At 32.7% G+C, this 61,232-nt stretch overlaps 3 protein-coding genes, 1 long non-coding RNA gene and 1 other non-coding gene across 9 annotated transcripts; 4 read left to right on the forward strand and 1 right to left on the reverse strand.

Annotated features, from left to right (window-relative positions):
* The first annotated feature begins 5,621 nt into the window (after positions 1–5,621).
* TRNAK-CUU lies at positions 5,622–5,694 on the forward strand. The gene has a single exon. It is a non-coding gene; the product is annotated as a tRNA-Lys (tRNA).
* Positions 5,695–10,581: 4,887 nt separating this feature from the next.
* On the forward strand, positions 10,582–11,455 carry LOC114411597. The gene is made up of 3 exons (XR_003666496.1): positions 10,582–11,025; positions 11,123–11,267; positions 11,341–11,455. It is a non-coding gene; the product is annotated as an uncharacterized LOC114411597 (long non-coding RNA).
* A 22,209-nt stretch (positions 11,456–33,664) lies between these two features.
* On the forward strand, positions 33,665–40,556 carry LOC114412257 (two-component response regulator-like APRR2). 3 transcript variants are annotated; one of them, XM_028376077.1, is made up of 12 exons: positions 33,665–34,075; positions 34,782–34,990; positions 35,778–35,857; positions 36,252–36,318; positions 36,757–36,803; positions 37,129–37,206; positions 37,294–37,893; positions 38,113–38,253; positions 38,340–38,600; positions 38,742–38,816; positions 38,967–39,044; positions 39,677–40,556. In XM_028376077.1, exons 2-12 carry the CDS (start codon positions 34,861–34,863, stop codon positions 39,833–39,835), a joined length of 1,716 nt encoding a protein of 571 aa, XP_028231878.1. In that variant the 5' UTR covers positions 33,665–34,075; positions 34,782–34,860; the 3' UTR covers positions 39,836–40,556. The 3 variants fall into 3 exon arrangements, with proteins under 3 accessions (XP_028231878.1, XP_028231879.1, XP_028231880.1); XM_028376078.1 differs by having other exon boundaries at positions 39,592–39,727; XM_028376079.1 differs by lacking the exons at positions 33,665–34,075; positions 34,782–34,990; positions 35,778–35,857 and adding an exon at positions 36,623–36,670 and having other exon boundaries at positions 36,267–36,318.
* Positions 40,557–45,152: 4,596 nt separating this feature from the next.
* Positions 45,153–47,282, reverse strand: LOC114411088 (protein MAIN-LIKE 1-like). The gene is made up of 4 exons (XM_028374852.1): positions 46,896–47,282; positions 46,211–46,792; positions 45,412–45,978; positions 45,153–45,329 (listed from the first exon to the last, which is right to left on the reverse strand). Exons 1-4 carry the CDS (start codon positions 47,280–47,282, stop codon positions 45,153–45,155), a joined length of 1,713 nt encoding a protein of 570 aa, XP_028230653.1.
* Positions 47,283–51,075: 3,793 nt separating this feature from the next.
* Positions 51,076–56,530, forward strand: LOC114412258 (tobamovirus multiplication protein 2A-like). Of its 3 annotated transcripts, none has more exons than XM_028376080.1 (7): positions 51,076–51,232; positions 51,850–52,152; positions 53,000–53,099; positions 53,245–53,325; positions 53,402–53,506; positions 54,761–54,970; positions 56,141–56,530. In XM_028376080.1, the coding sequence occupies exons 2-7, from the start codon at positions 51,923–51,925 to the stop codon at positions 56,246–56,248; spliced, it is 834 nt and encodes a 277-aa protein (XP_028231881.1). In that variant the 5' UTR covers positions 51,076–51,232; positions 51,850–51,922; the 3' UTR covers positions 56,249–56,530. The 3 variants fall into 3 exon arrangements, with proteins under 3 accessions (XP_028231881.1, XP_028231883.1, XP_028231882.1); XM_028376082.1 differs by having other exon boundaries at positions 51,104–51,232; positions 51,834–52,152; XM_028376081.1 differs by lacking the exon at positions 51,076–51,232 and adding an exon at positions 51,332–51,594.
* Positions 56,531–61,232: the final 4,702 nt, after the last annotated feature.

Here is a 61,232-nt window from a genome sequence, read left to right on the forward strand (position 1 = left end):
ACTCATCATCAAGAAATTATTAGATGATCCTGGATAATTGAATTATCAGATCATTTGTTGGGCTTGTTTATATTTTTTGGGGTATAGTTTTGGTATATGGTTTGGGGACATGCTAGGTGCACCCAGCAACATTGTTGGTGCACCCAGCAATTAGGAGAATGGGCAAAATTGTCCTTATATTAAAAAAAATGATTTCTTCTTTCGGAAGAAAGTTTTTCCGGTTGTTCTATCGGAAGAACCTTCTTCTGAAAAAGCTATCGGAAGAAGATTCTTCCAGTAGAACAATTTGTTCATCCGGAAGAACATTCTTTCGGAGAAGCTACCGAAAGAACTTCTTACAGTAGAACAATTTGTTCTTCCAGAAGAACCTTCTTCTGGAGAAGCTACCGGAAGAACTTCTTCCGGTACCGAAAGAAGGTTCTTCCGGTAGAACAAATTGTTCATCCAGAAGAACCTTCTTCCGGAAGAAGAAATTATTTTTTTTTAAATTAGTTTTATTTTTAAACTTTGGCACAAGGGTAATTTTGCCCATTCACCTAATTGTTGGATGCACCAGCAATGTTGCTGGGTGCACCTAGCATGTCCCTATGTTTTGGTGGGATTGGACCCGGGTTATTGAGTATTTATTGTTATCTGCATGTAATTATTACTTAGTAACCAGGGGTAATATTCTGTAATTCAAACGTTGTGGTACTTCTGGTACCAGGTATAATACACTTCTTTGCATTTCAAAAAATAAAATAAAATCATGTCATTCATGGTTCCAACAAGTAATATTCATGTGTCATGTGATTATTAGTTGGAACCACAGAGGATAAGATGATTTGGATCATTTAATAATTTTTTTCATTGAGAAATTATTGGTTGAGATCATAAATAATATGATGATCTTAAATCATCTAATAATTTCTCATTTCTCTCAATGTTTGAGTCACAACATGACCCAATAATGTAACGTAGTGTGATTTACTCGTCAACGTTCGACCCCCAATACGATCCTTCTAAGGACAAACACATTGCTAATGTTCATGGACTACTTAACATATCACCTCTTTGATTCTCAAATATATTCTAGCAACCTCTCTTTCTTAGGTGTATTTTCTACATACTAATTGTTCATGGGCTAATGTTAATAAAATAAAAAAAAAATACAATAAATAATATGCTAGGAGTACCCTATCTATAAATAGAGATATGTTTTCATAGTGACGCTAAGTCTATATGCTTTTTCTTCCTCTCAATTTTATTTTTCCTTATTTCTCTTCCAAAATTCTCTCTTTTTCTCGCATACACCCAAACTTGTCTCAGTAAAACGACGATCCCGGACTCTTCAATTGTTGGATTATCGTGAAATTTAAACAGCAGATTTTCTTACATTCTCACGGTTGGGATTTGCAAAAAAATGTCTGATGTAAGAGAAATGTCCTTCACATCGTAGTTTTCTTTTTACCGCATATACTCAATTTTGTTCTAGTAAAATTACAATTTTGGACTTGTTAACCATTGGATTGTTGTGAAATTTAAACACCAGGTTCAAAATTCATGTTCGCACACCTTCACCGTTGGAATTTGTGAAATAATGTCCATAGAGATAGAAACTTCTCTCACACGGAGACAGTAAAATGAAAGCTTCAATCTCTTCTCCTTCGCTCTAACGCTTGAAAATTCTAATAGAACAACCAGAGGAAAAGTTTGAGGAATCTTAGAAAACTCTAGAGATGTCGTTATCGCTATTGGAATACACACGTGAGTCCGCTTAGAGGTAAGGAATGAGTTTATCGCAATTGGGGTTAGAATGAACATGTGTAGGGATCCTTAGAAGTAAATTGGGGTTTATTTTGGGATGTTTATTGAATTATAATTTTTCTTACGATTATAAATACGATATTATTGTGTTTGACTGACCAATTGATGTCCTAATGTGAATTGGTTGATAAAATTGAATGTTCTAGGTGTTTTCGTGTTTTTGACCTATGATTTTGATTCATTAATTTTAATATAATTGTGTGAAATTGTTTGAGTGGATTTACTCCCCATGTTGTGAGAAATATTTTTGTATAAATTGTTACATTAAGATTATGAAATGGTGATTCAAATTGTGAGTAAGTGACAAATTGAACCTGTGATGAATGGTGAGATACATGTGTATTGAGATGTTGTATGTATTAAGTTGTGAGCTATGAACTGTGCAATCACACAATTGTAAGATCCTTTAAGGGCGACGAGTTTTTGCCCGACGAGTATTGTGATGGGATCCACCATGGGAACCCGGTGAGTTGTATCACTTTGAGACACGAGGAGTTAAAATGATTTTGAAAATAATTAAGTAGTTGTGTGTATTGCATAGTTCATAGATAAAGTGTATATGATTCATGAGGTGTGATAACATGTTACTTTGGGATTATATCATCGTGATTGAGACCGAGTGTATGTGATAAATTGAGTATGTATTGATTTGTAATACATATGTGCATTGAGTTTTGAGCTATGAATCGTACAATCACATGATTATAAGATTCTTTAAGGGTGTCGAGTTAATGCGCAACGAGTATTGTAATGGGAACCATTGTGGGGACCCGACGAGTTTAATCACAAGCACGACAAGATAAAATTATTTTGAAAACAATTGATGTTGGATCAAGTGGCCTCGGAATAATTAAGAAGGGGGGGTTGAATTAATTATTAATGAACCTTTATTAATTAAAAATTTATCCTTCTTAATGTTACTAAATTCAATTAGGCTTTTACTATAATGTTAAGAAAGTAAAGAACAAAAATAGAAACTTAACCAAAAGTAAAAGCGATAATTAAAGTGCACAGTGAAAATTAAAGAGTGTAGGGAAGAAGAAGACAAACATAAGAATTTTATATTGGTTCGGCAACAACCTATGTCTACATTCAGTCCCCAAGCGACCTGCGATCCTTGAGATTTCTTTTCAACCTTGTAAAATCCTTTACAAGCAAAGATCTACAAGGGATGTACCCTCCCTTGTTCTCTTTGAACAACCAAGTGGATGTACCCTCCACTTGAACTGATCCACATGAGATGTACCCTCTCTTGTTCTCAGTTACAACAATCCAAGTAGATGTACCCTCTACTCGTACCACAAAGGATGTACCCTCCAATGTGTTAAGACAAAGTTCTCAGGCGGTTAGTCCTTTGAAACTTTGTGAAGGGAAAACAAAAAGATATCTCAGGCGGTTAGTCCTTTGAAATCTTTTGTTTAAGGGAAAGAGAAGAATCAAAAGAATTCTCAGACTGTGTCGTTTTGAATTCTTAGAAAATGGAGAAGGGAAACACAAAAGAATTCAGGCGATTAGTCCTCCGTTCTTTAGGAAAAGGGAGAAGAGAGACACAAAAAGAATTCAGGCGGTTAGTCCTTGGCGAATTCTTTTTGGCAAAGGGAGAAGAAAAAGAAAAGGATGAATAACACACTTTTGTTTTCTGAGAAAGAACAAGGTTTGGAAACCATAAAACTTTGAAAGCTTTTGGCAAAGGAAGAAGAAGATATTCAAAAGTAAATTGGAAAAGTTATTTTAAATGCAAGTCAAGGTCTGGCTTTTATAGACTCTCCAAGTCTGGTAAAAAAAAATCATTGGAAGAGTTATGACCTTGAGAAAAACTAAAAACCATTGGAAGAGTTACATCTTTTGATTTTTATTCAAAACTTGTCACTGGTAATCGATTACCAAAACCATGTAATCGATTACACAAAGCTTTTTATGAAAGGATATGACTCTTCACAATTGATTTTGAATTTCAACGTTCAGATACACTGGTAATCGATTACCAATATTTTGTAATCGATTACACCATTTTGAAATCAATTGGAACGTTGCAAATCCAGTTAAAAACTTTTTGAAATCAAACTTTGCCACTGGTAATCGATTATAGGAAACTAGTAATCGATTACCAGAGAGTAAAAATTCTGATAACTTAGAAAATTTGAGAAAAACTCTTTTGAAAAACAAAATTGTGCTATGTTTGTTTTTTGAAAAATCTTTTCAATACTTCCCTTGTGAAGTCTTCTTGCTTTCTTCTCTTTGAATCTTGAATTCATCCTTTATTGAATCTTGAAATCAAACTTCTCTTGATTCTTGAATCTTCTTGATTTCTTCTCATGAAGCTTGAAATTAAACTTGATCTTGAACTTGTTGACTCAATCTTGAAATCATTCTTTGGGCTTTTTGTCATCATCTTTTTCATCATCAAAACTACTTGAATCAACTTGATTCATCATCATGAAGCTTGCTTCTACAATTGAGGAGTCGTGTGTTGTGTACAGTTCATAGATAGAGTCTGTATGCTAAAATGTTTTATGGATTAGACCTGAATCAGGAGGAAGAGACCCTAGCGAACTCTTCGGAGTCTAGGCCTTGGGGGTAAATACACTTGATTTAAGTACTCCTTTAAGCTTATGCTGATCCCACATGATTGGAGCATTCTCACAAAACAGTGTGTCCCTGACTGGTCTTCCAATAATTTTACCTAGTGAGAGTGACCTGATTTACCAATGTTTGGTCTGTCTTGTCATGTACTCTTAAGCACCCGACAAGGTTTTTCACTCACATGGTACCTTAAATGAATATGTTAAGGTAGGATTCAACTGGATCAAAATAAAAGAAATAAAACACAAGCAAGATTGAAAATTTGACTAAAATTAAAAAATTTAAAATAAGAAAATCAAATGTCTCTATTTTAAAATGAAGGAACCGAAATTGGAGGTTAGCAAAGTAGAGAGACCAAAATTATACTTAAGTCTTATTATTATTATTAGGCTTAACGATATTTTTAATCCTTCAAATTTGGATAATTATTTTTTTCATTAAAAAATAATTTATTTTTATTAGTACTCAAATTTTTGAAAAAGTTATTTTTAGTCTTTCTTTGTTCAATTTGTTTATGATTTTATAATTTGTAATGGTTTTTAACTATAAAAATTTATGTTTAAACTTCTTTTTTTTGAAAAATTATTTCTGATGATTTTAAACCACCGAAATATTTGACTCATGTGGTTTGATAGTTGTTTTTTTATATATTTTTTTGGTTTTAAAGAAGAAAAATAAAAAAAAATAGATGTAAAATTATCGTAATTTTTTTATATATATTTTGATTGTTTTAAATTGTCATAAATCATTTAAAAATAAATAAATTTAAAAAAATTGACAATAATAAATCATCACAAATAATAACATCATTAATGTAAAGAATGTAAAGAATGAGAAAGACTAAAAGTAATTTTTAAAAAAATTAATAAATTAATAAAAAATAAATTTTATTGAAGGACTAAAAAAATAATTACTCAAACTTAAAAACTAAAAACATATTTAAATCATAATAATGATATCTGAATATTATATTAAACACCTAATTAATTTGAATCTTAGATGCATCTAATTAATTCAAGTCAAACCAAATGTAACATTTTTTCAGTTACAAATATCTTCTACTCGAAATTATATCAACAATTAAAGTTCGCGAAGTAACCCACCCAAGAGTGGAAATCAACTACAAATAGGATTTTAAGAAGAAGAAAAAAAAGGAAATGTTCAACATTGATATAAATGGGATTCTTCGGATTATACATTTTTTTACTTTGATATAGTAATGAAAGTCATAAGCCCGTCTAGCTCAGTTGGTAGAGCGCAAGGCTCTTAACCTTGTGGTCGTGGGTTCGAGCCCCACGGTGGGCGTTTTGATTTTTTTTTTTATTAATTTCAAGTTTATTAATTTTGAAATTTTATTGTTTTCTACTTGTCTTCCTTGCATCTTATTTAACAACATTATTTTTTTCTCTCTTCAATTTTGGGGCAAGGAATCATGATTGAGTTTGCCTTTGCTTAATATTATTAGAAAAATGAGAGTGCATTGATTTGTTTTAGCTTTTTCCTCAAAAAAATACTTTTAAAACATGTTAATTCGTTCACATAAGCTTCATAAAAAAATAGAATTTGAAAAAAAATAATTAAGAAACTATATTAGCAATAAGTTTGTATTTATTATTTAACTTAAAATGTGTATTGCCTCTTGCATCATTGTGAGCATTCTTGTGACAACGGAAGATGGAAGAGGTCGTGCAAATCAACAACCCAGTTGAAGAAACAAATATGCATGGTAGGAGAATTACTAGTTAAGAGTGCGTCGCTGGAAATTAAAGAGGCGCAGATTTTGCAGTTCATGCGTTCAACTACATAGTTGTACAGTGATTAAATTGTCAAATCGATTAAAAATAATTAAAAAAACCAAAAATCTAAAAAACCACATTTTGTGCGGTATTGTTTGATTTTCGCATCTTATTATAAAAAATCAAATCAAAACAGATTGTATAATATAATTATATTAATTTTTATTACGACAATTTACAATAAGTATTAAATAATTTTTTATTTTTCATTTTTTTTAATTAAGATGTATATTTTACTTTCATATATTAACAATGATGTACTAAGATTGTTAAAAAATAATATTAAATATTAAGTGATATATAAATTACTATTATATTATAATAATAATTGGTAATATTATTTTATATTAATGTTAAATAAAAGTGAAGATAATAATTTTTAATCAAAATATGTTAAACAAAATTTAATAAAAATAAAATTTATTTTTAAAATTATATGATAATTATGTAAGTTTAGTTGACAGGTTTAAATTACGATAATAGTTAAAAATTAAAAAATCACAAAACTGAATCAGACAGCAAAGGATTAGTTTTGTTGGTTTGGATTGGATTTGATGTTATATTTAAGTATCTTTATCTTATGTTTGGTTTGTATGACTTTTTGTATATAAATCGAACCAAATCACATCACAAGCATCATTAAGGTTTCTATATCTGAGATATTGTTCGCTTAGGTGCTTGATAGATCATCGCAATTTTATTCTTATAAAAGACGTTTAAAAAAAAATCTATGTAAAAAAAAGATCTTTGTAAATAAATTACAACCTCAAGTCTTAAATTATATGAGATTTTATAGTTACTGGAACAATTTTACTTAATTTTATTGTATTTCCCGATCAATAAAATATTTTTTTCATTTTTAAATACAACAACGATCGACAACTCTTTCACCTGATATAATTATATAAAACATAGTCTTCGATCGACAACTCTTTTCACTTTTATCTTCTTCCCACATGGTCTGACTTAAATGTAATGTTTGGTACTCAAGTATGCATGGTAAGATACTCACCACAAATTGGTTGTATTAATTACGCTAGGCCCACGAGGGAGTTGGACACATTACATCATGCATACCAATAAACATATTCTCTTCACATCCAAATAATTATCTAATAATAACAACACTCATCGTTTCAATGGTCCTTCCTAAGGGATGCCCTCGCCCCCACCAACTACAGTCCTTTTAGCAAAATTCTTATATTGTGTGGTGCCTCAGTCTATATATGGTTCTTGTCAACAATCCCCAAAATTTATAGAAGCATATATATCTGAAAATGGTTATCATGACAGGTGGAGAATACTCTTTATATTCAAGAAGTTTCTGGTCCAATTAAAATATGTTCAGGATTAATGCATAGCTTTCCTAAAAAAAAGAAAGAATTGAACCATGCAGCCATTTCTTCTGTTTATCATATAATTCCTTAAAAGGTATATTAATTAGCTTGGTTTATAATAAAAGAATAACAAAAACTATAACTTCAATTTTTTCTTAAAATCGTACGTAAAACTTCGTAACTCCTGTCGATTTCAAAGCTTGGATAAAGAAGAAAAAAAATGTGTTAATTAGGTTGTCGACAACCAGTATAAAATTTGTGACTAATGAATATATAAATCACTCACGATAAAAATTTCTATAAGGTGATGTCATTATTTAGAAGTAATGCATTATATAACTATAGTAAAATGTGAAATGAGTTAGATTCATTACATCGAAGTACACTCTAATATAGTCTTAAATGAGTAAAGGTTCTCATATTTGCCGGATAGATGTGGGTAAAGAAGTTAATTTAGAAGTGTTCAGTTTAGTTTGTTATTTACTTGAAATATTGATACTTTAATATATTTATATTCTATATTATAAAAGAGAAGTATAGGAAAATTATTATTGTGTCCGTGCTTAGAAAATTGTCATGTGTTCCTTTTGTTGGGTTTATGATCATTTTATTGTCATTTTTGTTTCTTCTTCAGCAGCAACACGTGTGTGGTTTATGTGTTTGTTTTTTCCTTAAAAAACAATTGTTGTATCGTGTATGATGCTTAAGCTAGCTTGCACTCTTTGGTTGGGCACGTGGTTTGGGTGTTTTGTGGAATCCCGTTGGTCGTTGTTGTGTCATTTTGGTTTGTTTCATTTTCGAGTTGGAAACCAAAACTGTTTCTTTTCTCTTTGTTTGGTTCTGGATTTCAAGGTGTGAGCTTTTTAGTATACTGAGCATGGTTGTGTTATGTTTTTTTGCTGAATGTCTTTGCCTTCGGTTTGTTTTCAGTTTTCTTTTTGTTTTCCAATTTCATTTTGCTCCGTTGCTCGGCTTGGTTGTGAGAAAAAAGGTAATGTTTTTTTGCTGAATGTCTTTGCATTCGGTTTGTTTTCAGTTTGTATGTGTTACCTTTTTCGGGTGATTTTAGAACTCTTTTTTCGTGTTTTTCTGACTTTGGTGCTTTGTTTTCTAACTTTTATGTTGTGCATGGTTGTGATTTTATAACTTTTCTTTGGTTGAGAAGTTTGTTTTCTAGTTTGGTTTTGCTCCGTTGTTGGGCTTGGCTGTGAGAAGAAAAGGTAATGTTTATGTTGTGCATGTCTCTCTTACCTTATCCCCCTGATTTTAGAACTTTTTTCGGTGTTTTTGTAACTTTCATTTTTTTTAATGAGTTACGTTTATTTTACAGTTTTCCTTTGCTCGGTTGTTCGTTTTGGGTGCGAGAAATGAAAGTTATACTTTCGTACCCATGTTTGGGTTTGGCTGAGAGAAGTTGAGCCTTAACTTGAGGATGGTTGTTTTTTGTATGCTTTGTTAAGTTTCGTGTTAATGCATTCTTATATGTTTGTCGCCTCTTTTGTTAACTTTGTTTACTCACATGGTCAGGTGTTTATTTTTACTGATTCATATGCAGTTTGTTGTGGTCTTATGTGTGTTTTCTGAGTTTTCTTCTTTGTTTTTTTTGTCATAGGTTGTTAACTTTGGTTTCCTGTGGTTGAGGTGGTAATTTTATTTTTTTCCCCTTTGACTATATGCTTGGTTTTTAACTAATGTTCTGTTTTTCTTGGTGTTGTTGTTCAAGGTTTGCGATTGTGTAGATCATAGATTTACGAGGATTCAATTTTATATAGATTTGCGAGCAACCAATTTTATATAAAGTTATGGCACGTGTTCCTGATAAGATTAAGTTGATAGATGGATCAAGGGAAACTCTTAAGCTTTCTGTAAGGATCACTGATCTTTGGTTCATTGGGATCCCTAAAAAGTCTGAACAAGCCGAAATGGTGGTTGTTGATTCTGATTATGTTTTTGCCCGTTTTTTTATTATTATATACTATATTATTGACCATTCAATCAGGTATTTATATACTTTGTATATTATAGGGAGATGAAATCCATGTTGTTTGCAAACAAGATCAGCTAAAGTCTTGGAAGACTGATTTGAAAGAAAATTTGACTTATGTGATGCATAACTTTAAAGTTATGAAGAATGATGGGAAATTCAGAATTTGTGATCATGAATATAAATTATCTTTTATTGGAGTTACTGTTGTTAGGCAATATGATACGGAACACTTACCTTTTAGGAAATTCAAATTTGTTGATTTTTCCGCTGTCATTGCTGGTCATTTTGAAACTGGACTCTTGGTTGGTAAGATCATTTGCAATTTGTGCATTGATTTTGATTGAGGTACTTATGGCTTTTCAAATAACATGCGTTTATCTTGTGGTTGCTTTATACGTTATTGGCGTGGTTGATGAAGTGGTATTCCGATATGTCTCATAAAAAAATACGAGGGTTGTTTTCAAATTAAAGGATTTGAGGCAATGTTTTAGGATTTAAGTTTTGAGTGCGTGTAATTGTTAGGGGTGGGAATAGGTCAGGCCGGCCTACAGGGGCCTACGACTTAACCTACATAAAGTCTGACTTGAACTGACCTATTTAATTAAAAGGTTAGGCTCATGTTTTTTTAAAAGCTTATTAAATTAAATAAATCAGGCTTAGACTTATTAAAAAACCTTATAAGCCTGATAGGCCGGCCTATATATATGTATATATACTTATATTATTTTTTGGGTACCAATATATTCTTATATTATTTTTTGGGTATAATTAATTTTTAAAAAAAAATTAGCAGACTTTGATTACACATTACTGCTCCATAACTTTCATTCCTATAATCAAGCAAGACTTTAATAACAATTTAGGTGTGTGTCATGTGCCCCTTTATATTCCTCATTATTTTTATTGGCTTTCCTATTCCTATTAACGTTTCCTTTAACTTTCTTTCTTATTATGTTCCTACTCCAGAGCAAAGAAATATTAAAGATTTAATGTGAAGAAGGCTTTTAAAAAGGCTATCAAGCTAGGCTAGGCTTTTAAAAAGATCAAGCCGAGCCAAAATAAAAGCCTTTGATAGGCTATAGGCCAGACTCAGGCCTCAAAAATTCATCGTAGGCTAGGCTCAGGCCTTTTGAAGCCTAGCCTATTCCCATCCCTAGTAATTGTTATTTGTATTTGATGATGATTAGATACTGATATACTAATACATTTATTGTTGTTTGGTTCTGATAGTGGACAGGTACTATCCTGCACACTCTAGGAAAATTACTGCTTACAGTTTTTGTGTTATTTGAATGAGGTTGAAGATGAAAGGTCCATCGTTATTCTTTTGACACATGCCAGGATCAAGGAAGCCCAGGGTTAGTGTAATGTGAAATTTCTCAATTTTCATTACTAAATAATGTTTTTTTTTTGTCTGATCTACAGGATCATATCCGCCGTCAGTCAGTAATTCTTTCAGGGCGTCTAAACTCATGATCAACGAGCTTGTGCTGGAAATCCAAGAATTCAGAGAGAGGTATTTTGACAATGTGTTACTTTTGTGTTTGTAATTTGAAACTGTTAAATATGTAACTAATCTTTGCTAGGGTTTTGCATTTGTTCTATTCTTATAGGCTTTTAGATTTAGGGATTGAGGTTAGATCAGTTTTGACATAGATGGTGCTATCCGGCTTGCGGTCAATGTCACAAAAAAATTGACATAGAAACTGTGCCATTCACATGTCCATGTGGCAAAGACAACGATCAACCTGTACTAAGGTCATTGATTCACTGCTTAATTGGTATGGCCTTCATCAACTACTTTTTCTTATACTGGTATGTACATTGGCAGGTATAGAGTTGAAGTGATGCTTAATCACAAGGGCGAACAGACCAAATTTTTGCTCTAAGATCGTGAATGTGCAGAGTTAATTGGTCAATCGGCGGATGAAGTCAACGAGCTCAAAATAGAAGTATGTTATTGTATTATCATGCAGTGTTTTTTAATTTACAATCAAAATTTGTTAGGTTGCTATCCATTTTGATTGTTTGTTTTAACTCATTGATTTTTTTTCCCGCAAGGATGGTGATGTTGATTTAAATGCCTCTCCTCAAGCACTAGATAGGCTATTGGGTTGTTTCCTTGCATTCAAAGTCAAGGTACAGCCAAGGTTTAGGAATGTTGTTATTCTTAAATATTCAGATGAATCAGACTTGATCAATGTTGTGATGGATATGCTTCTCGATACTGAGGTTGTCTTTTGTCAAGTGTATTTTAGTTATTGTGACTGTATCCATATATTCCATTTTTTTTTACTCTCAATTCATATATCATGCAGCCATGTTGCAAGATCAAGAGTTCAATACTTGACTCGACTGACCCTACAGAGCTTGAATTTGTAAGCTAACGTTGTCTTTCTGTGTTTTTCCTGGTGTATCTTGCGATGATGGCAACAAAATTTAGTTGACTCATCAATTAATATTTTATGCAACAATCTGTGTCTGTTACCGCCGATGATGACCGTTCAATGCTTGACTCGACTGAGCCTACAGAGCTTGAATCTGTAAGCTACTGTTGTCCTTGTGTGTTTTTCTTGGTGTATCTTGCGATGATGGCAACAAAATTGAGCTTATTGATCAGTTAATATTGTATGCAGCAATCTGTGTCTGTTACCGTGGATCATGACCCTTTTCTCAGTATTCCATTAACACCAACTAAGCGTGTATCTTCTAATGAGTTGAATGATGGACCCAAAAACTTTGAGATTTCACCTGCCCAAGTTTCCTCAAATAAATTAGCTAAGCATTGTCAGGCTGAATGAATTATGTTGTTCACAAGTTGTGTTGAATGTTTTTTATCATCGTATGAGAAAATTGTAATATTTTCCCCGTGGCACTTTTTGTGGTTTTTTCACTCTTTGGATGGGCCACGTGGTTGGAACATTAAGTGCTGGGTGTTTTGTAGAATCTCATTTTTGTGTCATTGGTTAAGTTCATTTTGCAGTTCGAAGCTAAAATTGCTTCTTTTCTCTTTCATTAAATGAAATAATAGTTTTTTTTGGGTTTGCATTACTCTATTTGTTAATATTGTTATGAAATTGCAATCTATTCTATTGTATTTTGTTCTATTATGAAATACTATTACGAAATTGCAATCTGTTCAATTGTTGTCAAAATCCTTATCAATGTAAACAACTCAAGTTAACTGATGAATTAAGGTTTTTCTTTTCTCTGCTGAGTACTAACTAAAGAGAGATTCAACACAAGAATTATTTTGATTCCATACTATTACGAAATTGCAATCTATTCAATCGTTGTCAAAATGCTGATCAATGTAAACAAGTCAAGATAACTGATGAATTAAGGTTTTTTTTTAGGGAATTACACAAAAACTAAAACATAAGCAGGCATTTACCAATTAAACTTAGTTTTTTGGCTACTTAAACATTAATTATGAGTCATTACACTCAGCAAAATAGATTGGCATATTAAGTAATTTTAAAAACTATTTAATTCTATCTTTATTGCTATTGCACAGCTAACCTTGAAATTAAATATAATCAGTACTAACTAAAGAGAGATTCAAGGCAAGGATTATTTCGATTCCATTAGGAATGAGGATTCTAAATATCACATATTGATCAATCAAAGAGAGATTGGACAACCTTTGATATCAAATTTTTCTGCACTGGCAACAACGCCTGCCTCTAAATGGAAATGCAATAATTGCTATATACCAAATTTTTCTACCGTGCATCTTTAGTTGTAGTTTTGCCTTCTAATTTCAATTTCATGCTTAGCTTTCTTTTTTATTGCAACAACTCTAGATTTGATACTTACCATCTCTGCCTTTGTGCCAAAAGAAATTTGTTTATTAATTATCAAATCTATTATATAAAAATGTCTAATCACAATTAATCCACCAAACCCAGATTTGATATTTTTCATCTCCTGCTTTATGTCAATTAAAATTTTTTTATTAATTTACCCGTGAATCTTTAGTTGTAGTTTTGGCTGCTAATTTCAAGATTTGATACTGCATATCTTGCTCTGTGCCAAAAGAAATTTGTTCATTAATTATGAAATCCATTATATAAAAACATCTAATCACATTTAATCCACAAAACGCAGATTTGATATTTGCCATCTCTTGCTTGATGTCAATTAACATTTTTTTTATTAATTTACAAAATATTCCATCTTTTGTTGCAAGCTGAGTTCTAAATTCTTCAACTTTAAATGTGCAGATCAATCACATAACTGATTCTACATCAAGAACTTACTCCTCTATATACAATATCTTTACATGTGAGTCTGATCATTGTTACATGGGTCATTTTCCAACGTACTTAAATTCAACTTCCATCTTTAATTTTCTCTTTATTACACAACTGCACATTTGCAATTCCTTTGATGTGTAATTTTCTCTTTGTGCATTTCAAAAATTTGTGGTGATGAATTGATATATCAAACAGCTTCATCGATATCAATTGACAACATGCAAAACGATACACATGCAAATCCATCTACCTCAGCTAAAGCCAGGATGAATAGGAAAGCTATCCTGTAAAAAAAAAAAAAAAAGTAAGACTCAGCCTGACACACCACATGAGGCAACTATAGATTCCACTTTGAAAGATATACAATGTCATGGTGAGAAATTATAAATAAGATGTTTTCTTTTAAAAAACATTAGTCTATTCAATTTTACTTAATTTGTCTCTATTCTTAAGTCATAACAGTTGATTCATTAGAGGATATAAATTCTGAATCTACACAAGGTATGATGATAGAAAATCCTTGCTCCATTTTTTTCGCAAATTTTAATTATATCTATGATATCTAACTCAAATTGTTACAACATCTGATTCTAATTTTTTTGTCTGGGATGAAAATTGTCAATCCAACACTAATGAACCTGCAATCAATAGTGAAGGTAATAATTATAGCTTTGATATAAGGTTAACGATATCAACTTATATGCTTTAAATTAAACTGTACTATCTCATTAAACAATTTCAGGCTATTCTGACTTGGGTGATCAAGCCATGCAATGTAGACATTGTAATGTAAAAATGTGGTATAATGAAAGAATTTCTAAAGATAAAAATACAACAAGTCCAAAATCCAGCTTATGTTGTGGAGATGACAAAGTTGAACTTCCATTATTACAAAATCCACCAAAATATCTTGAACGACTTCTGTTTGATGATAATGGAACTAATAGTAAAAATTATCAGCATAACATACGGACATATAACATGATGTTTGCCTTTACCTCTGCCGGTATTAAGCTAGACAAATCAATTAATGAAACCAGAGAACCTCCTACAATTAGAATTCAGGGCCAACCATACCATCGAATAGGCAGCCTATTACCAATGTCTGGAAAACAACCGAAATTTGCACAATTATATATCTTTGATACGCAGAATGAAGTTGAAAATAGAATTAATACCATGAGGTAGTAGTTCTTTTGTTTCTTTTATTATCAAATATGAAGAATTCTGATTGGCAAAACATGTTTTCTGACACCAATGGATGTATTTTTATATTGTTTTTTGCAGCCAACATGCTGCAATTCAACCAGACATTGTTTCAACTTTAAGTCAAATGTTGGATGACCGCAATGTCCATGCAAAAAGTTTCAGAATGGCCAGGGATAGATTGGCAAATAGTCAACTAGATAATGTGAAATTGAGATTGATAGCTGGACGTGAAAAAGATGGTCGTACATACAATCTCCCAAATGTTTCTGAAGTTGCTACCCTGATTGTTGGTGATTTTGATGCAAACTCAAAAAGGGATATTATTGTTGAAACTCAAAATGGAGAATTACAAAGAATCCATGAATTACACTCTAGCTATCTAGGACTGTAGTACCCTTTACTCTTCCCTTATGGTGAAGATGGATATAGACCTGACAAACTTCATCGTTCTACATCTGGCAGCAAAAAAAGGAAGAGAAATTGTCTAACGATGAGAGAGTGGTTTGCTTATAGACTCCAGTCTAGGTCAAATGAAGCACAGAGTTTGTTGCATTCTAGAAAACTATTCCAACAATTCATTGTTGAAGCATATACCATGGTTGAGTCTGAAAGACATAGCTACATCAGGAACAACCAAAAAAAGCTTAGAGTTGACAAGTATTGCAGTTTATAAACATCATTGGATGCTGGAAGCAGTAAAGGCTCATCTAAAGGAAAAAGATTGATTTTGCCTTCAACCTTTGTTGGCAGTCCACGTTATATGGATCAACTTTACTTTGATGGTATGGCAATATGCAACCATGTTGGTTTTCCAAATCTTTTTATTACTTTAACCTGTAATCCAAATTGGCCTGAAATCCGTAGAGTACTTGCACCTTTGAATCTAAAAGCAATAGATAGACCAGACCTTATCTCCCGTGTTTTCAAATTGAAGTATGAACAAATGCTTTTAGACTTAACAAAAAAACACCTGCTTGGAAAAGTAGTCGCATGTGAGTTTGCTATTAATGTGGTTGTTAAACTTATACATTCGTTTATTACTTTCCATTTTTCCTCATATGATACAACTATGCAAAATTTCTATATTACTATTGCACTATTAATACGATCAGCTAACAATTGCAGATATGCACACAATTGAATTTCAAAAAAGAGGACTTCCTCATGTGCATCTATTGCTATTTTTACACCCAGACAATAAATATTCATCTTCCGATGAAATTGACTAGATAATATCAGCAGAAATTCCTTCACATGAAAATGACCCTGAACTCTATACATTAGTGCAAAATCATATGGTACATGGCCCATGTGGAATTCTACAATCTAAGTCTCCATGTATGAAAGAAGGAAACTGTAGCCGTTTATACCCTAAAATGTTTCAGCCTCAAACTGTTTTAGATTCAAATGGCTATCCAGTCTATCATAGAAGAAATGATGATCGTACAATCTCAAAGAATGGAGTTATTATTGATAATAGATATATAGTACCTTACAATGCAAAATTGTTGAAGAAATACCAAACACATATAAATATTGAATGGTGTAATCAAAATACTTCCATTACATATCTATTTAAATACATAAACAAAGGTTATGACAGAGTCACTGTTGTTTTTGTTTATGATGCTAATGGTGGTGCACTTGAGAATCCTATCACTCAAAATGATGAGATTAAAGAATATGCAGATTGCAGGTAATATTAATTTAACATGCATACTTAATTTACTCATTTTTTCTTTAATTATGGATTTTTTATGGCAGATATATTTCTCCCTGTGAAGCTACTTGGAGAATTTTTTGTTTTCCAATACATGCTAGAAAGCCTGCTGTCGAGAAATTACATTTTCATCTGCTAAGGCAACACAGTGTTATTTATGAAGACGATGATGATATAGATGATATCCTATCAAAGCCAAGCATTTCAGATTCAAAATTCTTAGCTTGGATGAATAACAACAAATATTTTTCAGAAGGTAGAAATCTTACTTATTCACAATTTGTTTTCAAATTCATGTATAACCAAAAGGCTAGATCATGGAACCTCATAAACAAAAGGCAATACAATTGGCAGGCTAATATGGGTTCCACCAACCACTAGTGAATTATTTTATTTAAGAATGATGCTTACTACATGCAAAGGACCTACTTCATTTGAGGATATTAGACCAGTTGAAAATGTTCTATACCCTACATATAGAGAAGCATGCTTCACAGTGGGTTTTTTGAAAGATGACAGAGAATTTGTGGAAGCAATCAAAGAAGCTAAGGACTGGGGCACAACTAATTATTTGAGGAAATTATTTGTCTTAATGCTATTAATAGGTGCTATTACTAAACTTGAAGAACTTTGGAATCAGACATGGAATTGGTTAGCTGAAGACATTGCATATCATTATAAAAAAACAACTCTGAACACAGATTAGTTTTTATGAGTTTGTAACTTTGTATGTTGAATAACATTAGAGATAGCCATTGTTTAACTATTTTCTTTATCATTTCTTAGAATTAGACATTGATGATGAGTAACTTAAAAATTTAACATTACTGGAAATTGAAAAACTTCTACATGCAAACCAAAAATCAGTCAAAGACTATCCTACAATGCCATATCCTGAGGGTGCAAATCCTACATGGTGTCTAGAGAATAGCTTGATATTATCTGGACTTAATTACAACAATGATGAGGCTAGATCAGAATTTGAAAATCTTTTTTCATCTATGACAAGTAATCTATCAATTCATATATTACAAATTGCATTTAAGAAAGTTAAATTTCATCTGTATCTTCCAATTTTGCATCTTCTTATTCTTCATTTCTATCAAATCTCAACTTATTCTTGATTCTAGATGAACAAAAGCAAATTTATCAAAAAATTATGCAAGCTGTCAACAACAATGAAGGTGGCATGTTTTTCCTATATGGATACGGAGGTACAGGAAAAACATACATATGGAGAACATTAGCAAGTTCACTGAGGCCAAAAAATCAAATTGTGATTATGGTTGCTTCTAGCGGCATAGCTTCTCTGTTATTTCCAGGAGGCAGGATTGCCCATTCCAAACTTAAGATACCTGTGCCAATTTTCGAATACTCAACATGCTACATACTTCAAGGAAGTCAGCTAGCAGAATTGTTAAATCAGACAAATCTGATAATTTGGGATGAAGCACCCATGGCTCACAAATTTTGCTTTCAAGCACTTGATCAAAGTTTAACAAACATTATTAAAAAAAATTCCGAATCAAATTTTTGGGGGCAAAGTTATTGTATTTGGTGGAGATTTCCGACAAATTCTGTCAGTCATTCCAAGAGGAAGTCGTTCAGACATTATAAATGCAACAATCAATTCATTATATCTCTGGCCTTCCTGTGAAGTCTTAACACTCACCAAAAAACAGCGTTTACAAGGCAATGCCCAATCAATTGATGATCAAGAAACTGCTAAATTTGCAAAATGGATTCTAGATATTGGAGATGGAGTTATTGGGAATCAAAATGATGGATATGCTACAGTTAAAATTCCTGAGTACCTACTGATTACTGAATATAATGACCCCATTGATGATATAGTCAGATCAACATTCCCAGATTTATATCAACACCACAGTGATCCTAAATTCTTCAAATGTAGAGCAATATTAGCTTCCACCAATGAAACAGTTGAAGAGGTCAATGATTATATACTTTCTTTGATTCCAGGTATTTATGTATATCTGAAACTTACAAAAACTAGCATCTATTTAATATTTGTGCTCTATTTAACTTTTAATGCTAACTGAAATAAATATAATAGGTGAACACATGGAATACTTAAACTCTAATTATATAGAGAAATCAGAAATCATTGACAGTTGGCATTTCCAATCAATTACCACTGAATTTCTCAATTCACTAAACACATCTGGTCTGCCAAATCATTGTATCAAGCTAAAAATCGGTAGTTCTATAATGTTGCTAAGAAACTTAGACCAAACACAAGGCCTGTGTAATGGTACTAGATTAGTGGTTACAAGACTAGCCAAACATGTAATTGCAACTGAAATCATTTCTGGCAAAAATCTTGGTCATAATGTTTACATCCCAAGAATGTCAATGTCGCCTTCACAATCACCATGGCCTTTTAAACTTTTGAGAAGGCAATTTCCAATCATGCTATCTTATGCAATGACAATTAACAAGTCTCAGGGCTAATCACTTTCTATGGTTGAACTTTATTTGCCAAAACCTGTCTTTAGCCATGGACAATTATACGTTGCATTATCAAGGGTCAATTCAAGGCAAGGATTAAAAGTTCTTATTCATGATAAAGACCAAAAAAATATGACTTCTACTACCAATGTAGTTTTCAGAGAGGTTTTCAAAAATCTTACAAGGTAACTCTAAATTTTGAAAGAACAAATTATACTATTTATTGGCAACAATTTTTAACTGTTATCTTACTCATGTACATTCTAACATACAACTAAGGATGACATCATATACCACAATCTTAAATATTACATTATTAGGTCTGTAAGATTAGTTACTACATTAATATCTTCCATTTATAATTTCATTTACTTAACTTTCTTTTAATAACGTTATATTATTAACCGGTTTACAAAGATATCCATAACCTCTGAATATTTAGCACTTTATCACAGCTTAGCATAGTGCTATTGTAGCTTTAAAAATGTCTTTTACTTAATTAAACAATGTTATTGATATTCAATTGCTTTGTTTTATAGCGAAATCATAGAATGACCGCCTTTCATCCACAAATAACAGCTACTGCAAGTGAACTACAATCAAATGACTTCAATATATCTGAGCCATGAATAATATTATGAAAATAGGATACAAATTTTTGGCAAACATATTCAATTTCTATTATGTAAGAATTGTCTTTATTTTTTCCCAAAGCATAGAAATTTAAACAAGAACTACCTTGCAAATTCTTGCTTTGACATTTACCTGTAAAAATTATGTTTATTTTCCTCCAAAACATAGAAATTTAAACAATTGAAGTTCAATAATAAAGTATCTAGCATTCCACTGAGCTTAAAATTTCTTTTTGTTTCATTTGCTACTCCATATATGATAATTAATTTTTAAAGAATATTTATCAAATTTTCCTTGCACTTTTGTGCGACTGAAAAAAATTTGCTTATGCCAATCGTGCAAATATATTAGATTATGCTGCATATACTCCATTGGTTGAAAACAACATCATTCTTATTTTACAAAAAAGACTACATTAAAAAAAATCAAGTTATGCAGCATGACATAATTATTTTTAAAAAATTGCTATATATATGCTTCAGACATCATATGATTAAAAAATACCGTATCATATTCACTAGGCACACAAAACACAATATATGTTCAAATTTGCCCCCTATGCAATATATTAAAAACCAAATCCTAAGAAGGAATTCTAAAAATTGCGCCAATCCTCATATCCAGTGCGAAAATAAATCTAGACCGTTAATTCCCCCACAATATCAACGATGTTAACCTTCTGCTTTTAACAAAAACTCTTCAGTTACTTGGCACTTGTTCACTTCATAATTATTCACTCCACACCTGTTGACAACCGTGCTAAATTTAAAAGCAATGATCAAATCAACCGTCAGAGAGAGAGAGAGAGAGAGAGAAATGAGTCTCTCTTTTCCAATCTTCATCCCAAGTCTTTTCAGTTTTCTTTTTATTTTTCCATTTCTCTTTATCCCGTGGCAAAAGACTCATTTCTCTTTCTCTCTCACTCACTTTCTTTCTCTGTACAACTTGGAAGCTTTCTCTCTCTAAAAACAAAGCTCCTCGAGAGGGGTTTTGACGAAAATGCAGTTGAGGTTTCAACTTCAGGGGAGAAGCTCTGTAATGAAGGGAAAACAAGGGAGGGTTAAGGAGACAGAGGGTGTTTTGAATGGAGCAGTTTATTCTCACTGCCATGGCTTCTTCTCAGTTCAGAAGATTCTCAGGTTTCACTGCTTTGCAGTTTTCTTCATGAGTGTCCTTTTGTCGTGGTCATCCTTTCCAATGGATAACATTAACATCTCAGTGTTATATTTTTTCTTACTGATTTTTCAATTTTGTTTTTGGTTCCTTTTTATTTTGCCGGGCTATCGACGAAGAAGCATCCAGCACGCATGTCTTTTCCTCTTTTGTTGTTATGCATGTTTGTTTCATTACTATTTGTTTTTATTTGCAAGGTTCTAATTTTGTTTGTTGTTATGCATGTTTGCTTCTTAATAATAGTTTTTTTTTTTTTACTGATTTTTCAACTTTGTTTTTTGTTCCTTTTTTATTTTCCAGGCTAATTTTTTTGTCATCTTCCCCATATGGGTTGTAAGTTATGTGTTTGATGAAATACCTAAATGAAGTTTTAGTTTTTAATCTTAAAAATTAATGTGCATCAGTGCGCATCCTGCAAATTCCACGCTGGGTGTCTAATGAATGATACTTGCAAGATTTTGATGATAATCATTGTAACAATTGGTTGGTATTGATATCATTTATATTCTTTAATTATTTTAATCTATTGTTCAACAAGAAGAAACCCAGGTTTTTTGTTCAACAGGAAGAAGTGCATGTTTTTTTCTTGCTCTCTCTTAGTTTGTGTTTTTTTTTTATTTTCTTTAATTGTTATTATTATTATTATTATTATTATTATTATTATTATTATTATTATTATTATTATTATTATTATTATTATTATTATTATGTAGTTGGATGTCCTTTTTTATGTTATAATGACCGAGTGAACTTTGAAAATTTTCTTTGAGGTTCCTGGTGTATGTAAGTGGTGATAACAAAGAAAACCAAAAAAGGTCTTAGAAGATTAAAAAGGTACTCCCTTGACTTGGTTCCATTGTCTGTGCTTAAAGTCTTTATAACTATTGTTAGTCAAAAGCTTTAAAAAAGTGATTTTAAGATTCTGAAAAATGTGAGTTTTTATAGAGACTGTTTTAGAAGCTATTATTATTATTATTATTATTATTATTATTATTATTATTATTATTATTATTATTATGTAGTTAGATGTCCTTTTTTTGTTATAATGACCGAGTGAACTTTGAAATTAAATAGTCTCTAATATCTAATTTAAGTTTATAACATATGAAGGAAATTCTTTGGGCAATTATTTTTAACATCTTTGCTTCTCAAGCATTAGAAAAGAAGCACACTTTATTTTATTTTGATTGGTTCACTTCTTTTAATGGGTTCGAGTAACTAATGCACCTAAATCATTGTCCTTCTTTTAAGTTTGGCTTAGGACGTGGATAAACAACACTGGTGTGGATAAGCATTCTTTAGGGAAAATGTCATCAGTAAAGAGACAAATGAGAAAGCCAATCACATTTTACTTTTGTGTGTTTTGCCAATCATTGTTAGCCTCCCGAGAGACTTGATGGTTAAGAGCATTGATCTCTTTCTTGCATTATTGATGCTAAAAATGATGTGGTGTATTGCTAATTTGTTGTCGTGGCATATACTATGAAGATAATGTGGGGTATTGTTAATTTGTTCTTATTCATTTAAAGTTTTGTTTGAATTTTTTATTATGATTTTGATATGGTGGGTGCAGCTGAGGGTTACACACATGGGGATGTATTTTTACATTAAAAAAGAACTTCTATCATTTCATAATATATTCATTGGACTGATTGTTCACTTTTATTTGATGAGGCTGCAAACTTTTGCTTCCCTGTTTCATTCTTTTAGTCAATATTTTGTATTTAATTAAAAAAATGTTTAAATTGCATCTCTTGATATAAAAAATTATAATGTATGTACCTGTTTCATTCTTTTGAAAAATAATTCCTCGCCATCCGCTAAAATTTGTCCCTTTTTTATACATTTACCTCGGCAAACCTGGGGTTTTTGAGCATACAAGTATTTTTGTTGGAACGTTGATATATAGTTAAAGAAATTGCTTAGTACTTTACTGATATTTCTCAATTCTTTTAAACACATTCTTTGCCTTGCTCTATTTTCCCATTTTTCCCTAAATCATGCACACATATTGGCTGATAATATTAATGTATTGTTGCAAGCTTTAATATGTCTAATTGGTTGCCTTGAGCAGCCAGTGTTAACATGCAAAGCCGGGTGGGGATTCCGATGATATGTCGGCTGAGGTTGTCAAGAATTCTTGGAAAAATGAGCAAAGGAATCAGTCGTGATTAGCAAAGGGGAGGTAAAAATTGCATTTGTAGGCTCTTCTTAGATGTGGTTTGATGCTGATGACTCAAATGGTTTCCCTGAATTAGGGAAGAATTACAACTATATAATAATTGCTCAACTTTTGCTATATGGATACTGTGTAACCATGACAACTTTCTCTTTCTTTTTCCTCCTTTTAGGCTCCTTGGAATTTTTTACAATAGTAGTTACTGCTTTATATATCAAAATTTAGTGCTTTTTCTTATGCATCAATATAGGGCTCTGATTTTGTGGCAAAAGCTGTGGATTTAGCAGCCAGAGAATTAATAACAAGTGCATCACTAGGACAAGGTTTGATCTGCGTTACTTTTTGTCTCTTGCTGTGAATCCTGATATGTGCCAAATTAAATATAGGCTTCCTGCAATGATAGTTACATAGGTACAGCTTGACCATGCCAAGGTATCCACGAAGTCTGCAGTTCTAATGAATTTAGAGTCCAGAGTATGCTCTTTCTAACTCTCACTGGTAGTTTGAATGATATCTAATTTCTTTCATTTGAATGATATCTAATTTCTTTCATTTACTCTTCTCTCCGCACCTGAATTAAAAATAATGTGTCCCTCTTGCATCTTTGCTTCCTTCTATATTATGATATATTTTGCCAAATCCCCAAAACAACAAAAAAAAATGATTGAATGTAAATAGGGAAATTAGGTATATTATTAATCTTCTTTATAAAGGGAATCTTGAATAATTCATTATTTATATTATTACAATAATTAATATTTTTTATATTCTTTGGTTTATCATAAGGAGTAGTGGATACGGTTTAGGATCATTGTTATAATAGACAAAATTGATGGTGATCGTACATAGTGGCTAGGAAGGGATATAATGGCTACTGCTGCAGTTATTGGACTCAGTGGAGGAAAGAGACTCTTGAGTTCATCATACCATTACTTTGATATTATAGAAAAGCTTTCTTATGGTAGTGATTTTGGATCCACACACTACCAAATTGGATTTAAGTATTATGACTTTTTCATCGTAACCATGAACATATTTCATTTTATGTTGAGTATTGGCAATTGTTCCTTATGTTATCCTGTGCTTGGCAGGATATCAGAAGAGAGCTTGGAATGGAAATAATTGAGGAACATACAGTGATGGAATATTCTAAGGTGATGCATCCTGCAATACTTAGTAGTTTTTTTTAGCAGATTTTTGTATGTTTAAATGTTATTGTTTTTTGACAAGTCAACAAGAAATGTGAAAAATGTGGCCATGTGGAAGCTACCTATTATACTAGACAGGTATCTTTAATGTAGATTTGCCAATTCAATTTGAAGCTCTTATTTAACAGTCTAAATTTATTTATTTTAATCATTCTAATTTCATATGATATCAGCAGACAAAGGGCAAGCTACTTTCTACACATGTACCGGCTTGGTCATCAGTCTCAGGAAAATTAGTGATTTACTTTAAGGTTATGCTTAGTTTGGGAGAGAAAAGTGGAAGGAAAAACAAAGATAAAGAGTGAAAACTGAGATGATTTTTTGGTAGGAGAGAAAATGAAAAGAAAGTTAATTTTTTTTCTTCTTATTTGATTGTGTATAAAGGAAAAAAAAGCATGTATGTGAAATGTAATAAATACTTGCTTGATTATTATTTAGTTATTATTGTTTGTTTCATGTTTTTTCTTCCTTACTGATTTTTTCCCTTTTTTCCAATTTCTGATTTTCTTGCTTGCAAGGTTCTTTCTTTGTACTTTGTTTTATGCATGTTTATTATTATTATTATTATTATTATTATTATTATTTAAAAAAATTTTATGGAAGGTTCAAGCTATTTGAGAGGTACTTCAACTTCAAATTTCATGCTATTGTGCTATGGATTTATGTCTTCTTTCTTTATTCTTATTAATTCGTCTTTCATTTTCTTCTTTACAATTGCAGTCATGCTATTATCACATTTTTTTGTTTGCTTCTCTGATCCCTTCTCTCCACCATGAGTAGGTTAGAACAATCACGGGATTTTAAAACGTTATGATTCCTCTCATTTTTCACTTGGATTATTTTTTTTGTGGCGAAGTGAATGACAATGAGAAAATTCCCATAGAAATGGTGGTGAGTTCTATTCTTTTGCATTGTCTTTTAGATTTAAGTTGTTAAGACAGTGCAGTTAATAGAACATGAACATGAATTTGAAATTGTTAATTTTTCTCTATTATTGCAGGTAATTAGAGGAAATAGTGTGGTCATTGTTGAGGTGCTTCAAATTCAAGTATTTAAGTGTAAATTAACAATTGTTAAGTGACCTGACAAATGTAAATATGGAGTAATTTATTTTATAATTGACATGTTGTCATATATTCATAAAAAAGCTATTTTACTTATTTGAAATTTCAATTCTCAATTTAATTACACTTTTTTTTACTTTTTAATCTTTTTAGTTTTAAACATTTATTTTATTTATTATGTTTAAGTCTTATGAAATTCATCTTAATATAGTTTGTTAATTTTGTGATCTGAAACAATTGTTTTGCATGAACATCAAGTTTTCTTAATCAAGTGATCCATGCGTATACACAGGTTTTAAATTCGCATAAACATCAACCTTTGAAGTTCCTTAATCAAGTAACTCATACGTATGCACGGGTTTCAAATTCACATGAATATCAACCTTTGAAGTTTGGTTAATCAAATGACTCAAACAATTTGACAATTGATCAACTCTACTATTTACAACTATTTAATATGAATGTTAGTTCTTTTATCTTTTTACAATCTTTTTCTTTTTATTCTTTCATCGAAAATCATTTAGACAAAAGACGCGTGCATGCGCACGGGTTACCGACTAGTTTAATATATAAAGTTGGACAAGCAATAAGAATGAATTGGGTCAAGCCAATCTATATTTTATATGTGTCTTATTTTTTTAAGTACACTCAGGCCAAGTGGATCGAATCGATTCATATTGGTTTTCATTCTAATTTTTTTAGTCTAAATTTATACAAATTTAAATAAAAAAAATATAAATTAAAAAATATCAACCTAGAATAGGTGAGTCCGACAAGTTCAATCTATTTTAACAACTCTATAAAACTCTTGTCATTACAATATTGCTGGGCGAGATTCATCGACGTCGTTGGGATCCAATTGTGTGGCTGCAAATTAAGAGTGAACAATGTGTAGAACAATATTTATGCAAAGGAGTCATAGTCGTCCACCATCATCACTGATTAGAGTTTGAAACCCTAGCGTTACCAGTACACTAAGTGAATAGAGATCTGCACACACACCAGTGGTGGTGGGCCTTGTACTGCTGCATGTTAGACCTGCATAAAATGACAACAAGCCAAACAACATTTCCCTCTATAAGCTGAGTTCAAAGCAAAATTAACTAGCATACTACCACCAACAAGGTCCACTAGCACCAAGCTAAGTATGAAAAAGACTTTAAAAAAAATAAATAAAACTCACTTCAATGATCTCTATTTTTTAAAGATTAATCTTGTGTGACTTTTAATTTATTTTTTTAAGAAAAAAAAAAAACTAACACTACCAATGCACAAGACAAGAGATAAAACAACAATATTAAGAAAAGCAAGCATGTTGGCGCCAATAATGCTTCTTTTGTTGTGTGAGGTTCCTGAACCGTTACATTCACACATGTGATATAGATTTGAATTTGATTGGGCCATCCAACATCTCGAGCTAGCAGCAGCTCCTGGAACTGATTTCTGGGTGTAGCTTCTATAGTTATATCGAAACAAAGACAATCGAGCAACAAAAGCAAGTTTGCGGGACAGCTCTCGCTCGTTAATTGAGCAACTTCACACGACAACGTTATTTTCTCGGCAAATAGTAATATACTAGTATGCAATTAATCTGTGCTGATGTGGTTCCAACTTATCCATCGAGTTTCGCACTCCGTTACACCCAGCATCCACGTATACATCAGCAATTAATAAGGATGACTTGTATTACTATTTACTAGGGGGAAAACTGTTTGTACAATTCAGTCAATAATTTAATATAGTAGCTGAAAATGTGAAAATGTTATATATATATATATATATATATATATATATATATATATATATATATATATATATTTTTTTTTTTTTTACTTTCAATCACATAGTTTTTTTTTTTACAAAATTGTGATTTTTGTCCTCTAAACTGTAGGTTGATTTTGATTTTTTCATCTAATAATTTTTTAATCAATTTAGTCTATTAATTTATATTTTTGTATCACATTTGTCATTTCGTTACAGGAAGTTCTAAATCTTACTATATATTAGTTCTCCAAACCTTGCTAGTATTTGGGCTTTGATGAAATAATGAATTTTAATTTAGTTATCTATTGAGTATTTAGTTTTAATTTTTTAGTTTTTTATCCCTTTCAAATACATTTCTTAGTTTTGATTTCAAAACTAATTTTATTTAACAACAAGCCAAAAATTTATTTTAAAACCACTCTCCTTTTTTCTTTATTCATATACTTTATTTTTTTTAATAGCTTATCTCTTTCAATTTATTATCTTCATTTTTCTTTTTAAATTGAATTTCAATAATTTTCAAAAATAATTTATCAATAATCTTTAAAAATAACATTGTATTATAATTCAAATTGTCTATCTAAATCTAAAATATAATGTATATGAGTATACCAAGTAAGAAATTTTATTACGAGAGATGAGAAGATTAAATAACAATCTTTAAATTAGATGAGGTATATATATATATATGTGTGTGTGATTGGCCTGATGATATCAGTTTTCTTTCAACAACAATTTTATTAGGCTGGCATGATACAAGAGAAATATACGAGGTACATCTTTTTTCTTTTAACGACATATTTCATATAATTTAAAATAGAATTTTTAGTTATTTATATTTTTTATATAATAAATATTTTTTGTGACAAAAACGTTTATTTTAAGTGTTGATACTTGATAGTAACAAAAACGTTTATTTTTGTTTCATGTTGTTGATCGAGTGTAATTAAACCACTTCTTTTATGATTAATTTTTTAAAACAATTCTGTTGATTACTTGAATATAAAACTTTTACCGCCAATTAATCCTGACAATTGTTATTATTTTTTATGATATATTTTTTATATTTTTAAATTACTTTGAGTGTCCTAAAAAGGATTAGTGCAAAATATTTTACACCTAAAAATGGAAGTCGGCATAACAAAAGCACAAAAATTAAAGGATTTCTGTAGAGTTTAAAAATGAAAAAACATCAAGCAAGAGCAAATTTCAGAAAAATCAGAGTAATTTACTCTAAAACAAATACGGCCCACACTAAAAATAAACATTTGCTTTGTGTTTAACTTTTATATAGTTGATACACAAGGGAAAAGGTGTTACCATTATTTCTGTATAAAAATCATTAGGGTCATAATTATGCACTAAAACAAGCTTTGATCCGAGAGAATATTTCCCAAAAGAAACAAACAAAATGGACACCAACAAAGTGATGGTCATAATAAGTATCCCTCCTTCAATCAAAGTGGAAAAAAGAAAAAGAAGTTGGAACGAAGAGAGGCAAAGAATATTAATGGTGAGGTAATGAGCTCAACTCAAGAAACCAGGTGGCAGGTGGGACTCAATCATTCAAACATGGCAGGAGTAAAGACAAGGACGTTATATAGGCGGTATTTGAAATCTGGGTGTTTGCCTTTGCCCTCAAAACTCAGCACAAAACTAACGAAAACGATTGGGGAGACAAAGATATCTATGGGGTGATCATGTGGGACTTACCACGGACAAGTGAGGTCCTTGTTTTTATCTACCATGCCTCAACCGTGGGAATGCATCACGGTTAAGTTATTCATCTTTTTTGTGGATTCCCTGTACACTTTTGTAATACTGACAACATTACCTGCTTCACTTCACATGGATGCTATAATTAATATAGATGAGACTTTTTTTTACCAATTTGGAGCAATTTTTTATTTTTTTGAAATTATCAAATAGAGGTGCATTTTGAAAAATTACCTAGTCAGGGTAAGGCGTGAATGACATACCACTTCGTGATTGAAATCAAAGATGGATTTATGACTTTTGAAGTTTTTTTTTTCTTGAAATAGAAGTCGAAAATCTTGTTACAACTTACTTCATTTGTTCTTAATTATAAAATTCATGATTCATTTAAGTCTCTTAACAAAAATAATTAATTTAGTTAATCATATTAAATTTATAAATTAGTTGTGTTATCATTTCAAAATTATTTTTTTCTTAATTTTTTATCCACTAAATTGTTTAGGAGTGTTTACGGTACGGGTCACCCGCAAACTCAAATTGACCCAAATCATCTAAACAGTTTGGGTTAATTCATTTATGTATCTGGGTCAAAATCGAATCGATCAAAATCGTTCATGCACGGATCGGGTCACGGGTTTAAATTTATAGATCCGATTAAAATCAAACTGAACCGAATTAATCAAAATCAACAAAAAAATTTAGAGTTATTTGGTTTGATTTTAAATACAGGGACTCAAAGTGTTGGAATGACAAGTGTTGAGATTATTAGTGTTGGAACTTCTTAAGGTATTACTTTCAGTTACATTATTATTTGTTTTACCATTTTCATATTTATTTTTTCTATCATGTTTATAATATTAATGAATCATAATTTATTTATTTGTTTAAGTAAATCCGGTTGCAACAAATCTAATTGTAGTAAATCTGGTTGCAGCAAAGCTTATTGTAAGAAATTAATTTGTATGAAATAGTTGTGATTCAAATTATTACAATAAATTTCATTGAAGAATATTTTATTTTAATTTGTATTAGTCTATTTTAGAATATTATGTTGATGATATTAAATGAATCAAATTTACTACATTCAGACATTTGATATTATGTTAATTGTATTAGATATTTGGATGAATCATATATAAAATAGTAGTTATAAGAAAGAAAAAAAATCAAATTTAAATGGGTAACTCATTGGTCTAAACCAAATCAAAGCATTCATGAATGAGTTGGGTTAAATGTGAAAATCAAATCGATCAAATTTAATTAGATTGGGTGGCCAAAACCGATCCGAACCGGTCCACAAATACCCCTAAAATTATTTCTTATCAATGTTTGAAGATAAAATAATTGAATAAAGATAACAGAAAAAAAAAATAATTAACGCATCTAAACATTAGAAAAGTGACAATAAAATTTTTAAAAAGGATAAGACGAAAGAAATATTAATTTTCCTTATTTTTTTATTCATTCCTATTAGAAGTCATAAAACATGAAACATGCATTGACTTCATGATCTTTTAAATAAGAATTAATTTGTTTTCTAGTTGTAAAGAAGTCCTAATTTTATCCACCACTTGTACTTTTGCATGTGTTTTTTTACTTTCTTATTTTTTTTCGTTCATTTTGACGTTAAGTTTTTGTTTAAATTTTAGAAACAAATAATAATTCATAATATATGAAATAAAATAAAAAAGTCACCGCTTTTTAAAAATAAATTAAAAAGATCATCTTAAACAAATTTTAAAACAAAATATTAAAAAACATGTATATAATATAAAATAGTAAAAAAAAAAAAATTTACAAGTTGTAAATCTATCTGCGACTTCTTAAAAAAAATAATGACAATTATCGAAAGTCGTAGTAATGTTCACGACTTCTATTTGAAAAGAAATATAAACAAAATTATAAATAGTAAAATAATATTCGACTTCAGGCACAAAGTCATGTTTGTCATCCATAACTTACCCTTGATCAGTAATTTTTTAAAATTCACTCCCATTTAATAATTTTTGAAAAAAACTATCCCCATTTAGTAAAAAAAAAAAAAAAAATTCTATGGATGAAGATCATGATATCAATGGAGAAAAATGTGAAGCCGAAGAATTTACTTTGGTGTAAGTAGAGCTGACAAAAAATAGATTGAGATAGTTTGTTGTTGCTACAATCATATCGAATTGGGTTGAAAAAATGTTGATCCAAATAAAATCAAATCTATTTGAATTGGTCCAATAAATTAGCTAAACTATGTTGAACTTAAAAAATATAAGTCTGAATTCATTTGAGTTTATTTTCTATTTTGAGACATATATTATATTCACCCCGTCTCTAAATGTGAGTATTGTTTTTTTTTTTTAAATATCTTTTTTATAAGATTATTTTCTAATTTTTTCTTACATTATTTTTTTTTACCAAAATACCTTTATTTATTTTAATCAACAACTAATAAATATTGAATTGTCTCTTTCTCCTTCTTATGAAAACTGATGAGTTAGTTTGAAAAATTAAAACTCCACTAGTATTACTCTTTCTCCATACATTAATTATTTAGGTGAAAAGTAATTAAACTACTACCTTCATCCCTAAATATAAGGTTATTTTAATTCATTCACATTCTTTAAAAAAAAAAGTTAGTTAATTTAGTTAATAACATTAAATTTATTATTAATTTGTATTATTTTTTCAAAAACTACCTTTAAAATTATTAGGAATCATTATTTTTCTCTTTTCACTCAATTAATTAATGTTAGTATTATTTTCTAATCATTATAAGAGAGAAGATGGTTTTATCTTACTCCCTCATGTCTAAAATATAAGGAAAAAATAATTCAGGCTAATTAAGAAAAATAATTAATCACATTTAAGTACATCAACCTCAATTAAAAATGATTTTTTTTAACTTACTTTTCATTGAAACTTGGTATCAATAATAAAAAAATATTTATTTTAACTAAAATTTTAATTAAATTAAGAGTATTTTAGATATAGTAATATTAAATGAGATAAAATTAGTGAATATTTTTTATATTTGAGATCAATAAAAGATAATTTTTTTCCTTCATATATTTGAGATCGGATGGAGTATTTAATTTATAACATTTATTATAAAGTAATTAAGGGTATTTTGGATAAAAAAAATTAATACAAAAATAACTTTAAAATAGTGTTATAAAAAGAGGTAAAGAAATTTAAAAACGAATCTTATATTTAGAGACCTAAATAGTATAAAAATGATAAATTAGTTCTAATAATTTTAAGTGTAATTTTGAAAAAATATACTATAATGACAAACAAATAAAAATGTAATTGCAAACATCTTATATTCAGGGATAAATGGTGTCTTTTTTTATGATAGTGTTTGATTTGGACAATTGAACTTGTATGTTAATTTGGACATGCGTTGGAATATTAGATAACATGACTATTTTTTTTATGGTGTTTTAGTTGAATTGGTTTATTTTTTAGTCATTTTAAACTTTTTTATTTTTAAAGCAACTCATTTTAGACTTCTTTCCATAATGTACATGTCATTTTGATTGTCTCTAACTTACATGTTTATTATTTAGTTAGCTTTTACATATTTAAATACCTTAATTTTGAATGACTTAAACTGATTAGATATTTAATTTTTAATTGTAATAGTATGATTGTGATTATATGCTACAGGTACATGTTAGATTCTAAATACAGGTTACGAGGTTAGTATGATTAATATAGAGTATTGATCTCATTTTTTTAAAGTGAGATTTTCATTTTTCTTTTTAGTTTTAGCTATATGGTTATGAAATGTCAAATTTTTATTTAATCTTTCGTCCTGTATTCATTTGGATATTATTTGTTTTCTAATTTTTACTTTATTTTTTTTATCATTTTCAATTTTTCATAATATGTTAATATTTTAATCAATCAATTCCACTACCCAAATCATTCCACTCTACCCAACAATTTGTTATATTGAATTGGATCTTAAAATAAATCAAATTCAATCTAACATAGATCTCTTATATTATTATTAAAATCATTCTCATTAAAAGTGGATTAAAATATAATTTTAATTCTCTTATTTTATTTAATTAATATTTTTGTTCATCTTATTTGATATTTGATTTTCCTCTTTTACAAATAAAAAAAATCGGTCCATTAGTCAATTTTAGGACGTTGAATGTTAATAAGAAAAATATTATCCGTTAAATTGCTAACATAATACTATAATATTAAAATTTTAAATTATTAATTTAATAAGAATTTAATTAAAATAATAATATCATGTGCCACATCATCAATTGAGATCAACATTCTAAAAATTGATGGTTGAATCAAATGTTTTTATTTTGTTTTATTGGAGAACCAAAATTGAGAATGCAATAAAATAAGAGATCAAAATTATATTTTAATTTTAAAAACTCAAAAGCTTCTTATTTAATATAATTATTCCAATTTATATGTAAACACAATTATTTAATAAAATTAAATAAATATTTCTTTTTTAAAAAATAACCTAAATAAAACGCTTAATAACTTAACTCTTTGTGCTGCCTAGGTCCACCTGAATTGATGAAATATTTACATTACCTTAGTCGAAGATTATTTCATCGGATAATATTAATGCACGATGATTGGGCACCCAACAACTTTAAAAGCATTAATAAACCATTTTTTTTAGAGAAATAAATGCATAATAATTATTATGATAAAAAGAACTCCATTAATGGCACTGATGAGGAAAAGACACGTTATACAGTTAAAACCTCTCTAAATCTCTAATACCAATGTCAATAAGATACTATTCCCTCTTAAACTTTTTTACTATAATGAGTAGTTGTTGAGCGTGTTTTCCTGCAACCATTTTCTTCCTTCCTCGGTTGATTGATTGGTGATGTTGCTGGTGCCCCCAGAAGAAGGGGTAGTGTTGGAATATTATTAAGCTTTGAACTTTGAAGTTGTGGCAGAAATCATTGACCCTTTTTGAGAGACTTACTTACTTGTGGTCCAAAACTGCTGATGGCAACTGTTCAGTGGTCACAGGAAGCACCCTCCAAAGCCAGCATTTAAAACCTTTCATCCTCTTCATCTCTCTTCTTCACCCTTCTGTTTTATTAACAATTCAATAAGAGGAGAAAGAACACTCAGTTTAATTAGCAATGGAATTGAAGAAGCATTTTCTTTTATGCCAAGGTACTTAAAATGGTTTCACAGGGAGCATTTTTCTTCTTCTAAATATGCTTTTTTTTTTTTTTTATGTGCATGCTAATGCTCTCTCTCTTGGATCAAGTTCAAGTGTTCATCTTTTTTGCTTCTTTGAATTTTGTACTTTTTAGATTAAATATGTGCATGCATGTCTACCCTTTTGAGCCTTCTGCTTGTTTTCTGGATTCATGGTTATGAGTTGCTTGCCTGACCCGTTTTTTGTTGTAAAGTTTTCTACTTTTGTTTTGCTACCATTCATGATAGCTGAGCTTTTCTTTTTGGTCTTCATGAGATCTCAATTACTGGGATGGGATAATTGTCTGTTTGCTGTTTTGTGAAAGTGGCATCTGCCATCGAAATGAGATCTTTGAAATACAAAAGTGGTGGCTTTTGATTCTGTATTGTGTAGAAAATGTTTCCTGAAAAATTGGTGGGAATATATGTTTTTTGTGATTTACCAGCTGTTTCATTGGTGATAAAAGGGCATGGCTGTTTTGATCTGAACCTTGTTTTGGGGGTTGATCTTCAGATGGCATGCCAGTGTTCTGTATTACGTGTTAGTTATTTGGGCCATTTAAACAAATTTAAGCATGCAATCATTGGAGTTTGTTTTTGTTTTTGTTTTTTTAGCGTTCTTAATCTCATGCTGCATTCTAGCTTACTGAATCAAGCTTGTAATCTCATGGTTGTGCAGAAGGAATTGGATGCTGATAAGTGGTATCGATTGATCTGTTATTTTCTGTGGGAGACTGAGAAACGATGCCAAGCCAGCTATGGTTTTCTCTGCCAATGATTTACAAGAATGGAAAGATTTTCCCAAAGGGCTCAAGGTTCTTCTCCTTGAGAGAGACAACATTTCTGCTGCCGAGATAAGGGCAAAGCTTGAAGCCATGGACTACAATGGTTTGACTTTTTGGATTCCTTCTTTTTGTATTGGCATGTCTCACTTCTTTATCTACATCTAACAATTCCCACTTCTGGCCCATAGTGGGTAAAGTTGGTCCCATCTTTCTGTCCTATGGCATCTTGCAGAGCCACATTGCTTTAGAATCCTTATATGGTTATTTGCAAAATTGTGGTCTCAGATTTTTGTTGCTCTGTGGAGCCTAAAAATTTTGAAAGACTTTAGTTGCTCTTGGGAGCCTAGAAATTTTAACGAATGCCTTTTTTCATAATTTTTTTTTCCAAACTCTGTTTTCTTGTATGGTATTTCTTTGCATCTTATGAAGCTGCTAAAGTTTACATTTATGCTTCAACTATAAGTGTTTTCAAAACTGAATATGGTCTACATTGTAAAGATATGAAGTATAAAAGAATTATCAGATACCTGACTCATATGTTCTAAATTGGAAGATATGAAGTTTAAAAGAATTGTCCCTTGTCTGACTCTGAACTACCGACCGAGTCTACACTGTTTTTGTTCATTGGGTGTCCTTTCTGTTGCCTAGCCAATATGGATTATTTGGCTGTAGGAGACAGGAATTTATTATTGAAAACAGAAGTTTCCATGAACACAAGTTTAAACAAAATTATATCTTATATCTTAAGGTTCAACCTAAGTATAATTTGATTATATTGAAGTCACATGGTTCTCTTACTCTACTCCTAGTCTCCCACATCACCATTCTTGTTTCCTTTACATGCTTGTCCTCTATTAATTTATTTAGTAAGCTTTTGAGTTTCTGTACAGTTTCTACATTCTGTGAGGAGAATGAAGCCTTGTCAGCAATCTCAAGTGGACTCGAAAGCTTCCACATTGCCATAGTGGAGGTAATGAACTTTCATTTTCTATATAAATGAAAAATCGTAATGCAGTAATTGTAAAATTTAAAAATAGAAAAGAAACATCAAAATGATGCTATCTAGTATGCTTGTTAAAAATAAAGTGGACGTCTATTAGGAGGAATGATACTCCTGTCTGTTATTAGTTGCTGCCAAACTTTAGGCAATAAAATATACTTCTGTCAAAGGCATATAACTTGAAACTTTTTTAAATGCTAGTCATGAGAGGGGACTTTTATCATCTTTATTCATTTTTCTCGTATAATATCATGAGAATTATTTTTTCTCTTCCTCAAAGTTCTATATCTTAATCTTGTGATTGTTAAAATAATAAAGCTTTTATGATGTCATTTTTAATCATAATCATCCATCCTAATTGCAGGTGAGTTCAAGCAGTGGCCAGGGAGGTTTCAAATTTCTTGAGAATGCCAAGGACTTGCCAACCATTAGTAAGTACAGATACCAAACCCAAATTTGTCAGTTTAACTTCTTTTAGTTCTCCAAATCTCCAATATGTACTCTGTTTTAGTGGCCTATACAAGCCACATACCTAGTATGAATACTGGACCAAGAGCAGCACCAAATAAGGAGAGAAACACCAATATGCCTTTCCAGTCTAATTTTTGCTATCACATGTTGCATAGGCTTTGGATAATAGTAATAATTATTTTTTTTTCTTCTCTTTTATTTGTCATGTGATTGTTGCTTGCCATTGATTTTATACCTACATGGCTTCTGTTTGTTTTTTGGTAGCTTTTACCAATTGAAATTGATGAATGATCTAGAAGGGAACACACCATGGTAAATATGGGGAAAGGTTTACTTAAAGGCAGTTTTCTCTTAATTCTAAATTTTCTAGCCATTGATACTTCCAATTTTTAATGCAGTGACTTCAAACAATCATTGCTTGAACACCATGATGAAGTGCATAGCGGTAAGAGTTAGTTTTTCTGTCTCCATTATTTATGGGTCAATATCTGATTATGTATATTCCTTGAGCTAAGCTAACTGCAATCTTCTATTTCATTGTTTTTCCTTTTTTCTTTATTATTTGCGTTAATTCTCACTTTTTATTCATTCAAATTATTGACAAAATTTTGAGCTTCTCCTTTAAAATCAGTGTACTGATAACTTATTTGGATTTTCAGTTCAATATTTGCCCAAAATACGATCTTTAACTCATTAGATAGAGTACATTTTCATTCTCTTCTGATTGTTAATGCATACTTCTTGACTCTGCTCCATTTTTATTTTTTAAGCTTGGTGCAGTTGAGTTCCTCAGAAAACCACTATCTGAGGACAAGCTCAGAAATATCTGGCAGCATGTGGTTCACAAGGTCTGTTAATATTGACGATATTACACTGGCATTTACTATTAACATAATATGAGCAAAATAGTTTCTCATGTGGTTGAACTCAAGCAGGCATTCAATGCCAGGGCAAGCATCCTGTCTGAATCACTTAAACCTGTCAAAGAATCTGTAGTGTCCATGTTGCAGCTCCAAACAGACGATGAACAACATGAAAGTAGAGTATCCAGGGATATAGAGAAAGTATCCCGCTTTGTTGATAATGATCATGAGTTGTCTTCTGGAAATGATAAATATCCAGCTCCTTCAACCCCACAATTGAGACAAGGGACGAGATTGTTGGATGATGGTGATTGCCAAGAGCAGACTAATTGCTCCACAGGAAAAGAAAGTGGGGAACATGAAGGAGAATCTAAATCTGTCGAAACTACATGTGGTAATTTGAATGCTGAAAGTACTCCTCAACAAAGGAAATCTGAAATTACTTTGGTTAGGGAGGAAGTTGAAAGTACTCCTCAACAAAGGAAATCTGAAATTACTTTGGTTAAGGAGGAAGTGGATATTGTTGATGCTTCCAAGGGTGAGAGTGTTGCTTCTCCACATACACAAAAAAGAAAAGTTCTAAGCAACACTGACAGAAATACAAAAGCTTTAATCAAAGTAGGTGTTCATAGTGATTCATGTGAGATAAGAGGAAATCAGAAAAAGATAAAAGTAAGTTGCTTTATGACTTTTCATTTTACAATGTTTATGTTCCTCTTACCCTCTTGCAGATTACAATGAGTGTTTCCATTTAATATGAAAATGTCAATGTTCCCATTTATTGTTTCTTCATTCTTGGAGTTGATCCAGAAAGTTCAGACATATATCTCCATTCCATAGGAAATACTCTTTCCATTGAGTTACAGTTTTGGTACTTGATTTTGGTCTTAGGTAGACTGGACACCTGAGCTGCACAAAACGTTTGTGAAGGCAGTGGAGCAACTAGGCATTGATCAAGCCATTCCTTCTCGAATATTGGAATTAATGAAAGTGGAGGGCTTGACAAGGCATAATGTGGCAAGCCATCTCCAGGTCATTATTTACATTACTGGTTATGATTAATCATTGTGTTTCTTATCGACAAGCTAAGACTCATTAAGTTATTTTTGTTAAAACAGAAGTATAGAATGCATAAGAGACAAATCTTGCCCAAGGAAGAACGAAAATGGTTGAATCTAAGAGAAAGGAGCTATTGTGTTAAAAGACCAATTATGGCATTTCCTCCATATCATTCTAATCACACCCTTCCTCTGCCTCCTGTATATCCTATGTGGGGACAATCTGGCAGTCCAACGGCTGGCATGCAGATTTGGGGCTCTCCAGGTTATCCCTTTTGGCATACTACTGCTGAAAATTGGCACTGGAAACCATTTCCAGGGGTAATATTTGTTTTTCTGAATTCAAGGATGAGGATATGAAGTTTTTCTTCTGTATTATTATTAGTAGCTAAGCTTTCTGGCTTGCGGTGTAGAGATTATGGTTATGGATGAAGTCCTACTTGTGATCTCTTGATCTTGCAGATGCATGCAGATGCATGGGGCTGTCCAGTGTTACCATTACCACCTCCTCAAACTCCTGGTTTTCCCTACTCTCAGGTGAGTATCAGCAAACCAAGGATCTTAATTAATAACCTTGCTATTTTGCATGTTAATGGTTAATGTGTCTATGCCTGCTAATTCATTTTTGCTAGTTATTTAAGTTATTTACCAGTGATATCTAATAAGATATTTTTCATCAAATCTCAGAATATGCCTTCGTTGCTCAATGCTGATGCAGTGGATCACACATTTACCATGCCACAAAGTTCCTTCGAGCATTATCCGGTAATGCAACACTTTCCTTTCAGTTTTTTCCTACTTGATCATGGTGGAAACTGGCCAGTCACCAGTTCATACATAGATACATACATTCATTCTAGTTGGCACTCAGCGAAAGTCCACATTGAGGAGAAATTGTAACTTTACTTAAAAGCCTTTAAAAGATTTAAAACGAGGAAAATGTAGTGATTTTTAGTCTCTGTTTGAATAAACATCTCCATAAGCATCTGTTGGAGAAGAAAATAAGGTAAAATAAATTGATCTTCTTCTGTAAGTTAAAATCAACTTATGCATGTTAACTTTCATAGAAGCTCTCTTATCTAATTTCTCCAGATGTTGGAAAACTAGATTTGAAATGTTTTTCTACTAAGCATGCATCTTACATCATCCATGGACTTGGTTAGAAATGTCAACTATCTAAATGCTAATGCTTTTGAAGATTACGAAAAGACCATGTATCTATCTTGTGTCTAATCAATCTTGTTAGATTACTATCAATGTTCTTTGAGTGCTGATTCAAGTGGTACTTCTAATTATACTTGCATGGGAACAGGCCTGAACTCAACTAATATTTGAGTGAAGTCCAAACTCCCAATGATCTCTCTCACCATGGAGTGTGTTACCATGCATGCATGCAGGCAGAGGAGGTAGTTGACAAGGTGGTGAAAGAGGCAATAAGCAAACCATGGCTACCCTTGCCCTTGGGTTTGAAACCTCCTTCCCCAGATAGTGTGTTGGCTGAGCTATCCAGGCAAGGCATTTCCAACATCCCTCCAAAGGGTTCAAATTCATGCTGACCTGGATGCATGCACCAAAGAGAGTGGTTCTGATGGTGACCAACTACAAAAGGGTTCCACCTGATCAAACACCCTGTTGCAATTATTTTTGTTTTCTCTAAGTGTATGAGGTTCCAACTTGTAGTTTGAGTGGGAATAGGAGTTGTTGGAGTTGGGACCATTTTGTTTTGTTTATTTGGTCCCACCAAACCAATTTTAAGGTCTCTCCTATGCTGTTGTCAGCTCGTACGTACAATACTCACTTACCATGATGCAACAACCAAAGTATTAGTAGACATTGTTCCTATCCGAAGCCACATGCCAAAACAAGGCAACAAATAATAAATGATGAGAAAAGTCAGCTTCTGCTTTTAATGCAGTGCAGGACACCCGTTAGGCAAATTGGCCGGTTGAGAATTGGCCACGCATCTCTTGATGCTTCTCTACACAAATTTTTGTGGTTGTAAATACTTGCTGATGTGTGCAAACTTTAACGGGGATATGATATTGTTGTAAATGTGGAGCTTTTGGGGGGCATAAAGTATACCCTTAACAGTGATTTTGAAGGGAGAGAAGGGGGGTCTCGTTTTGTGTCGTTGAGTGTGGGGTGCCTAATAATGATGGAGAGGATAGGATACACTTTGTGAATAAATATGAGTACACTCGACTTTGACGGATGCTAACTCTTCTTGAATTTGTTAGGATGTTTGCTCAATTTAGAATTGACTTGTTTATTCTTCAATGTTCCTGCTTTTTTTTTTTTCCTTTTTATCATTGACAATTGTTAGTCTTTCAACTTTAACTTGTTGTGCGGCACGTGTCAATGCTGATTTCTTTTTTATTTTGTTTTACTTTTGTATCTCTTCGATAGCATTGAGATCAACAAAAATATATGTTTTTTCTCCTTTGTCTTTCCCTTTGCTGGTTTTGACTTTATAGGACGATCCATGGTAGTTGAAGTTGGATAATGACTTGATGGCTGTGTTCGAATTAGAAGAGGGAGAATAACCTCCTGAAGTAGAAACTTTTGTTCTCTTATTAGATCCTTCAAATGGTGAGAACCATTTAGGTTGACTCTTCACTAGTTGCTACACATGCTCTATATTAAAAGATTTACGTTTATTTTTAAAATAATTTAGAATTATTAATGTACTAATTTTACCCATGTTAATAATCATTAACTTGTTATGGGTGATGTAAAAAAGTAAAGTCTAAGATCAATATGCACCACTATCAATAAAAAACACAAATACTTTAGAATATTTAATAAGGATAAATAATATAAATAAATAAAATGGTTCATAGAAATTGTAAAATGCCTTATAAAAAGATCATCAATTCCTTTTAGATGGTGCCTTGTATTGAGGACCAAAAAGAGCACTTTTTGCTCTACTCCCACAGTTGCATTCTTGATCAAAAACTTTTGGGACCTTTTGAAGTTTGATGTGAAATGCTTTCTAGATGAGTTTCATGTAAATAGAATTCTTTGTAGAGGTTTGAACTCTTCTTTCATATCACTTATTCCAATGGTAGAGGATCCTCTTAATTTAGGGAAGTTTAGACCGATTTCCTTGGTGAACTCTTTGGATAAGATCTTAGCTAAAATTTTAGCTAAGAGATGGTCTAGAGTTTTACCAAAGATAATTTATGAGAGGCAAAGTGCGTTCTTGGGTGGAAGATCCTTACTTCATAGTGAACTTGTGGCCAATGAAGTTGTGGATGAGACAAAAAGGAAGAAGAAGAAGTGGTTGGTTTTTAAGGAAAATTATGAAAAAGCTTAAGAATCGGTGAATTGGTAGTTTCTCCTTTACATGATGGGTAGAATGGGATTTTTTGAAAAGTGTGAGAGGTGGATTAAAGAATACTTATCATCAAGCTTTGTCTTTATTCTAATAAATTGTAGTCCAACTAGTTAATTTAAGTTGGAGAAGAGCCTTAGACTAGGGAGATCGTCTAACTTCTTTCCTCTTTACTGTGGTGGCGGGGTGCCAAAGTGGCCTAATGAGACAAGTGGTAGCTAAGAAGATTTTCAAAGGGGTTCTTGTGGAAGACAAAAAGGTGGAGGTGGGTCTTCTACAATATGTGGATGATACAATATTTTTTGGGGATGCAAGTTAGAAAATGTGGAGGTAATTAAATGCTTGATGAGGTCCTTTGAATTGGTTTCCGGTCTTAAGGTAAATTTTTTCAAAAGCAATTTTGGGGCATTTGGGGTGGAAGAAAGAGTTATGAAAATATATGTGGCGCTTCTTAATTGTAGATGCATCACAACACCTTTTGTATATTTGGGAATTCCAATTGGAGAAAATCCTAGGAGCCAACACACATGGAAGAGTGTTACTTCCAAATTTCAAAAGAAGTTGGCCATTTGGAACCACAAACTCTTTCTCTAGCCAAAAGGGTATGTCTTATTAATTCGATCCTTAGCTCTTTACCTCTTTTCTTTATGTCCTTTTATAAAATGCCTAAGAGTATGGTAAGGAAGCTTGAGAGTATACAAAAAATTTCTTTGGGGAGGGGTTGAGGGTGAGAAAAAATATGTTGGGTGGGTTGGAAAAGAATTTGTAGTCCAAAGGACCATGGTGGTTTAGGGGTTAAAGACCTATCTATTTTAATGATGCTCTATTGGCTAAGTGGAGGTGGAATTTTTTCCTCTCAAAGCCTAGCCTTTGGAGTATGGAGGGTGGAAGAATCTTGTCGAGGGGGGGGGGGGGGGTGGAGAGTAATGGAGAGTCTTCGGTGGAGGGACCTTAGGAAGGTTTATGGGGGTTTGAGTAATGTAAATTGCTTTGAGAGTTTAATTGAGTGAAAGATTGGGGAGGGGGTTGTTTTGATTGAATGGTTGGAGAGGAAATGAGAACTTGGCCATGTCTTTTCCTAGAGTTTTTCCAAAATTCTCATGAAAATAATGCATGGGTATGTAATATAGGGAGGTGGGTTGATGGAAATTGGGTGTGGGATTTTAAGTGGTATAGAAGGTGGTTTGAGTGGGAGAATCCAAAAGTCAAGTGTTTTTTGGAGCTATTAAATGGAATGCATTTACAGAAAAATGAAAGAAATGTGTGATAGTGGTGTGGTGAGGGTTCAGGATTGTTTTCAGTAGCTTCAACATATAAAGCCTTGCATGAAAAGGTAAGGGGAACAATAGAAGATGAAGTAATGGTAGAGGTGTGGAAGCTTCAAGTCTCATCTAAGATAAGAATTATGATTTGTAGGTTGTGTCTCAATAGAATACCTACCGTTGATAACTTAAAAATCAAGAATTGTGGAAGTGAAGCTATTGGTGAACTATGTCTTTTTTTATAGTTACACATCTTTTCTTTACATGCCAAAGGATAGAAAGTATTTGGAAACATTGTTGTAAGTTGTTGGATTTTCAAACTGTCTTGCCAACCGAAACTGTCATGCACTTTAAATAGGTTCCAGATATTGTAGGGAGCAAAACTCAACCACAAAAATGACACATCATTTGGGGAGCAATTATTTTTGAGCATTTGGAATATGAGGAACGATTGTGTGTGTTCATAGTTGAATCGTTCAATAGAATGGAGTTGATAAACAAAATCTCATTCACAACTTGGAGTTGGCTTAAAGCATACATGAGTAATTTTAATTTCTTCTATGCTCAATGGTTGATGAACCTAAAAGTATATTTTCATGAGACATAATGTTATGATTGACAACACTAAGTTTACATGGCTAGAGGTAATGACTAATATGATGGGTAGTTAAAAATAGAATAAATAATCATTTTTGTCTCTAAATGTGTAGAGTGTTGACAAATTTATCCCCAAAAGATGAAAATTTAATTTTTAGTCTATGAAAGTGAAAAAAGTACAACAAATTCATTCATCTGTTAACTTTCATCTGTCACCATTAATGAAAGAGCCTACGTGATACAGAGGGATGAAAATGTCACAAAAATGATTGCCAACATAACTGTTAAATAGATTGGACCAAAATGTCAGCAAGTTTCCATTAGACCAAAATGTCAATAAGTTTTCATTAGACTAATTTGTTAAACCCCAAATTTCATTTCATTTAAGGATAAAATATTATTTAATCTTCATCTTCCCTGGTTCCCCCTTTTTGTGATTAGAAAATTTGTAATGATTGATACATTGTTACAATGTTTATTTTGGTACAATGATAGAATGTTTATTTTGAAAATTTTCTATTATGACAATATTAGGTAGTGACAAAATCAAATTAGATCTCATTTTTTGTAAGGATTAACTTAATGACTGTGTATTTTTGTTTAAGTCTCATATTTTGGATAAGGTATTGTCACATTAGAAATTTCAGATCAATAGAAAGATTATACTTCTTAATTAATATTATGTTTATTTTAACTTATGTTTGCTTCCTTATTTTTTTAAGTATTTATTGTAATGTTATGCTTGCAACGATTAAAAAATGAGGAAAGATGAAAATTAAATTATATCTTACTCTTAAATGAAACAAAATTTGAGATCTAACAAATTGGTCCAATGAAAATTTATTAATATTTTGGTCCAATAAAAATTTATGAGTGTTGCTAGGTGCACCCAGCATTCTTGAAAAATACCAAAATTATCCTTACTTAGTTTTCCACTTCCGGATCAGCTTGATCCGTAAGTTGATCCGTAAGTCTCTTCCAGATCAACTTGATCCGTAAGAGGAAAAAAAATTATAATATACTTTTAAATACAACATATTTATTTATAATATAATTAAATCTATTTTTTATTTTATTAAATATAATATACTTATAAATATTGATTTATTATAAATAATTAATTTTTTAATATATTTTTTTAGAATAAATTTGTTTAGAAGATGATATTAAAATACTTACTCAATCCCATTATAATTATTGTTTAAGGTTATTTTATACATATTAATAAAAATCAATAAATACATAAAAGATAATATTATAAAGAATTAATCATATCATTATTAATATTATAAAGAATATAAAAAAAATTAGTATTATATAAAAAATTAAAATACTAACTACTTTACAATACATTTTTTTACATGATCATTAGTATAAGTGGGAAAATTGTAATTATAAGAGAATTTAAAAATATTAGTACGTTATATACGATCTTAGATAACGAATGATGTCCATTTTTTGGTTAATTATTTTTTTTACACCCTTTTCAACTTCTTTATTTCAATTATATTTAAAGTTATAACACGCGTGTATATAGACACAAATGGAATACACAATCAATGAAAATAAATAAAACTAACATTAGTAATGAAAATAAATAAAACCAACAATACTCATGAAATGAGTTCATGTACAATATCTGTATATACAAGGAATATCAATGTAAAATATGTATATAAACTAAGCCTGATCAGTGCGCCGCCTGCGTCTACACCTAACGTATAATAGATGGTCCTGTGTGACACTCCTGGCCAATCTGAGACATTCTTCGATCACCTCATGTGTAGATGAGCCAGGCGTGACCACCCCTAGACTCAGATGGCGCTTCAACCGCTCAGCAATGTCATCACAAACTTCCTGTTACATACAAAACAAACTAATTACACAAATTATTATGCAAATATTGAGGTAAATGACGTAAATTATTAGTATTACTTACCACTGCATGTCTGGGCTCCTCCGTAGATGTCGATGATGCTCCTGGCTCCGGCACGCGAGGGATATCTGTCTGCGGGGCCTGAGGGATGACTCGGGGCTGCAGGGCGTGACCATGAGGCAGAGGATCTACTGCGTGGCCTGGTGTCATGAAAGGATGGGAGATGCGGAAGAACCAGTCGATGTAGTCATTGGAACACGCCCCTGGCACCACGCACACCTCACCTGCAGGTACGATATGATCCTCGTAGTGCATCCACTTGTCGTGTATATCATCATATGAAATCCATGAATCGACAGGAGGAGCAGGAATGGTCTGCGTGTAACCAAACTGCCGCACAACCCTCTCTGGTCGGTAATACACAGCAACAGGCCCCCAGCGCAAGAGACCGGAGTAGCATGATCTGACGTGGAAGTCCCGGACCTCCCGATGCTCCCCATACGGGATCCAACAGACATCCAGAATCCGGAGTCGGTCCAGGCGCTCCCTATACGACGGCGTGCGTATGCTCTTCACGGTCTTCTTCGTCGCAATCCACCTGCACACACGCGGAGAAGCCTCGTCGTAGTCCTAATCAGCGGTGGACTCCGCAACTGAGGGAAAGTGCTCATAAATCCAGCACTACATATGTAACATTCAAATTATAAACATTAATAATGAAAGTGTAACAAAATTTAAAGTTGAACATTGTTTAGCCTGAATGAATGAAAAACATATTTGTTACTTGCAGCAGTGTGATGTAACCGCCAAGCTATCGACTGTGGCTCATGGATGCATCGTTCAGCTGGTCGTACATATGAACCAAAGCAGCCACTCCCCAAGCGTACCTATCTATCATACTGAGGTCCCGAAGGGCCTCCAAGTAGACAATATGGACATTGGTTGCACTCTTGTTAGCAAGCAGAGTGCAACCCAACAGGTGAAGAAGATATGCACGAGCCGCAGCTGTCCAATGACCTGCCTGGCATCGGCGCTGATATATATCACGTACCCATTGCAGGCGTACGTACGGTCCACGACACTGGACTATCTCAACCCTAGCAGACTCTGGAGACACCATCAGCAAGTCCACCAGCATCTGAACCGCATCATCCACGTGCAAGGGCTCAAATGCGTGAAAGTCGCCTATAACGGGAAGATGGAGAAGATAGGAGACGTCGTCCAATGTGATGGTGAGCTCACCCACCGGGAGATGGAAACTAGACGTCTCCCGGTGCCACCGCTCCACAAACGCGGGCAAAAGTCCCCGATCGCCGGTGTCTACCGAACACGTGATCAGAGGACTTAGTCCTGTACCAGCGATAAGTCCCTCAATGGCAGGGACAGACCTGCCTAAACTATGGACCTTCCTCCCATGCGAGGATAACTTCAATTCAGGAGCGTCCTGAATTGAAGTATAAAAGGAAGGCAAAATTCGTTAAAATTATCATTTAAAGGAAAACTAATAGTATAATTTACAAGTAACTAAAAATAAATAGTATAAATACCTCTCCCCTCCATACGCTGCAAGCAACGTGATCCGCATACGTTGTTAGCACATATGGGTCACTCGGACCACCCGGAAATCTCTGAGGCTGATCCTCAGCCGCCTCTGCGCCTGCGTCCGCAGGAATGTCCTCCACAGCAGCTGGTGCCTCCATCGGGTCATCCTGAACGTCTGGGTCAGCGATGAATGGCTCATCGACGTGATCTGCAGTCATAGCGACTCGCTGCCTCCGTGCGGATGCAGTAGGTCGTTGACGCTGTGGAGCATCATCAGAATCATCATGATCTCCTCTGCCCACACCTCTGCGAGTGACCTGACCTAAGGCACGACCTAATCCTCTGGTCCTAACCATGATCTGCAAATGAGTACTGCAAAATCCATCACTCATTTCATTTTCTCAAATTTCAAGCATTTGGTTAACTCAATTCAATTACTCTAACTTGTTGAGCTTTATGAATCTGACAAACAATGGTCAACAAATTTGTGTTTGTGGTCAACAACATCTCAAATTTGTGTGGAAAATCAAACTAAGCATAAACAATGGTCAATAGCATCTCAAATGCTTAGTGGTATTGACCTTGATTCAGCAAGGTGTTGTTTTATGATTGACCAAAGCTATTTTTATGATTGATGTGTTTTGTTCTATTAGGAATTAATGCTAAGATAGTGTTTGATGTGTTTTGTTCTATTTTTATGATTGACCAAAGCTAGAATAGAACCCATTAGAGGATTGAGTGAAGAAATAAAATAGCTAACTTGAACAAGTGCAGAAGAAGACTTAAATTCTTACTAAAATGTACAAATTTGGATGACTCTAATAGAAGTAACCCACTACTTTAAACTAATTCAATAGCCATAACATGTTCACTTCATTATGATATCAATGTCAATTCCCTCCCTTGTTGGCTATCACAACTAGGACCATTCCTTGTTATACTGCTTGTGACAATTCCATCTAAGAACAATATATATTAATATATAGAAATAAGAACAGCTAGTAAAAGTTGCAATCATTATAGGATTTGGATTGATTGTTCTCCTAACCCTCATAAAACTTTCTCTCTAAATGTTTTCTATATACACTAATTGATTGTCCTTATAGCATTCTATCTAGAAATAATCCACATTGACCAATATGTTTTTGTTGACCAGTTCTATAAAAAGCTAATCATGCTAGTCCTAAATATGTTGTGAACGTTGAAATTGAAGTTAATAGTGTGACCACCGGATAATGATTCATGAAGGAATGATGTGTGTGGATAAACGAAATAGAATCAAACCAGGATTGATGTGTTTGATGTGTGTGGATAAACAAAAATTAGGAATTAATGCTAAGATAGTGTTTGATGTGTGTGGATAAACGAAATAGAATCAAAATATACCATTTCTCAACACAATATTGTGTTTTGTTCTATTTTTATAATTCACCATTGGTTATGTTCCATTTTGTAACTTCTGTTCTAATATGTTTACCAAATGCTACCTAAGAGTATAACACTTACCAAAAATATATGATTGGATTCCTAGGAATCAGCATTTAGGACTGTGGAAGGTGTTGGTGGGGGTGGCATCTTTGTGCCCGTGCTTACTCTAGTTGTGATTTTTATCTTCGTAATAATGAGACTAGTTTTACTAGCAATATTTGGTTTGGAATATTTGGATAATTTCATACAAGCACTACCTATCTCTTGGAATTTTTTAAATGAAGTAATTCATGCTAATCATTCAACGCCAATGGGTATTGATGATGTATTTTTTTTTGTAGGGTGGATCACATCAGTCCGAAAGTAGCATCACATGTGGATCCACTAGGATTTTTCTAACACGTTGTAATTATAGTACCTCTGGTACTCTTTTATTAATATATATATATATATATATATATATATATATATATATATCCTATTTTGCTGATAAAAAAAAATGCTAATCAATATATACTATTTGGATAATTCCCTAACTAAAAGAGGATATATCTATATATATAGAAAAGTTTATCTAAATAGACCCATTAATGTAACCACTGATGTGTGTTTTATTTTATTCATCATATAAGGGGGAGCATCCTAACTAATATGTATGTCTACCAAAAAGTTCAACAATATTGAAACAACAAAAAACAAAATAATTCAAGTTCATTTAAAAGTAATTAAAATGAAACTGGTACTTTTACGGATCAAGTGTTCCGTAAATTGTTTTTTAGTATTTACGGATCACCTGATCCGTAAGCCTTTTCCGGATCAAGTTGATCCGAAAGAGGCTTACGGATCAGGTGATCCGTAAATACTAAAAAAACTGTTTACGAATCACCTGATCTGTAAGCCTCTTCCGGATCAAGTTGATCCGGAAAAGACTTACGGATCAGGTGATCCGTAAACAACCCATCAACTTCCCAATGGCGGTTTCCGCCATCGACGACAACAATGGAGGAAGAAGAAGCAACGCAAAGGAGAAAACGTACCTCGAGGAAGAAGCTGAGTGTTGAAGATGAAGCAGAAACGTGAAGAAGAACCACACCCACAGTCCTACGCAGAAACGCGAAGAAGAAATGCGAAGAACAATGAAGGAATTGAAACGCCAAGAAGCAGAAACGCCAAGAGCAGTGAAGAAGATGGAATCGCGGCGGCGCACAAGAAGAAGATTGAAGAAGCAGATGATTGAAGAAGATTGAAGAAGAAGAAGCAGAACTCCGAGGAAGAAGAAGAAGTTGAAACGCGACGCGGGAGAGAGAGAGGCGAGAGAGCTGTTTTTTTTTTTAAAATTACTGAAAGGCATAAATGACTTTTCCCATTAATTGCTGAGTGCACCTAGCAACACTCAAAATTTATTCATGTCGGCAATTGCGCAACAAAACAAATTTAGAAACCATGACTTTTGTTGGACGGATTGAATAGACTATTTTCATGAACCATTTTATTTACACCTCCTTTTTTTCTCTTTGCTTGCCATTTTCTTTTTTGTGATATTTTCTGATAAAAACATCCTTTTATGAAAGCTACAGTAAAATCTGCAAAATAAAGTGAGAGGAAAGCAAAAAAAGAAAAAATAAAGTGAGAGATGTAAAGAGCAAAAAGGGAATATAAATAACATCTATCTATTTTCACTAGGAAACTCTTGATTGACTTACCGGTTATGGGTGTGTACTGTATAGTTTTAAACAACCAAATAGAAAGAAAGAAAAAAAAAAAAAACAAGGCTGTTGTTTTTTTTATCTTGATTTCGCTTTTACAAAATATGATGAATGAAAATTTTAAAAAAATTACGAAGTGATACAAAAACAAAAAAGAAAAGAAAGCAATATATAAAGCATAATCATATTACAACTCACGAATATGGACCACATGGTTGCAGAAAAATCTTATTGGGACATGCCCACATAGTTACAGGGAAAACACCACAAATCCCACCGCCCGCGAGCTTTGATTCAATTATGCTTCCTACACGTGTGGGTAAGCAATAAAACTTTATAGCATAATAGGAAAAATAAATAAATATGCGTTGCTTGAGATTATGGATAATCTTATAAAAAAAACATTCTGGATAATGGCCTCAGAATTTGATTATATTTTAAGGAATGATAACGAATATAATCACTAACAGAACATTCACGACACTCAACAGGTGCATCTTGGATTGTTCCCTTTAAATAAAATTGGATTGTTCCCTTTAAATAAAATTTTGAGTTCGAACATTACATAAATATTTATAATTAAAAAAAAATCTATTAAAAATATCAGTTGCTTGAAAGATCTTAGAAAAAGCTAATTGCATTAAAGTCATCACTGTATTTCAAAATAGCCCGTGACAATTTTTATATAAACACGGACAAAATCGTCAATCCACGTTGTTTCAATTGGATTCTAAGAGAAAAATTAATAATTAAATTTTCTTTTAAAAAATATATATTTAAGTCGCTGCTTAACATTTTATTTGTGTCGAAATTAATTAGTTGTACCACTAAATATGAGTTATTTCAATTTAATAAGAGATTTTTTTGACTTCAAATTTTGGATACATATCAAAAGAAAAATATGATCGAATTATTTTTCATAAAAGATACATGTGATTTAAAAGAAAAAAGAATAGTTGTGCGTGAATGTCAAATCATAGTGTGCATATGAACGACATCGGAAACTAACGTCGTTTAGCGTTATGACACAGAGAAGGGCATTAATGTCATTTACGTTTCTATTTTCCATTTCTTCTTTTCTGTTCAGTGAGTCAGCGTTACCTTTATGCGTTGGTTTCGGTGGGTGAATGATCATCCGAAGAGGCTCAGGAAAAGGACAACTTCGCAACTCGTGAATCGATTACTGTAGAAATCGTCGATTCTATCTTGTGAGTAATTGCACTTTTTTTTATCAATCGTAGCTCTCGTCCACATTTTCGATTTTCTTCACTTTTTTATTTTTCTTCATTACTGAAAACCTTTCACTTTGTTTTTTTAATCCGGATTGCCAATTTATGTATATCTTTTTGATTCAATTAATTCTCATCTTGATGATTGTATGAGCTAGATTTTGTTGGAGATTCTGGTCAATTGCATTCGAAGCGACTTGATCAATTTTTTGAAAAAAAAAAAATTGGGGATGTAGTTTGTATTGAATATTCACACACCCAATAAAACAAATAAAGAGTTCCAGTAACAGAACCTTTTAGGCTTTCTAGTGGGTTTCTGAAGAAAGATTGATGAAAATAAGGTTAGGTGTTGAATATGCCTGCATAATTGACCTGGCCAATTATTTTTCTTTTGGAATGCCTGATGTTAAATTCATGTGTATGTTGAAAAACTTTGAGTTGTTATTGTTTTGGTTCTTTTTATTAAGGTAGTAAATGGGGCATAAGTTTATTTATCTGTCTTGAAATTGAACCTGAATTGTGGTCTTATTGTTGCTATGATGGTTTGTTTCCGGTTATTAGTGATGGTTTATGGAAAAAGGCTTTTTTTTGTGCAGAAAACGTATTGGGCACTGGCCGCCATTTTGAATTCTGGTTGAGGGATTGAAGTGCGATTATAGGTGGAGGAGGATGGCTTGTAGGGGATGCTGGGAATGCCTTTTGAAGCTTTTGAACTTCATATTGACCCTTGCTGGTCTGGCCATGGTCGGCTATGGGATTTATCTGTTTGTTGAATACAATAAAACTCCGGATAATACTCTCACTGTCGGTGATGATCAAACTCTAGTTCAACTTGGCCGACCCATGCTAGTGGCTGTGTCTCTGTCCAACAGTTTTTTAGATGATTTGCCCAAGGCTTGGTATGAATGCTGCTCTTCTCCTGCCAATTTTTGGGGCGTATCTAATGAGTAACGTGTATTGATTAATGATTGCTTTGTATGATATAAAGTAGACAATTATGTTTTTTTTGTTAGTTTCCTCAACTGAAGTTAAATTTGTGCTGGAATTAACACCTGTGCTTTTTTTTTTTTTTTTTGTGGGGGTGGTGGGGTGGTTCAATTTTGTTTGCCATTGTATCTCTAAGATTAAGATTCAGTAAACAAATAACAAAAAAATATCTTTCCAACTTGCTTTAGAAACAACTATGAGTGAAATGCAATTGGGACTTGCTACCAGATTTGCTTAGCTCATGGGAATCAAACCTCTGCAATCAGTTTCAGTGACATGGTCAATATCTTAAGCTTTCAATCTGGTCAAGTTCAGTGAGAGAAGCTATGTTGAGCTTTTAGAATGGCTCACCAATTACTTGTGGTTATGCAATAGTTGGAAGCATCCTTTGTTATATGGTGCAATTGGTACCTTACTGATTGTTTTGTTGTTAATGTTGAAGAAAGCAAACTTCTAATATATTTGCTCTATTCACTTCCGATATTGCTACACGAGTTATGAATTTGAAATAACCTTTATTTCTTCCACATGTATTGATGATTTTTAGGCCTACTGGTGACATCTGTGTATTTGCATGACAAAGACAATCACTAATTATAGAACGCATGTAGTATTTTCTCCTTGATAGCTTTTGTCTGCATTCACCCTTGTGGAATTTTATCACATGTGCATTGTTTTATAAAAAAGACATTGACACAGCTCAAACTAAATTGTCTGTACACTGTCCTTTACTGATTGTGTATTTTTCATGTTTTGCAGGTTTATTTACTTATTTATTGGAATTGGTGCAGTCCTCTTTGTCATTTCTTGTTTCGGTTGTATTGCAGCTCTGACACGGAATGGGTGCTGCCTGAGCTTTGTATCCTTCTAAAATTGTCTTATAATTACATAGCCAAGCAAAATTTAATGTTCTCAGCTTGAGATGAAGCATCTCTTCCTCTCTCTCTGTCTATGTGTGTATTAATCTTGAAGGAATTGATATTAGTTTCCTTAATCCAACAAAGTATTCTGTTTTAGTGTTGTTGTTGATCTTAGTGGAGCTGGGATGTGCAGCCTTTATATTTTTTGACAAAAGCTGGAAAGAAGTAAGTTGTCACTGGCAATTTAGGATATGAAATTCAAGAAGTTATATTTGTAATCTTATAATTGTATTTCTTCCAGGAAATTCCTACGGACAAAACTGGAGATTTTGATATGATATATGGATTCCTGAGAGAGAACTGGAATATTGTGAGATGGGTTGCTCTTGGAATTGTCATCTTTGAGGTAAGCAAGAACAGTCATGATCGGCATTTAAAAAAAAAAAGCAGTGTTATTTCATGGACATGCTTATTTCATTGTCTGTGTACCCACAGAGAATATGTGCAAGTACTACAGTGAAATAATCACTTCCAGAAAGGATGCTAAAAACTAAGAATCGCATACTTCAATATGATTTGGCAAATGAGCGAATCATATCATATGAGGAATTGGAGGGGACTTGAAATTGTGTGATACACGGATGAATTGGTGTGATTGCATATAACTGACATGAACCACACGATTCAGCCATTTGTTTCTTTTCTTTTTGCTTTGCTTTCACTAATTATCATCAAATAATATGAAAAGACATAAGCCTAAATTGTCAAACGAAAAGAAACTGATAGAGCACTAATGAACACATCTGCACCCTATTTGATTATTCTACAGCTCTCTTTATTCTTCTAAAATAGATTCACTTTCACATAGTCATTCATTCTATGCACTTAATTTGGTTGTTTTACTGCTCTGTTTTCATTCTTCTGAAATTGTGGTTTCACACACTCAGTTATGACATACAATTTTGTTGTGAGACTTACAGTTAAATGCATGTTTATAAAGTGTAAACACATTCATATGCCATTGAATGGGAATCCAACAAACTTTCTCTTTCATGTTTTGTTTAATGGATGGAACATGTGCAATGGGTGCTTCAGTGGATAAGCAAAAACACACTAAGTAGTTTTTTCAATATCTAGTTTAATGGATGGAACATTTATATGATATATTTCAAGCTATTTTTTTGTGTCTTTGACTCTTTACAATTCAATATGATTTAAAAATTACAAAAAAAAATAGCATTGCATTTCACAGTTTGAATTGAATTGCTATATGATAACCATGTTTTTAGTATGTTTGACTTCTTGATTAGGAAAATACTGTTTTTTCATAGATAGAAACCTTTAACAGATCGTGGGAGTTAGAGGAAATGTAGTACAAATACTGCTAATATAGGCAAATTTGACCAATTCAGTGATCTTTAATTATGAAACTGTGAAAACAAAGTGCCTGTGAGATGCCTTAGTATATCAGTTGCTCTAATGTGGTTTAACACTATAGCTTCTAGTTCTCAAAAGTACTTCACTATCTTGGAAAGGTTTCCTCCTGCTGAACCCCACTTACCTACCACTGGGATTGAGGAGAGACCAACTATAAAACAACTTTAGACGTGTACATGGTACTATGAATATGATGTGCCAATTGTTGTTTATGGAATTGCAGGCTCTTCTTTTTGTATTAGCTCTTATTGTCAGGGCTGCAAATAGGCCAACAGAGTATGATAGCGATGAAGAGTACATTAATCCAAGGCAGCAAGCTCGTCAGCCTTTGCTCAACAGACCAGCAGGCCCAGTATCAGGTGCACCAGCAACTGGCACACTTGATCAGCGTCCAAGCAGAAATGATGCTTGGAGTACACGGATGAGGGAGAAGGTGCAACTCTTTTGCTCTGTTCACTTTATATATTTATGGGGAAATTTTCTTTTGGTTGTCTTAACTGTGCTTTTATAACCAGTGGCACAGCCCTATTGGAACAAGGAGATTGTTCACTTGTGTTTTTCCATAACAAGTGGATTGCATATACTCTCTCCCCTCCAAAAATACCTCAACTGTTAGCAGGCTCAACTCCCCAATAATGTTCTTCAAATTTAGTGATACTTCATTGTCTCTAGGGCACTTACTTCAGTCACTTGCAATAGATTGACGGCTTGACCCCTTTCTTAATTTGCTTTCCTGTTTAGTAATCTAACTTTCACTAAAAGTTAAACCAAATAAAAAGAAGTGGATAAAGTTTTCATTGAAGCCTTTTAAGTAATTACCATTTACTGTTTGCATGTTAAATTAAAGTTATAATTAGAAGTAACATCATTCGAAACTAAAGAATAAATATTGCAGCTTTAACCTAAGTGTTTAAATTTGATCCGCTTTTAGTGTACTACCTTTCACAGTCGGGAAACAAGAAAAAATCATATTAACTTTTTTACTTCCAGTGAAAGCTTTTAACAGCTTCTTAAACTGATTGCACCATCCTAAGCATGAAATTCTATTCCTGAATTTCTTTTGTGTTTCATATTAAAACTTTCAGATTGTTCATTCCTCTATCAAATTTGAAAAAATTATTTTGGTTGGAAAGCAAAACTATTTTCAATAGATTGATGGTCTGCAATCTTCTTCCAGCAACGAACTGTTTTAGCATTTTGACAAGTTTGTTGATTATAATAAGATTTTGCATTTTCCTGCAAATATAGAATCATTGTAATAGCACCATTTCGAATATAGGAATTTCACGAGACCTTTGGAAATATATAGATCTTTCTGTCGACTTCATTTCTTCATGAATGCTGAACCTGTTTGTCCCATCACCTATGTCCCCTGGTGTCATGAAAAGCCGGATATCCTTTTGTGCATGAGACTTCTTGCAATAACTGTCTTTTTGCCATCTGAATCGTTGATTTACTAGTTACTTTTTGTTTTTGTTTTGGACCATCACTAATTGTTGCTGAAGAGATAATTGAAAAGTCACATACGTTATTACTTTTGTTGTGTACAATTTATTGTGAAATTGTATGTGGCCATCTGACACTGATAGTGCTCCTTATGCAGTACGGGCTGGATACTTCAGAATTTACGTACAACCCATCAGAATCACACAGGTACCAGCAAGTAAACTCTCAGCCAACTGAAGAAGGAAGCCGCTGTGCCATCATGTGATCACTTTGCATTTCTCCAAAACCACAGCAGATTGAATTTCAATGATTGTTTTTGTGGGAAAATGGCTCGAGTCTAAGTTTGTCAGAAAACACTCTTCCTTTTGCTTAGTTTGTGTATCATTCACACTTTACTGGATCTCCTTCACTTTTTTTTCATGACATGGCAGCAACATCTTCATTGTGTTGTGTGTAACATTCTGCCGAGTGAACATAAGAATTTATTTCTCTTTGTTATGTTCATAATGTATTGGAGTAAATGAAGTTGTTTTTGGTTATGGTGTGATGTCATTATTCTTGGCTGGAAACCAGTGCTTTTTGTTTTCCTTATTTTGAATTGGTGTCAATTGATGGTTGTGTCGTGTGTATGTCTATGGGAATATTGGATAACAAATTCAAATATACCAACAACAAACCACAGTACCACCTGCATCCTGATGTTTTTGTGTGCAAGTCTAGTGGCTTTAAACTGGTGTAGGGTAGTGTGAGATGTAAATAACGTACAGTACATGATCAGAAAGTTTATCTAACTATTTTGTATTAATAATTTATATTTTTTCCTGTAAATTCTCTTGTTATTGAATGATAAAAAATGTTTAGTTTTATCTTGTTTAGTAAAAATAATGTCTCTAGGGGTGTGTTTGTTTTAGAGAATCAAAATAGAAGATTTTTTTAATTAAAATAGTGTAAAATGTGTGGATTCCATAATAAAGTATAAAATTTCTTTCCTTGGTTCCAAACACAATCCTAAGTCTCGTAAAATATCTCGTAAAATATCCTGTCAGCTCTGCGATACTGTAATATATTATATGGCTGTTTAGTTCTTATAGAGGTTTATATATTTGGGATGGCCCATGATACTGACGATTTCGAACTTCCCATCTCACTTTTTTGTTGTTGATAAAAATACCCTTGACGAAAATGTCAAAATTTTATCAAAATATTCATTGGAAGTTTTTGTTATGACTGTTTTGTATCTTAACAAAGTTGACATAACATGAACTAGTTTTTTTGTCTTATTCGTGGCAAAATGGAATGCTGTCGGAAAAGAAGCAATGGAGGTGCAAAATATTACATGAAAAGAATGGAGGATATGGAAGAACAATGCTTGTAGAAGAGAAAGTGAGAAGGAGAGATGACTTAAGTTCAATTCACACAAATACATTCTTAGAAAGAAGTAAAAAGTTTTAAGTATAATTAATCCTCAAATTAAGGATTAAAAAGATTGAAGCTTGTAGAGATAATTAGAGTCTCTTTGAAGGGGGTTTTCAATATCATGGGCCATTTGGGATGACTAGCATCTTGTCTAGGTTCTTATGGGCCATTTTTGGGCAAATGTTCTGGGTTTAATTTCACGCTTCTTTCTGAAGTTATCACTGTGTTTTTGGAGTGTAGCAAAATTTATCACAAAATGTAATAGGCTGTTGCTAGGTGCACCCAGCAATTGAATGAACTTTTTAAAATATCCTTCATTTAAAAAATAAAAGTTAATATATTTAAAAAAAAAACATTTTCTTCTTCTTCCGTTTTAAAAAACGTTTTCTTCCGTGCTTTCCTTGTTCTCCCGTGCACCCAGCAACCTCCCCGCAAGCTTCTTCTTCCTTGGTTTCGTTCTTCTCTTTCCTTCCAAAAAGGTTCGTCTTCTTCCTTCGTCTTCTGTGTATACAATGGCAAGCTTCTTCTTCCGCACTTTGAAATTTGGTTCCCTTCTTCTCCTCCACAGGTATTGGCATCCTCCATTGACTAGCTTTGTTCGTTTCTTCCGCCATCCAGGTTAGTGTTCTAACCTCGTGTCTTCATTTGGAAGCGTTAATGGCCGTAGGATAGACGACATGAGTGATGTGTGGTGGCTGAGGTTGAAGACGAAGGTTCTTCCGCGAGAAGAACCTTCTTCCACGCATGTGGAAGGGGCAGTTGGATATTGAAGCGGAAGAAGGAGTTCTTCCGCGGGAACCTGCGAAAGAAAAGGGAGAAGGTTCTTCCGCGGGTTCTGGTGGAAGAAGGTTCCGAAGGTTCTTCCGCGGGATCCAGCGAAAGAACTATGTCTTCCGCGGATCTCGCAGAAGAACCTGCGGAACCTTCTTCCGCAGGCAACATTTCCTGGTCGCGGAAGAACCTATGGAACCTTCTTCCGCAAGCTACCTATCCTTCTCGTCGAAGAACATTCGAAACTTCTTTCGCGGAGCATGTTTTGGTGTTTTTTGGATATTTTTCTTGAAAATTTTGTCTGAACCACCAATTTATTGATATTAGTAATTATTATTTTTTATTTATTTGCTATTACAAAGTGTATATGGTATTTAACTTACACAAACTCCCTAATTTTGATGCATCACCTATTGTATTTTGCTTTCATTTGGTTAGGATGTCTAAATTGAATTGTTATTTGTTGTCATTTGGTTAGGATGTATAAATGACTGTATACACTGCATAAATTATGTGGATTAGTTAGGATTCTTTTTCCCTGATGAATGAGAGGGTTAAGAAAAAAAAAGGTAAGTTAGGATACCAATATGCAACTATTAGACTACTGTTAGACTTGTAATTAAGAAAAAATATGAGACAAGAAAACAAAGTTCCTATGTTACTCTGTTTCTAAATTTATTTTGATATTGAAAAGAAATTTGTCTAATCTAATCTAATAGCCTGCAACCTGTCAATTACAATGGGAATTCTTTTGATATTAAAAACAAATTTGTCTAATCTGATACCTACACTATCTAAGCAATGTTATAAGCTTGGCAATTGAAAGCATCAATCTACTGCTCTCCATCTCTTTTATGTAAATGCTTCCTCTTTTTTTTTTCTTTTGTCAAAAGATCAATTGATCATTCACTAAAAATGTATAACGACACTTACACAAGCATAGTTGATGCTAATGAGAGTGCTACAATCAAGCACGCATGCACACTGAATGCTAACAAGATAGCAATCTTGAAAATACAAAACCAAAGAACAAAAACATATAAAATACACATTTCCCTGATCTAAAGAAACCTAGAAAGTGCCATGAGCTTTTTTCTTTTCTTTGGAATTCCTTCTGAACATGCACACACTCCACAATATCATATAAATTAAGACAACTTAAATCCAATCTCTGATTGTTAGACCAACAGCAATATGGAACTCAAACTTGTTCATTGAAAACAATAAATGTGTTAGATAGAGATAAAATAGTGGGAATTTTTTTAAGTGATCCTCTAGGCCGTTTTTCCCCCCTTCGGATCCGCTCATGATTTGAACCACTCATCATTCATCTTGGGCTTTGTGTTACTAATGAGAGAAGGGTAAGTGTTAATATGTTTGAGCTGTAAAAAGAATTTAAACATGATCCAAATGTACGACCACATGAATTTAAACATCATTCTCCTGGGGAGCGGCTGCATTAGTCCACATGTACGACCATCTGAATGACGCGTCGCAGGCCTCTACACGGTAGCTGGGCGGTTATATTACACTTCTCCATGTACGTATTATCACTGATAATTTAAATTAAAGTAGCATTGAATCTCTTTTTTTTGTATTGATGTTGACTATGTGTTTGTAGTGCTGGATATACGAGCACTTTCCTACAGTGCATACATCCGTCGTTCATGATGCTTATGATGAGGGGAGCCCACGGGCCTGCAGGTGGCTTACGAGTAAGGCTCATATGACGGGGATCAAGGGAGCCCCGTATCGGAGACGTTTGGATGCCCTGAGTGTGACTGACGTGTGCTGGATGCCCAATGGTGAGCACCGGGGAGTCAGGGCCTTTGACTTGATATCGTCGTACACCGGCCAGCTCAGATGGGGTCAGATTGTGGTGTACGTTTGACCTGAGCGGGTTCTTCGATAGTTTGGCTACCTTCAGACGGTCCCTCCGCCGCCGGTTTGTGATTCTTTGACGGGTGATGATATAGATGACCGGTGGCTACATTTTTCAGACCATTTGGTGCCTTCACAGGAGCTCTGTGTAGTTCCTGGACAGGTGGCGCCAGACTACATGGAGTAGTTTTTTCGGATATAGCACCCATTTGTCACGCGGACCGAGGAGACTGTTGCGCCGAGACATCTGCCTCCCCCTCATCATGAGGAGTTCGTCGAGCCACCCATCCCCGAGGTTTCAGTCGCGACCGATCTCCCTATGCATTCAGTGGTAAGCATAACTTCTGTAGTTTTCATAATTTAAATTTTTTTAAAATGTGATATTGACTTTGTTATTTTGACTGTGACAGGTTCACTACGAAGGATGTCAGGGGATGGCTCAGGATTTAGGAGCGATTGCTAAGGATTTGGAGCGGGTCATCAACCTCAGGATGGTCACTGAGGGCACTGACTTACATGACATCATGACTCGTTGTCTGAGGAGAGCTAGAGGTGACACCGTAGATGGAAGTCTTAGGCCGCGCCAGAGACGCCGCATAGATTAGGATTTATATTTTTATTATACTTAAATTATTAATTTTTGTATTTGTTTATGTATGTCATAAAACACATTTACTTACATCATTTATGATTTTTGTTTGTCTCTCTATAAATATATGGTTTGAAATTTAAATATAAACCACACACATGAGTCACATTTATAATGGCATTTGAATATATAAAATAAAGAAGATAAAATAATTTGTAATTTAAATATTAACATTTATAACTATTCTGAAATTATATATTTTAACCATATATATACGTACACTAAAGAATAAAAAAAATTGGTTTTGTGCCTTTTAGAAACATGCCTAAGTACCCTTGTTCGGGCTTTTTTTTAAATTATGTGGGAGCCATTTGAGACTGTCCAAGGCCGCTATTTGGCATGTTTGCACGTCAAGGAACCCAAAAAAAATAAAAGCAGTGTCCCGTTCCATCGAATCGCACCTCAAACGGAGGCACCAAAAATCAAAGAAGTTGGTTTTCTACCTATTAGAAACATATAACTAGCATTCAGTTTAACACAAATATAACAATTTGACACAGTAACACTTGTTCACAGAACAATTGATTAATTA

This window comes from Glycine soja, chromosome 5 (assembly GCF_004193775.1).
Source record: "Glycine soja cultivar W05 chromosome 5, ASM419377v2, whole genome shotgun sequence".
Lineage (NCBI taxonomy): Eukaryota > Viridiplantae > Streptophyta > Magnoliopsida > Fabales > Fabaceae > Glycine > Glycine soja.

What these genes read in the sequence shown, in the direction of transcription:
- LOC114412257 (XM_028376077.1), top strand. Translation starts at nt 34,861, where the DNA reads ATGGTTTTCTCTGCCAATGATTTACAAGAATGGAAAGATTTTCCCAAA. An exon ending in GAAATCAGAAAAAGATAAAA is followed by an intron (nt 37,894 to 38,112) that starts GTAAGTTGCTTT and finishes TTTTGGTCTTAG; the next exon opens with GTAGACTGGACACCTGAGCT. An exon ending in ATGTGGCAAGCCATCTCCAG is followed by an intron (nt 38,254 to 38,339) that starts GTCATTATTTAC and finishes TTGTTAAAACAG; the next exon opens with AAGTATAGAATGCATAAGAG.
- LOC114411088 (XM_028374852.1), bottom strand. Translation starts at nt 47,282, where the DNA reads ATGAGTGATGGATTTTGCAGTACTCATTTGCAGATCATGGTTAGGACC. An exon ending in GCAGCGTATGGAGGGGAGAG is followed by an intron (nt 46,793 to 46,895) that starts GTATTTATACTA and finishes ACTTCAATTCAG; the next exon opens with GACGCTCCTGAATTGAAGTT. An exon ending in CTTGGGGAGTGGCTGCTTTG is followed by an intron (nt 45,979 to 46,210) that starts GTTCATATGTAC and finishes ACCGCTGATTAG; the next exon opens with GACTACGACGAGGCTTCTCC.
- LOC114412258 (XM_028376080.1), top strand. Translation starts at nt 51,923, where the DNA reads ATGGCTTGTAGGGGATGCTGGGAATGCCTTTTGAAGCTTTTGAACTTC. An exon ending in GATGATTTGCCCAAGGCTTG is followed by an intron (nt 52,153 to 52,999) that starts GTATGAATGCTG and finishes CATGTTTTGCAG; the next exon opens with GTTTATTTACTTATTTATTG. An exon ending in TTGGAATTGTCATCTTTGAG is followed by an intron (nt 53,507 to 54,760) that starts GTAAGCAAGAAC and finishes ATGGAATTGCAG; the next exon opens with GCTCTTCTTTTTGTATTAGC.